The 72,089-nt window shown below is 39.6% G+C and overlaps 1 protein-coding gene and 1 pseudogene across 1 annotated transcript; both read right to left on the bottom strand.

Moving 5' to 3' along the window:
* Positions 1-23,364: 23,364 nt before the first annotated feature.
* LOC127107286 (uncharacterized) lies at positions 23,365-24,809 on the bottom strand. Its single transcript, XM_051044581.1, has 3 exons — positions 24,484-24,809; positions 24,313-24,395; positions 23,365-24,088 (listed from the first exon to the last, which is right to left on the bottom strand). Exons 1-3 carry the CDS (start codon positions 24,634-24,636, stop codon positions 23,497-23,499), a joined length of 828 nt encoding a protein of 275 aa, XP_050900538.1. The 5' UTR covers positions 24,637-24,809; the 3' UTR covers positions 23,365-23,496.
* A 153-nt stretch (positions 24,810-24,962) lies between these two features.
* Positions 24,963-66,412, bottom strand: LOC127103212 (F-box protein At4g22280-like; annotated as a pseudogene).
* Positions 66,413-72,089: the final 5,677 nt, after the last annotated feature.

The raw sequence follows: 72,089 nt of genomic DNA, 5'->3' as shown, positions 1-72,089 counted from the left end.
TATTGCCTAGTGCCATACGCGTACCAGCCATCTCATACGCGTATTGCCTAGTGCCATACGCGTATGACCAGAAACCAGAACTCTCAGATCTGCAATGGCTTTCTCTGCTACGAGATCTATCCAATTTGCCCTTCCACAGTCCAAGTTTCACATAATATTACACATAACATCTAACACGAATCATACATTTTCGATTTCACAAATTGTTAACCTTTCTACCTCTAATTCCTACGAATTTCTCATCAATCATCACCCAAATTCGTTCATCAATAAGTCACACGTTCATCACATATATCATTCAATCAGAGGCAAATTTCAATGGTTTCTCACTACCCATCACATACTATCCCATAATACCCGTTAATCGATGATAAAACCCCCCTTACCTGAGTTAATCCGGCACTTCCGTTAGCTTCAAGCTTTTCCTCTTCTCTTGCTCTGCCTCTTTGCCTTTTTCCACTTTCAGCCGCTTCTCTGTTCCTTTTCTAGTGAAAACCCTTTTTACCACAAATGGGACTTTTTATTATTCCAACTTATTTTATTCCAATAAAATAATAATCCAATAATGATTATTCCAAAATAATAATAATAATCCAACTTCCAATTATTCAATTAAATTAATAAATAAAATATTAATTTAAATTAAATAATTATCTTATTTTAATTGGGGTGTTACAACTCTCCCCCACTAAAAGAGTTTTCGCCCTCGAAAACATACCTCAAGCGAACAACTCCGGATAAGACTCCTTCATCTTACTCTCAAGTTCCCAAGTCACATTGCCACCTGCTGGTCCTCCCCAAGCTACCTTCACCAAGGCAATCTCTTTACCCCGCAACTGCTTCAATTCTCGATCCTCGATCCTCATAGGCGATGTTTCGACAGTCAGGTTATCTCTCACCTGTACGTCATCTACTTGGACTACATGCGACGGATCATGAATGTACCTCCTCAACTGAGACACATGAAAAACCTCATGCAAATTCGCAAGCGATGGCGGTAAAGCGATACGATAGGCTACCTCTCCTATCCTTTCCAAAATCTGATAAGGACCAATAAATCGAGGTGTCAACTTCTTCGACTTCAAAGCTCGACCAACACCAGTTATCGGAGTAACACGAAGAAACACATGATCTCCCTCTTGGAACTCAAGTGACTTCCTCCTCTTATCATGATAACTCTTCTGACGACTCTGAGCAATTCTCATCTTCTCTTGAATCATCTTAATCTTTTCCGTAGTTTGTTGAACAATCTCCGGTCCAACCACAACACTCTCACCGGACTCATACCAACATAAAGGTGTCCGACATCTCCTACCATACAAAGCTTCAAACGGTGCCATACCAATGCTCGAATGAAAACTATTGTTGTAGGTAAACTCAATCAAAGGTAAATAACAATCCCAAGCACCTCCCTTTTCCAAAACACAAGCTCTCAAAAGATCCTCTAATGACTGAATCGTCCTCTCAGTCTGACCATCAGTCTGCGGATGATATGCAGAACTCAATCTCAGCTTAGTTCCCAAAGCTCTCTGCAAACCTTCCCAAAATTTCGATGTAAATCTAGGATCTCTGTCCGAAACAATACTCGACGGAATACCATGCAAACTTACAATCTTCTCAATATACAACTCGGCTAATCTCTCTAACGGATAATCCATTCTGATCGGAATGAAATGAGCCGACTTCGTCAACCTGTCAACAATCACCCAAATGGCTTCAAAATTCTTATTCGTCCTCGGTAAACCAGAAACAAAATCCATACTGATACTATCCCACTTCCACTCTGGAATAGCCAATGGTTGCATTAGCCCAGACGGCCTCTGATGCTCAATCTTTGACTTCTGACAAGTCAAACAGGAATAAACAAAACTCGCAATTTCTTTCTTCATTCCCGGCCACCAAAATAACTTTTTCAAATCATGATACATCTTCGTAGCTCCAGGATGAATACTCAAACCACTACGATGTCCTTCTTCAAGAATGCTCTTCTTAAGCTCAGTAACATCCGGAATACACACCCGATTACCAAATCTCAAAACACCATTCTCATCAACTCTGAATTCACCACCTTGACCTTGATTCACTAGAGTCAACTTATCAACCAAAAGCATATCGGATTTCTGACCCTCTCTGATCTCATCCAAAATATTACTCGTCAACTTCAGCATTCCTAATTTAACACTATTGTGAGTACTCTCACACACCAAACTCAAATCTCTAAATTGCTCAATTAAATCCAACTCTTTAACCATTAACATAGACATATGCAATGATTTCCGACTCAATGCATCAGCTACTACGTTTGCTTTACCCGGATGGTAATTCAAACCAAAGTCATAATCCTTCAGAAATTCTAACCATCTCCTCTGTCTCATATTCATCTCTTTCTGATCAAATAAATACTTTAAACTTTTATGGTCACTGAAAACCTCAAATCTCGACCCGTACAAATAGTGCCTCCACAACTTCAGAACAAACACCACAGCTGCCAACTCTAAATCGTGCGTCGGATAGTTCCTCTCATGAACCCTTAGCTGTCTCGAAGCATAAGCTATAACCTGCTTATTCTGCATCAACACACCACCTAAACCCAACAACGAAGCATCACAATAAACCTCGAATAGTTCCGACGAACTCGGTAATATCAGGATAGGAGCAGTAGTCAACCTTCTCTTTAACTCTTGGAAACCTTCTTCACATTTTGAATCCCAAACAAACGCTTGCCCCTTTCTAGTCAACATTGTCAACGGTAACGCCAACTTAGAAAATCCCTCAATGAACTTCCTATAATAACCAGCCAAACCAAGAAAACTTCGAATCTCAGCAACAGACTTCGGAGCTTCCCACTTAGATACCGCTTCTATCTTAGAAGGATCAACAACAACACCACCTCTTGAAATCACATGACCAAGAAAACTAACCTCTTCTAACCAAAATTCACATTTAGAGAGTTTAGCAAATAACTTCTTTTCTCGGAGAACTTCTAAAACCACTCTCAAATGCTCAGCATGCTCTTCTTCAGATTTCGAATACACCAAAATGTCATCAATAAACACCACAACAAACTTGTCTAGGTACGGATGGAAAATCCTATTCATATACTCCATAAATACTCCAGGCGCATTAGTCACACCAAAAGGCATTACAGAATACTCATAATGTCCATACCTCGTTCTGAAAGCAGTCTTCTGAATATCTTCAATTTTCACACGTATCTGATGATACCCAGATCTCAAATCTATTTTGCTGAACACACTCGCACTAACCAATTGATCCATCAAATCATCAATCCTCGGCAAAGGATACCGATTCTTGATCGTCACTTTGTTCAGTTGCCTGTAGTCCACACACAACCTCATAGTACCTTCTTTCTTCTTAACCAACAACACTGGTGCACCCCACGGTGACACACTCGGACGAATAAATTTCTTATCCAACAGATCTTCCAGCTGACTCTTCAATTCAGCTAACTCAACAGCAGACATACGGTACGGAGCCATCGATATCGGTCTAGTACCAGGTACCAAATCAATCGAGAACTCAACTTCACGCTCTGGCGGCAATTCATTCACTTCTTCAGGAAACACATCAGGAAAATCACACACCACAGCCAGATCACAAATCACCAGTTTATCTTTAGCTTCCAAAGTCGCTAACAGCATAAACAACTCTGCCCCATCTGCTACTTCCTCATTCACCTGCCTCGCTGATAGAAACAAATCCTTTCCTTCTTCAATCTCAGGGAATATCACAGTCTTATCAAAACAGTTGATAGAAACTCGGTTAAACACCAACCATTCATACCCAGGATAACATCAATCTGCACTAGTGGAAGACACACAAGGTCTATCCCAAAGTCTCTACCAAAAATACTCAAAGGACAACTCAAACAAACTGAAGTAGTAGTCACTGAACCCTTCGCAGGAGTATCAATCACCATACTTCAAGCATCTTAGATATCTCTAACTTAAGTTTCACAGCACAATCCAAAGATATAAAGGAATGAGTAGCACCTGTGTCAATAATAGCTACAAGAGGAAAGCCATTAATATAACACGTACCTCGGATCAAACGATCATCTGCAGAAGTCTCAGAACCCGATAAAGCAAAGACCTTGCCTCCGGACTGATTCTCTTTCTTCGGCTTAGGACACTGTGGACTGATATGACCCACTTCTCCACAGTTGAAACAAGTCACAGTCTTCAACCGACACTCTGCAGCCAAATGACCACCTTTTCCACACTTGAAATACTTCATCTCAGCACTGGTACACTCATGAACACGATGTCCAGCCCGACCACATCTGTAACACTTAACAGGAGCACTAGAGTCTCCCCCACTAGGCCTCTTCATCCCACTCTGCCGCTGGAAACCTTTGCCAGCTGCATACGGTTTTCCACGCTCAATCTGATTCTTACCTTTCCTATCAACCCTTTGCTGATAGCTCTCTGCTCTAGCCTTGGAATCCTGTTCGAAAATCCTGCAACAGTCAACCAAATCAGAAAACACCCTGATCCGCTGATATCCAATCGCCTGCTTGATCTCGGGACGCAACCCGTTCTCAAACTTCACACATTTGGAAAATTCCCCAGTAGCCTCACTATAGGGAGTATAATACTTTGACAGCTCTGTGAACTTAGCAGCATACTCAGTAACAGACTGGTTACCCTGCTTCAATTCCAAGAATTCTATTTCTTTCTTTCCTCTGACATCCTCTGGAAAGTACTTCCTCAGAAATCTCTCTCTGAACACAGCCCAAGTGATCTCAGCATTTCCAGCAGATTCCAACTCAGTGCGGGTAGCAACCCACCAATCATCAGCTTCCTCTGACAGCATATGCGTACCGAACCTGACCTTCTGGTTATCGGCACACTCAGTTACTCGGAAGATTCTCTCGATCTCCTTCAACCACTTCTGAGCGCCATCTGGATCGTATGCTCCCTTAAACATTGGAGGATTGTTCTTCTGGAACTCACTCAGTTGACGAGCAGCTCCCATTCCCACAACATTCGGATTTCCTCCAAGTACTCCAGCTAGCATACCCAGAGCCTCAGCAATTGCAGCATCATCTCTACCTCTTCCAGCCATCTCTATTCTGAAAACCCAAACAACTAAAACAATAAGTACTGATAGGGTTACACAACTCCTATCCCGTACAGGGGAAACAGAATAATTACGACTCGACTCGACCGACTATGCTCTGATACCACTAATGTAACACCCTTCTAAATACCCCAAAATATTTAATTAAAATAATAACATATCAATCAGAGTAATTATGCCCCGAAGGGTGTCACACAATCATTTCACAATAATTATCAAAATATCCTGTCATGCTCATTTATTAAATCAAAATAAGACTCTTTTGCATAATTCGCAGCGGGTACAAAACATCGACATTCAAATCATGTACTACATTACATGTAAAGTTGAATCAACAACTAAATTAAAACATAGTCAAACATTCCCTCCCGATGTTACATCTACCAGAGCATGACCCACTAAGGACGACACTAGACTCCATAGCACTAGCTTCTACTCAACTCACTGCTCGTTACCTGAAAAATAGATGTAAGGGTGAGTTCCTCAATCAATATAATAAGCATTATAGAACAACATGTAATGCTAAGTAAATAACACATCGATTCACCCTAATCAGACTACGCACTCAGCAACGGCAATATCCGTTCAAACATCATATTCAACAGTAACATATAGCATATGTATAATCTCAACCATACTCAACATCAACAACACAACACATAACACACATATAATACTGGAATACATCCATTCATATTATATGCCATACATTCATTATGAAATGAGACTCCACACATGCGATACCGACTATTCTTGAACATACAGTTCAAGCTCACCGATCAAATCCAGATACGGCTACTAAGCTCACTAGTCCCACTCATTTGAGATCTAATGACTCACTCACTAATTCCTCACCATGGGAATTAGCTACAGCCCCGAAGGCTAGACTATGCACACTAATCATCTAGCATGCAAACATCAACAACAAACCCACCATAGTTCACTCACTAATTCCTCACCATGGGAATTAGCTACAGCCCCAAAGGCTAGAATAAGCATGCTAATCACCTAGCAATGCAACAACAACAACAATAATTCAAGAATAGACATAAGCTCACACTCTAAGCCATACAACAGTCTATTCACAAATGCATACATAACTGATACATTCACAGCCCCATGCTTATCATCACACATCATTAATACATTTTATCACAAAAGCATATCACATCATGCCACATAATCAAATACAGTATTAGCACACTCTACTAATACCTGTACTACTCAAAACAACGGGAATTTATCCCTGCTACATCATACATCAGCTAAGTACATCACTCAGCCTAAACAACCAAAAACTGCACAACAACAGCACATAAAATCACAATTCTGCCCATACGCGTATTGCCTATGCCCATACGCGTATTGCCCACGCCTGACCAAATCTATACGCGTAATGCCCACGCCCATACGCGTATGCTACGCGTATCACATTCCCATACGCGTACCAACAGAGACCAAAACACGTTCAAAACATCATCTTCCTCATCCATACGCGTATTGCCTAGTGCCATACGCGTACCAGCCATCTCATACGCGTATTGCCTAGTGCCATACGCGTATGACCAGAAACCAGAACTCTCAGATCTGCAATGGCTTTCTCTGCTACGAGATCTATCCAATTTGCCCTTCCACAGTCCAAGTTTCACATAATATTACACATAACATCTAACACGAATCATACATTTTCGATTTCACAAATTGTTAACCTTTCTACCTCTAATTCCTACGAATTTCTCATCAATCATCACCCAAATTCGTTCATCAATAAGTCACACGTTCATCACACATATCATTCAATCAGAGGCAAATTTCAATGGTTTCTCACTACCCATCACATACTATCCCATAATACCCGTTAATCGATGATAAAACCCCCCTTACTTTAGTTAATCCGGCACTTCCGTTAGCTTCAAGCTTTTCCTCTTCTCTTGCTCTGCCTCTTTGCCTTTTTCCACTTTCAGCCGCTTCTCTGTTCCTTTTCACGTGAAAACCCTTTTTACCACAAATGGGACTTTTTATTATTCCAACTTATTTTATTCCAATAAAATAATAATCCAATAATGATTATTCCAAAATAATAATAATAATCCAACTTCCAATTATTCAATTAAATTAATAAATAAAATATTAATTTAAATTAAATAATTATCTTATTTTAATTGGGGTACATACCTCACCTTAATGGACTGTCTAATTGAGGGGGAGCTTACATGTAACACCCTTCTAAAATACCCCAATAATTTAAATTAAATATCAAAATACAACATCAGAGTAATTATGCAGTTAAGGGTGTCACATAAACACTTCACACCATGTTCCAAAATAACAGTCATGCTCTTTATTTAATCAAATAAACATTTGCATAAATCGCAGCGGATATAAATCAAATCAATCAAAACATGTAAAACATTACATGTAAAATGGTTCACGACCAACAGTAAAACATTTAAAACATCCCTTCCCGATGTTACATCTATCAGAGCATGACCCACTAAGGAACTACTCTAGACTCCAAGTACTAGCTCCTACTCAATCACTGCTCGTTACCTGAAAAACAGTTGTAAGGGTGAGTTCCTCAATCGATATAATAAGTATTATAAAATATCATGTCATGTTAAGTAATTTAACACACTTCATCACCCTAATCCAACATATATTCAGTAACATCACATCAACTCAACATAATACTCAACACCAACACAAACACACGTATCATATTGGAATACATCCATTCATATTATACGCCATACATATATTATGCAATGAGACTCCATGCATGCGGTACCGACTATTTGTGAACATATAGTTCAACCTCACCGTCCAAATCCAGGCACGGCTACCAAGCTCACTAGTCCCACTCATTTGAGACATAGTGACTCACTCACTAATTCCTCACCATGGGAATTAGCTACCACCCCAAGGGCTATGCTATGCACGCTAATCACCTAGCATGCAAACATCAACAACAATCCAAATGATTTACTCACTAATTCCTCACCATGGGAATTAGCTACCACCATAAAGGCCACAATATGCATGCTAATCACCTAGCAATGCAACAACAACAACAACCATTCCAGAATAGACATATGCTCACACTCTAAGCCATAAAACAGTCTATTCACAAATGCATACATAACTGATACATTCACAGCATCATGCATACCATCACACATCATCAACACATTTTATCACAAAAGCATATCATATCATGCCGCATAATCAAACACAGTGTTAGCACACTCTACTAATACCTATACTACTCAAAACAACGGGAAATGATCCCTACTACGTCATACATCAGCTAAGTTACATCACTCAGCCTAAACAACCAAAAACTGCACAACAACAGTTCAGAAAAACCACAAGTCTGCCCATACGCGTATTGCCTATGCCCATACGCGTATTGTCCATTCCTGACCAAGTCCATACGCGTATTGCCCACGCCCATACGCGTATGCTACGCGTACCACATTCTCATACGCGTACCAACAGAGACAATTTCACGTTCAAAACATCATCTTTTCCACCCATACGCGTAAGGCCTCCTCCATAAGCGTACCAGCCATCTCATACGCGTATTGCCTAGTGCCATACGCGTATGACCAGAAACCAGAAGTTCCAGATCTGCAATGGCTTTCTCTGCTACGAGATCTATCCGATTCAACCTTCCACAGTCCAAATTTCACACACAATTCATTCGTCTCATTTAACACGAATCATACACTTTCGATTTCACAAATTGCTAACCTTTCTACCTCTAATTCCTACGAATTTCTTCAATTTTAATCCAAATTTCGTTCATCCCAAAAGTTCACAAATTCATCATACATCATTCAATCAGAGGCAAATCAATGGTTTCTCACTACCCATCACATATTATCCCATAATACCCATTAATCGATGATAAACCCCCCTTACCTGAGTTAATCCGGCAATCTCTGAGCTCCAAGCTTTTCCTTCCTTCAACCTTCGTTCTCTGGCTCTTTGCCCTTTTTCCCTTTTCTGTCTCCTTTTCCTTTTCACGTGAAAATAACCTTTTTACCAAAAATGGGATTTTTCTAAATTCCAACTTATATATTTTCCAGTAATTACTATCCCAATAATAATAATAATAATCCAAAAATTTAAATTATTTAATTAAATTAATAAATATAATATTAACTTAGATTAAATAATTATCTTATTTTTATCGGGGTGTTACAACTCTCCCCCACTAAAGGAGTTTTCGTCCTCGAAAACATACCTCAAGTGAATAACTCTGGATAAGACTCCTTCATCTGACTCTCAAGTTCCCAAGTCACATTGCCACCTGCTGGTCCTCCCCAAGCTACCTTCACCAAGGCAATCTCTTTACCCCGCAACTGCTTCAACTCTCGATCCTCAATCCTCATAGGTGATGTTTCAACAGTCAGGTTATCTCTCACCTGGACATCATCTACTTGGACCACATGCGACGGATCAGGAATGTACCTCCTCAACTGAGACACATGAAAAACCTCATGCAAATTCGCAAGTGACGGCGGTAAAGCTATACGATAGGCTACCTCCCCTATCCTCTCCAAAATCTGATAAGGACCAATAAATCGAGGTGTCAACTTCTTCGACTTCAAAGCTCGACCAACTCCAGTTATCGGAGTAACACGAAGAAACACATGATCTCCCTCTTGGAACTCAAGTGACTTCCTCCTCTTGTCGTGATAACTCTTCTGACGACTCTGAGCAATCCTCATCTTCTCCTGAATCATCTTAATCTTTTCCGTAGTTTGTTGAACAATCTCCGGTCCAACCACAACACTCTCACCGGATTCATACCAACATAAAGGTGTCCGACATCTCCTACCATACAAAGCTTCAAACGGTGCCATACCAATGCTCGAGTGAAAACTATTGTTGTAGGTAAACTCAATCAAAGGCAAATAACAATCCCAAGCACCTCCCTTTTCCAAAACACAAGCCCTCAAAAGATCCTCTAGTGACTGAATCGTCCTCTCAGTCTGACCATCAGTCTGCGGATGATATGCAGAACTCAATCTCAACTTGGTTCCCAAAGCCCTCTGCAAACCTTCCCAGAACTTCGATGTAAATCTAGGATCTCTGTCCGAAACAATACTCGACGGAATACCATGCAAACTTACAATCTTCTCAATATACAACTCAGCTAATCTCTCTAACGGATAATCCATTCTGATCGGAATGAAATGAGCCGATTTCGTCAATCTATCAACAATCACCCAAATAGCTTCAAAATTCTTATTTGTCCTCGGCAAACCAGACACAAAATCCATACTGATACTATCCCACTTCCACTCTGGAATAGCCAACGGTTGCATTAGCCCAGACGGCTTCTGATGCTCAATCTTTGACTTCTGACAAGTCAAACAAGAATAAACAAAACTTGCAATTTCTCTTTTCATTCCCGGCCACCAAAATAACTTTTTCAAATCATGATACATCTTCGTAGCTCCAGGATGAATACTCAAGCCACTACGATGTCCTTCCTCCAGGATACTCTTCTTAAGTTCGGTAACATCCGGAATACATACCCGATTACCAAATTTCAAAACATCATTCTCATCAACTCTGAATTCACCACCTTGACCTTGATTCACTAGAGTCAACTTATCAACTAAAAACATCGGATTTCTGGCCTTCTCTAATCTCATCCAGAATACCACTCGTTAACTTCAACATTCCCAATTTAACACTATTGTGAGTACTCTCACACACCAAACTCAAGTCTCTAAACTGCTCAATTAAATCCAATTCCTTAACCATTAACATAGACATATGCAATGATTTCCGACTCAATGCATCAGCTACTACGTTTGCTTTACCCGGATGGTAATTCAAACCAAAGTCATAATCCTTCAGAAACTCTAACCATCTCCTTTGTCTCATATTCAGCTCTTTCTGATCAAACAAATACCTTAAACTTTTATGGTCACTGAAAACCTCAAATCTTGACCCGTACAAGTAATGTCTCCATAACTTCAGAACAAATACCACGGCTGCCAACTCTAAATCGTACGTCGGATAGTTCCTCTCATGAACCTTCAGTTGTCTCGAAGCATAAGCTACAACCTGCTTATTCTGCATCAAGACACCACCCAAACCCAACAATGAAGCATCACAGTAAACCTCAAATGGTTCCGACGGACTCGGTAATATCAGAATAGGAGCAGTAGTTAACCTTCTCTTTAACTCTTGGAAACCTTCTTCACATTTCGAGTCCCAAACAAACGCTTGCCCCTTTCTAGTCAACATCGTCAACGGTAACGCCAACTTAGAAAATCCCTCAATGAACTTCCTATAATAACCAGCCAAACCAAGAAAACTTCGAATCTCAGCAACAGACTTCGGAGCTTCCCACTTAGATACCGCTTCTATCTTAGAAGGATCAACAGCAACACCACCTCTGGAAATCACATGACCAAGAAAACTAACCTCTTCCAACCAAAATTCACACTTAGACAGTTTAGCAAATAACTTCTTTTCTCGTAGAACTCCTAACACCACTCTCAAATGCTCAGCATGCTCTTCTTCAGATTTCGAATACACCAAAATATCATCAATAAACACCACAACAAACTTGTCTAGGTACGGATGGAAAATCCTATTCATATACTCCATAAATACTCCAGGCGCATTAGTCACACCAAAAGGCATTACAGAATACTCATAATGTCCATACCTTGTTCTGAAAGCAGTCTTCTGAATATCCTCGGTTTTCACACGGATCTGATGATACCCAGATCTCAAATCTATTTTGCTGAACACACTTGCACCAACCAACTGATCCATCAAATCATCAATCCTCGGCAAAAGATACCGATTCTTGATCGTCACTTTATTCAGTTGCCTGTAGTCCACACACAACCTCATAGTACCTTCTTTCTTCTTAACCAACAACACTGGTGCACCCCACGGTGACACACTCGGACGAATAAATTTCTTATCCAACAGATCTTTCAACTGACTCTTCAATTCAGTTAACTCACACAGCAGACATACGGTACGGAGCCATCGATATCGGTCTAGTACCAGGTACCAAATCAATTGAGAACTCAACTTCACGCTCTGGCGGCAATTCATTCACTTCTTCCGGAAACACATCAGGAAAATCACACACCACGGCTAGATTACCAATCACCAGTTTATCTTTAGCTTCCAAGGTCGCTAACAGCATAAACAACTCTGCCCCATCTGCTACTTCCTCATTCACCTGCCTTGCAGATAGAAACAAACTCTTTCTTCCTCAATCTCAGGAAAGATCACAGTCTTATCAAAACAGTTGATAGAAACTCGGTTAAACACCAACCAGTTCATACCCAAGATAACATCAATCTGTACTAGTGGAAGACACACGAGGTCCATTCCAAAGTCTCTACCAAAAATACTCAAAGGACAATTCAAACAAACTGAAGTAGTAGTCACTGAACCCTTCGCAGGAGTATCAATCACCATACTACCCAGCATCTCAGATATCTCTAACTTAAGTTTCACAGCACAATCCAAAGATATAAAGGAATGAGTAGCACCTGTGTCAATAATAGCTACAAGAGGAAAGCCATTAATATAACACGTACCTCGGATTAAACGATCGTCTGCAAAAGTCTCAGAACCCGATAAAGCAAAGACCTTGCCTCCCGACTGATTCTCCTTCTTCGGCTTAGGACACTGTGGACTAATATGACCCAACTCTCCACAGTTGAAACAAGTCACAGTCTTCAACCGGCAGTCTGCAGCCAAGTGACCACCTTTTCCACACTTGAAACACTTCTTCTCATTACTGGTACACTCATGGATACGATGTCCAGCCTGACCACATCTGTAACACTTAGCAGGGGCACTAGAGTCTCCCCCACTAGGCCTCTTCATCCCACTCTGTCTCTGAAAACCTTTGCCAGCTGCATACGGTTTTCCACGATCATTCTGATTCTTGCCTTTCCTATCAACCCTTTGCTGATAGCTCTCTGCTCTGGCTTTGGAATCCTGTTCAAAAATCCTGCAACAGTCAACCAAATCAGAAAACACTCTGATTCGATGATACCCAATAGCCTGCTTGATTTCGGGACGTAACCCGTTCTCAAACTTCACACACTTTGAAAATTCCCCAGTAGCCTCGTTATAGGGAGTATAATACTTTGACAGCTCTGTGAACTTAGCAGCATACTCAGTAACAGACCGGTTACCCTGTTTCAATTCCAAGAACTCTATCTCTTTCTTTCCTCTAACATCCTCTGGAAAATACTTCCTCAGAAATCTCTCTCTGAACACTGCCCTAGTAATCTCAGCATCCCCAGCAGACTCCAACTCAGTGCGGGTAGCAACCCACCAATCATCTGCTTCCTCTGACAGCATATGCGTACCGAACCTGACCTTCTGGTTATCGGCACACTCAGTCACTCGGAAGATTCTCTCTATCTCCTTCAACCACTTCTGAGCACCATCTGGATCGTATGCTCCCTTGAACATTGGAGGATTGTTCTTCTGGAACTCACTCAGTTGACGAGCAGCTCCCATTCCCACAACATTCGGATTTCCTCCAAGTACTCCAGCTAGCATACCCAGAGCCTCAGCAATCGCAGCATCGTCTCTACCTCTTCCAGCCATCTCTATTCTGAAAACCCAACAAACTAAACAATAAGTACTGATAGGGTTACACAACACCTATCCCGTACAGGGGAACAGAATAATTACGACTCAACTCGACCGACTATGCTCTGATACCACTAATGTAACACCCTTCTAAAATACCCCAATAATTTAAATTAAATATCAAAATACAACATCAGAGTAATTATGCAGTTAAGGGTGTCATAAACACTTCACACCATGTTCCAAAATAACAGTCATGCTCTTTATTTAATCAAATAAACATTTGCATAAATCGCAGCGGATATAAATCAAATCAATCAAAACATGTAAAACATTACATGTAAAATGGTTCACGACCAACAGTAAAACATTTAAAACATCCCTTCCCGATGTTACATCTATCAGAGCATGACCCACTAAGGAACTACTCTAGACTCCAAGTACTAGCTCCTACTCAATCACTGCTCGTTACCTGAAAAACAGTTGTAAGGGTGAGTTCCTCAATCGATATAATAAGTATTATAAAATATCATGTCATGTTAAGTAATTAACACACTTCATCACCCTAATCCAAACATATATTCAGTAACATCACATCAACTCAACATAATACTCAACACCAACACAAACACACGTATCATATTGGAATACATCCATTCATATTATACGCCATACATATATTATGCAATGAGACTCCATGCATGCGGTACCGACTATTTGTGAACATATAGTTCAACCTCACCGTCCAAATCCAGGCACGGCTACCAAGCTCACTAGTCCCACTCATTTGAGACATAGTGACTCACTCACTAATTCCTCACCATGGGAATTAGCTACCACCCCAAGGGCTATGCTATGCACGCTAATCACCTAGCATGCAAACATCAACAACAATCCAAATGATTTACTCACTAATTCCTCACCATGGGAATTAGCTACCACCATAAAGGCCACAATATGCATGCTAATCACCTAGCAATGCAACACAACAACAACCATTCCAGAATAGACATATGCTCACACTCTAAGCCATAAAACAGTCTATTCACAAATGCATACATAACTGATACATTCACAGCATCATGCATACCATCACACATCATCAACACATTTTATCACAAAAGCATATCATATCATGCCGCATAATCAAACACAGTGTTAGCACACTCTACTAATACCTATACTACTCAAAACAACGGGAAATGATCCCTACTACGTCATACATCAGCTAAGTTACATCACTCAGCCTAAACAACCAAAAACTGCACAACAACAGTTCAGAAAAACCACAAGTCTGCCCATACGCGTATTGCCTATGCCCATACGCGTATTGTCCATTCCTGACCAAGTCCATACGCGTATTGCCCACGCCCATACGCGTATGCTACGCGTACCACATTCTCATACGCGTACCAACAGAGACAATTTCACGTTCAAAACATCATCTTTTCCACCCATACGCGTAAGGCCTCCTCCATAAGCGTACCAGCCATCTCATACGCGTATTGCCTAGTGCCATACGCGTATGACCAGAAACCAGAAGTTCCAGATCTGCAATGGCTTTCTCTGCTACGAGATCTATCCGATTCAACCTTCCACAGTCCAAATTTCACACACAATTCATTCGTCTCATCTAACACGAATCATACACTTTCGATTTCACAAATTGCTAACCTTTCTACCTCTAATTCCTACGAATTTCTTCAATTTTAATCCAAATTTCGTTCATCCCAAAAGTTCACAAATTCATCATACATCATTCAATCAGAGGCAAATCAATGGTTTCTCACTACCCATCACATATTATCCCATAATACCCATTAATCGATGATAAACCCCCCTTACCTGAGTTAATCCGGCAATCTCTGAGCTCCAAGCTTTTCCTTCCTTCAACCTTCGTTCTCTGGCTCTTTGCCCTTTTCCCTTTTCTGTCTCCTTTTCCTTTTCACGTGAAAATAACCTTTTTACCAAAAATGGGATTTTTCTAAATTCCAACTTATATATTTTCCAGTAATTACTATCCCAATAATAATAATAATAATCCAAAAATTTAAATTATTTAATTAAATTAATAAATATAATATTAACTTAGATTAAATAATTATCTTATTTTTATCGGGGTGTTACAACTCTCCCCCACTAAAGGAGTTTTCGTCCTCGAAAACATACCTCAAGTGAATAACTCTAGATAAGACTCCTTCATCTGACTCTCAAGTTCCCAAGTCACATTGCCACCTGCTGGTCCTCCCCAAGCTACCTTCACCAAGGCAATCTCTTTACCCCGCAACTGCTTCAACTCTCGATCCTCAATCCTCATAGGTGATGTTTCAACAGTCAGGTTATCTCTCACCTGGACATCATCTACTTGGACCACATGCGACGGATCAGGAATGTACCTCCTCAACTGAGACACATGAAAAACCTCATGCAAATTCGCAAGTGACGGCGGTAAAGCTATACGATAGGCTACCTCCCCTATCCTCTCCAAAATCTGATAAGGACCAATAAATCGAGGTGTCAACTTCTTCGACTTCAAAGCTCGACCAACTCCAGTTATCGGAGTAACACGAAGAAACACATGATCTCCCTCTTGGAACTCAAGTGACTTCCTCCTCTTGTCGTGATAACTCTTCTGACGACTCTGAGCAATCCTCATCTTCTCCTGAATCATCTTAATCTTTTCCGTAGTTTGTTGAACAATCTCCGGTCCAACCACAACACTCTCACCGGATTCATACCAACATAAAGGTGTCCGACATCTCCTACCATACAAAGCTTCAAACGGTGCCATACCAATGCTCGAGTGAAAACTATTGTTGTAGGTAAACTCAATCAAAGGCAAATAACAATCCCAAGCACCTCCCTTTTCCAAAACACAAGCCCTCAAAAGATCCTCTAGTGACTGAATCGTCCTCTCAGTCTGACCATCAGTCTGCGGATGATATGCAGAACTCAATCTCAACTTGGTTCCCAAAGCCCTCTGCAAACCTTCCCAGAACTTCGATGTAAATCTAGGATCTCTGTCCGAAACAATACTCGACGGAATACCATGCAAACTTACAATCTTCTCAATATACAACTCAGCTAATCTCTCTAACGGATAATCCATTCTGATCGGAATGAAATGAGCCGATTTCGTCAATCTATCAACAATCACCCAAATAGCTTCAAAATTCTTATTTGTCCTCGGCAAACCAGACACAAAATCCATACTGATACTATCCCACTTCCACTCTGGAATAGCCAACGGTTGCATTAGCCCAGACGGCTTCTGATGCTCAATCTTTGACTTCTGACAAGTCAAACAAGAATAAACAAAACTTGCAATTTCTCTTTTCATTCCCGACCACCAAAATAACTTTTTCAAATCATGATACATCTTCGTAGCTCCAGGATGAATACTCAAGCCACTACGATGTCCTTCCTCCAGGATACTCTTCTTAAGTTCGGTAACATCCGGAATACATACCCGATTACCAAATTTCAAAACATCATTCTCATCAACTCTGAATTCACCACCTTGACCTTGATTCACTAGAGTCAACTTATCAACTAAAAACACATCGGATTTCTGGCCTTCTCTAATCTCATCCAGAATACCACTCGTTAACTTCAACATTCCCAATTTAACACTATTGTGAGTACTCTCACACACCAAACTCAAGTCTCTAAACTGCTCAATTAAATCCAATTCCTTAACCATTAACATAGACATATGCAATGATTTCCGACTCAATGCATCAGCTACTACGTTTGCTTTACCCGGATGGTAATTCAAACCAAAGTCATAATCCTTCAGAAACTCTAACCATCTCCTTTGTCTCATATTCAGCTCTTTCTGATCAAACAAATACCTTAAACTTTTATGGTCACTGAAAACCTCAAATCTTGACCCGTACAAGTAATGTCTCCATAACTTCAGAACAAATACCACGGCTGCCAACTCTAAATCGTACGTCGGATAGTTCCTCTCATGAACCTTCAGTTGTCTCGAAGCATAAGCTACAACCTGCTTATTCTGCATCAAGACACCACCCAAACCCAACAATGAAGCATCACAGTAAACCTCAAATGGTTCCGACGGACTCGGTAATATCAGAATAGGAGCAGTAGTTAACCTTCTCTTTAACTCTTGGAAACCTTCTTCACATTTCGAGTCCCAAACAAACGCTTGCCCCTTTCTAGTCAACATCGTCAACGGTAACGCCAACTTAGAAAATCCCTCAATGAACTTCCTATAATAACCAGCCAAACCAAGAAAACTTCGAATCTCAGCAACAGACTTCGGAGCTTCCCACTTAGATACCGCTTCTATCTTAGAAGGATCAACAGCAACACCACCTCTGGAAATCACATGACCAAGAAAACTAACCTCTTCCAACCAAAATTCACACTTAGACAGTTTAGCAAATAACTTCTTTTCTCGTAGAACTCCTAACACCACTCTCAAATGCTCAGCATGCTCTTCTTCAGATTTCGAATACACCAAAATATCATCAATAAACACCACAACAAACTTGTCTAGGTACGGATGGAAAATCCTATTCATATACTCCATAAATACTCCAGGCGCATTAGTCACACCAAAAGGCATTACAGAATACTCATAATGTCCATACCTTGTTCTGAAAGCAGTCTTCTGAATATCCTCGGTTTTCACACGGATCTGATGATACCCAGATCTCAAATCTATTTTGCTGAACACACTTGCACCAACCAACTGATCCATCAAATCATCAATCCTCGGCAAAAGATACCGATTCTTGATCGTCACTTTATTCAGTTGCCTGTAGTCCACACACAACCTCATAGTACCTTCTTTCTTCTTAACCAACAACACTGGTGCACCCCACGGTGACACACTCGGACGAATAAATTTCTTATCCAACAGATCTTTCAACTGACTCTTCAATTCAGTTAACTCAACAGCAGACATACGGTACGGAGCCATCGATATCGGTCTAGTACCAGGTACCAAATCAATTGAGAACTCAACTTCACGCTCTGGCGGCAATTCATTCACTTCTTCCGGAAACACATCAGGAAAATCACACACCACGGCTAGATTACCAATCACCAGTTTATCTTTAGCTTCCAAGGTCGCTAACAGCATAAACAACTCTGCCCCATCTGCTACTTCCTCATTCACCTGCCTTGCAGATAGAAACAAACTCTTTCCTTCCTCAATCTCAGGAAAGATCACAGTCTTATCAAAACAGTTGATAGAAACTCGGTTAAACACCAACCAGTTCATACCCAAGATAACATCAATCTGTACTAGTGGAAGACACACGAGGTCCATTCCAAAGTCTCTACCAAAAATACTCAAAGGACAATTCAAACAAACTGAAGTAGTAGTCACTGAACCCTTCGCAGGAGTATCAATCACCATACTACCCAGCATCTCAGATATCTCTAACTTAAGTTTCACAGCACAATCCAAAGATATAAAGGAATGAGTAGCACCTGTGTCAATAATAGCTACAAGAGGAAAGCCATTAATATAACACGTACCTCGGATTAAACGATCGTCTGCAAAAGTCTCAGAACCCGATAAAGCAAAGACCTTGCCTCCCGACTGATTCTCCTTCTTCGGCTTAGGACACTGTGGACTAATATGACCCAACTCTCCACAGTTGAAACAAGTCACAGTCTTCAACCGGCAGTCTGCAGCCAAGTGACCACCTTTTCCACACTTGAAACACTTCTTCTCATTACTGGTACACTCATGGATACGATGTCCAGCCTGACCACATCTGTAACACTTAGCAGGGGCACTAGAGTCTCCCCCACTAGGCCTCTTCATCCCACTCTGTCTCTGAAAACCTTTGCCAGCTGCATACGGTTTTCCACGATCATTCTGATTCTTGCCTTTCCTATCAACCCTTTGCTGATAGCTCTCTGCTCTGGCTTTGGAATCCTGTTCAAAAATCCTGCAACAGTCAACCAAATCAGAAAACACTCTGATCCGATGATACCCAATAGCCTGCTTGATTTCGGGACGTAACCCGTTCTCAAACTTCACACACTTTGAAAATTCCCCAGTAGCCTCGTTATAGGGAGTATAATACTTTGACAGCTCTGTGAACTTAGCAGCATACTCAGTAACAGACCGGTTACCCTGTTTCAATTCCAAGAACTCTATCTCTTTCTTTCCTCTAACATCCTCTGGAAAATACTTCCTCAGAAATCTCTCTCTGAACACTGCCCAAGTAATCTCAGCATCCCCAGCAGACTCCAACTCAGTGCGGGTAGCAACCCACCAATCATCTGCTTCCTCTGACAGCATATGCGTACCGAACCTGACCTTCTGGTTATCGGCACACTCAGTCACTCGGAAGATTCTCTCTATCTCCTTCAACCACTTCTGAGCACCATCTGGATCGTATGCTCCCTTGAACATTGGAGGATTGTTCTTCTGGAACTCACTCAGTTGACGAGCAGCTCCCATTCCCACAACATTCGGATTTCCTCCAAGTACTCCAGCTAGCATACCCAGAGCCTCAGCAATCGCAGCATCGTCTCTACCTCTTCCAGCCATCTCTATTCTGAAAACCCAACAAACTAAACAATAAGTACTGATAGGGTTACACAACACCTATCCCGTACAGGGGAACAGAATAATTACGACTCAACTCGACCGACTATGCTCTGATACCACTAATGTAACACCCTTCTAAAATACCCCAATAATTTAAATTAAATATCAAAATACAACATCAGAGTAATTATGCAGTTAAGGGTGTCACATAAACACTTCACACCATGTTCCAAAATAACAGTCATGCTCTTTATTTAATCAAATAAACATTTGCATAAATCGCAGCGGATATAAATCAAATCAATCAAAACATGTAAAACATTACATGTAAAATGGTTCACGACCAACAGTAAAACATTTAAAACATCCCTTCCCGATGTTACATCTATCAGAGCATGACCCACTAAGGAACTACTCTAGACTCCAAGTACTAGCTCCTACTCAATCACTGCTCGTTACCTGAAAAACAGTTGTAAGGGTGAGTTCCTCAATCGATATAATAAGTATTATAAAATATCATGTCATGTTAAGTAATTTAACACACTTCATCACCCTAATCCAAACATATATTCAGTAACATCACATCAACTCAACATAATACTCAACACCAACACAAACACACGTATCATATTGGAATACATCCATTCATATTATACGCCATACATATATTATGCAATGAGACTCCATGCATGCGGTACCGACTATTTGTGAACATATAGTTCAACCTCACCGTCCAAATCCAGGCACGGCTACCAAGCTCACTAGTCCCACTCATTTGAGACATAGTGACTCACTCACTAATTCCTCACCATGGGAATTAGCTACCACCCCAAGGGCTATGCTATGCACGCTAATCACCTAGCATGCAAACATCAACAACAATCCAAATGATTTACTCACTAATTCCTCACCATGGGAATTAGCTACCACCATAAAGGCCACAATATGCATGCTAATCACCTAGCAATGCAACAACAACAACAACCATTCCAGAATAGACATATGCTCACACTCTAAGCCATAAAACAGTCTATTCACAAATGCATACATAACTGATACATTCACAGCATCATGCATACCATCACACATCATCAACACATTTTATCACAAAAGCATATCATATCATGCCGCATAATCAAACACAGTGTTAGCACACTCTACTAATACCTATACTACTCAAAACAACGGGAAATGATCCCTACTACGTCATACATCAGCTAAGTTACATCACTCAGCCTAAACAACCAAAAACTGCACAACAACAGTTCAGAAAAACCACAAGTCTGCCCATACGCGTATTGCCTATGCCCATACGCGTATTGTCCATTCCTGACCAAGTCCATACGCGTATTGCCCACGCCCATACGCGTATGCTACGCGTACCACATTCTCATACGCGTACCAACAGAGACAATTTCACGTTCAAAACATCATCTTTTCCACCCATACGCGTAAGGCCTCCTCCATAAGCGTACCAGCCATCTCATACGCGTATTGCCTAGTGCCATACGCGTATGACCAGAAACCAGAAGTTCCAGATCTGCAATGGCTTTCTCTGCTACGAGATCTATCCGATTCAACCTTCCACAGTCCAAATTTCACACACAATTCATTCGTCTCATCTAACACGAATCATACCCTTAAAAGGTTTTGATGATAACAAAGTATTTAAAGAATAAAAGGATTTGTTAACATTTTGTTTAAGTGTGTAGGATCACAAGTATAAAAACTAATCTTGATTGTTAGCATATGTGGAGAAGTAATGTAAAGTTTGATTCTGATTGATCTGAACTTGTTCATCGCCTCTGAAGGCATTAGACTCTGGCCTCATGACCTAACTTCTGATGACAGCTCAAACTCTAAAGGTGTGAATAGCAATTGATCTGTACGCTGATTTAAAACAATCATGTATAATCAAAGCTCCAGATTTTTGGACAAAGTTAACTAAGGTTTTAGCTTTGCAAGCCTCAAGAAAAATGGATGTGACGTCTTCAGACGATTCTACCAATTGGTAGATACTTAGTACGATGAAAGATACTGAGAGCAACATTATTATTCAATGGATAAAGCTTCAAACCAGAATCAACTCTCCAACGTCTCTCTTGGCATACTTCTTCACTAAGGTTGTTGTTATGCAAACCTCCAACGACTCTTTTTCTATATCTATAAAAGGAAACTGGAGATTCAAAGGAAGGTTACAACATCACAACATATACAAAGATCTTAGCATAACTCTGAGTTGTTCTTGTAATTATTATAACATAAGATCTTAAGAATTCTTATCTTAGATATATCTTAGAAATCTTAGAAATCTTAGAAAGGTTGAAAACCTTTGTGATTATTGCACAATTGTTATACTTATGATTGTGTGTCAAAGTATAATAGTTAACTTGTCTACTAAACAATTTTTTTAAAGTATAAGAAGTCTCTCGCCCGCGTGCTTGAGTAAGGAAGTCTTGAACCGAGGGCTTAAGCAGAAAGTCTCACTCTAGGTAGATTGAGAAAGGAAGTCTTGAACCAGAGGGTTTAAGCAAGAAAGTCTTGAACTAGAGGGTTTAAGCAAGAAGTCTAGAGCAGTGGTTTAAGCAAGGAAGTCTTGAACAATGGCTTAAGAAAAGAAGTCTCATTCGGGGGTGTTTGAGCAGGAAGTCTTAAGTAGTGACTTAAACATTTGCAATATTAATGATTATAGTGAAAAACTCTTGTTGATGCAAGGGGACTGAACTACTCTTAGTTGAGTAGAGGAACCAGGATAACTTTTGTGTGTTAACTGCAATATCAACTTTACTTGCCACTGGTGGATCCAAACATAAACATGGTATTGCAAACAGTGTCATAGTAAACGTCGAAGGAGAGTGAATTAAATATAAAATAATTAAGAGAAAAGTGAATATGCATTGACAATGTAAAATATTTTTACACTGTTAACCAATGAGACTCGTGTATCCCGCCACATCCCACTTTTATTTTTAAAATACTGTTATGATTTAGAAATATAAAATGTTTTGATTGGATGTCAGTGTAATATATAAAATGTTTTGATTGAATGTCAGTGTAATATTTCTTTACAGTGCACTACCTTTAACTTCAATAATTAATATTAAGATATACACACGTAAAAAATTACCAACTGATATTTGGATGATTTAAATCAAAATTATTGTGCATAATTTGGATGATTTAAATCAAAATTATTGTGCGTATCGGCCAACAAAGAAACTACAAATCTTTCCTCTAATTTTGAAACATTAATTCATACGGTCTAAATGAAAAGCTTCTTCCATGGCCCTCAAAATTGACAAAAGCTCTCCAGAGATCATGCCATTGGGTTCCCAATTGGCAATTTCATTCCTATTAAAGGAAGATGAATTTTCCTTCATTTCCTCATAAACTACAAACCTACAAACAGGACACTGACCTTTGCTTGTTAACCAAGTTACAATACAATCCTCATGAAACATGTGGTTGCATGGAGTAAGCATCACTTCTTCTTTAGCTTCAAAATCTTCCAAGCAAATAGCACATCTCATACCATCTTCCTTCTTTTCTTTCACACTATCTCTCAAATCATTCGAAGCATTGCCTCTATAATATAAGCTCACTTTTCTAGCTAAACGCGTTGGCGCAGGGTTATAGACTACTTTCCGTAACTTACTTAAAATACTTGATTTGGAATCTTCTACCACATGTGGAACGTGCGTGTTTGTTTGATGCATTGATGTTGATCTTACAGGTGAATGCTGGAAAATTTGTCCGAGTCTCGTTGGATTGAAACCTCTTCTTCCCATTTCTTCATTGTGAACATAAGTTTGTTGTCTTCTATGAGGTTGTGTTGGAAAACTGCAAAAAAAAATTTCAAAAACCATGTCTAAATTATTGATACAAACACGGACATCGTTTACTATGTTGTTTACTATGTTAACACTGATAATAAGTTAAAAAAATAAAAATTATGGACTGTAATCACATGTATCTATGCTGCGTTGATGTTTGACACTAACACACGTTAGATACCTGACTCGCCTATAGCTAAATATTTAAGCAAACTTGAAATTTGGCCTTACTTTGGTGTTCTATGATGTTCTGTAGGAGTTCTTCTGACTTCCCACAACCGTAATGGATCTTGTGCACCTAAACTCCTGTCATCCTGTTAGCAAGAACAAAAATTACATACATACATGCAAGTTGTTATCCTAATGGTTATACCAAGAACAAGAATATCATGATATACTTACATTGGTTCTACTAGAGTGACGAGATCGGTAAAACACAGGAACTTCATTGAATTCATGAGTATTGCTGGAAGTGTGAGGAGCATCATCATAGGCTCTAGAACCTGTTCTCCAAAGCCCCGGCAAAGGCGTGAAATTGTTCATGTTGCGACTCATAGTTTCACTAACTTCCTCCTCAACTGATCATGCATATATTCTTTTCTTACTTAAGGGGTGCGTAAATATTGCTTCATGTGTGAACATTAGAAATTAACGGCTATGTTCATTTTAGCTGTCAGATAAGAATATATGCTAAGTAATGTAATGTTGTCACTTTTGAGCTGTTTTGTATTCTGATTCAAAGCATGATGTTTACTCCAGGTTGAGACAAAAGAAATCAACAAAGAATCATGTTCTTAATGTGTCAATAATGGATGCTTTGTTTATTATTTTATTTTGAGGGGATGGGAAAAGTTACATCACACTAGTTTGGAATTATTTGATTAAGATGCCGTACAGAATATGTTGATGTTTCCTAAGACTGTTGCATTTTCTAAAAAAACTTCAACGATTTGATTTCGGCTTCATGCCTATGAAAATCTGAAATAGAACATAATTTAAGTGAAGATTTGAAACAGCGCAATGAATCTGATGTCTATAAACAGCTAGACCATCTGAAACTCAAGTCATCTTCAAGTGGAGTAAAAGCATTCATATCGAAAATACATTCTTCGTTGTAAGATTGCACGTTTAAGTCTATGGATAACAAAGTTCTACTTTCATTTACTGATGACTCATCGGCAACGACAACAACAGCTCCATCAGAATAATTGTGAGGCGGCAAATTTAAATAGATGGATAAGGGAAGGGAACTCTATTTTCGTTTACCAACAACTCATCGGCAACAACTGCATTAGAATCATTATAAGGTTCATTCAAGTTAAAATCCAAAGCCATAATCAAGAATTACACATTTAAAGAAATACAATTCTAAAAAACACTTTAGTAAAATTAGTGAACTGAAATATTCAAAAGTGAACTCATGTATATACTATTTGAAAAGGAACTGGTACTATCTTGGCGGAATTAAAAAAAAGTTGAATAGTTTTGACGGAAAGTGAAAACTAGAAAGCGAACTGATACACAAAATGAGAGCCAAAGTTGAATAGTTTTGGTGGAAAATGAATTGATACACAAAATGAAAACTATAACGTCAGATTTTATTTATGTGTATATGCATAAAGTTGTAATTGGAAAAATTGAATGTATGATTCCAATAAAGCTGGTGTGTATGTAGAGAGATGGTAACAACTTTCAACTTTATGCTGAAACAGATATCTAGCTTCATCCTTGTCAGGTTCATCACCAGAGTCTGAGTCTTCATAGTAGCTGAAACATTGAAAACAAATATATATATATATCAATGAGCAACTCAACTAAATTCAGAATCAAGATCTCAAATCCCTCTATAATAACACACATCTTCCAAATTCCACAATATATCCCCCAACAACACTAAACAGAATTTGTACACTAAAATAAATTGATTCAGTTCACAAAGGACATAAACTAGTTATAATAGTCTAACCAATGAAGCTATTTATTTCATTAACCACACTTCAATATTCCGGAATCATGTTTAGTTAGTATATTAAATCCCTACAATAAGATAAAAAAATCTCATTAGGTATCATTGCATACAATATTCATAAAAAAATGAAGATGATGAACAAATAGTCAAACATACCTCAAGAGTATCGTGATGTAGTTCGAGAAACTTGACACTACCAAGTCCAATCAATAGATCATATGAACACTGAGCAGCATCATATGGTTCAATATGTGTATCGTCATATCCAAGATCAATAAGTGCATCAACATTGGAGGTGAGGTTAACAGGGATGAATTCTATTGTTGGATTGCAGTAGCAGGTTAAAGATAAAAGATTCACAGCATCAATGGTTAGTGTCATATCATGATTATAATTTACACTAAAATGGTCAAAATTGATTGTCAACTTCCTTAATGTGGAAATTGCTGTTAATTGGAATTCATCTTAATCTTTATTGTAAGTTATCTTATGGTAAGTTATCTTCATTCCTATAATAGGTTATATAAATTAGGCAGTAAAATATTTGTCATTATAAGTTGTAATTATCTATAATTATTGATACGATTATATATAGTATGGAATACAATACAGAAAGGCAGAAAAACCAATTTACATTACATGATATCAGTAGGTGTTCGATCAAACCTGTGAAACCTTGTTTTCTTGGTCGCTCTCAAACCTAGTTTGGAAACAATTTCTTCCGGCAATAGAAACCTTGTAGCTGCGGGTGTTAAGACCTTATTTGAGAAAATTTGTATTAGTCTTTTTTGATGATATTCTCATTTACAGCACCAACAAGGCTGAACATCTATTACATTTAACAAAAATTCTGCAAAATCTACAAAGTTACAAACTGTTTGCAAATAGAAAAAAATGTTCATTTGGCCAGACAGAAATTGAGTACTTGGGCCATATTATTTCTGGCGGGGGAGTATCAGCTGATCCTAAGAAAGTAGAAGATATGTTAAAGTGGCCTATTCCTAAGGATTTAAAAGGGCTGAGGGGATTTTTGGGCTTAACTGGTTACTACAGGAAATTTGTCAAGAACTATAGCAAAATAGCTTGGCCATTAACACAGTTACTGAAGAAAGATAATTTTAAATGGGGTGAAGAACCCCAAAGGGCCTTTGAAATCTTAAAGAGAGCAATGACCACTATACCAGTCCTAGCTATGCCAGATTTTAATAAGGATTTCGTGTTAGAAACTAATGCTTCTGGCCATGGAATAGGTGCAGTGTTGATGCAAGAAGGAAAACCAATAGCATACATGAGCCAGACCTTATCTGTTAGGGCCCAAAGCAAATATGTGTATGAGAGGGAACTTATGGCCATAGTAATAGCTGTACAAAAATGGAGACCATATCTGCTGGGAAGAAAATTTCAAGTTCACACTAATCAAAAGAGCCTAAAACACATCACTGAACAAAAATTGATGGGTGAAGATCAACATAAATGGATAGCAAAGCTGATTGGTTTCGACTTCGAGGTGAAGTACAAACCCGAGAGGGAAAATAATGTGGCCGATGCCCTCTCAAGACAGATGCGATATGCCACTATTGCTATGGTACAATGTGAAGCTTGGGAAGGATTAGAAGAAGAGATACATGGAGATGAAAAGTTGAAAAATCTTATTCAAGATTTAGTGAGTAACTCAACGAGTCATCCTGGTTATCAACTAAGAGGTGGTAAACTGTTTCATGAAGGTAGGATAGTGATTCCAAAACAATCACCCAGGATTGCTTGGATCCTACATGAGTTTCATGATACTGCCACGGGAGGACATTCAGGCTATCTAAGGACTTACAAGAAAATTGCAGGCTTGGTGTATTGGGAAGGAATGAGGAAATGCATCAAGTCCTATGTAGAATCTTGTGAAGTTTTCCAAAGGAATAAATACCAAACTTTGAGTTCTGGTGGTCTTCTACAACCATTACTGATTTCCACTCAATTGTGGAGTGATATATCCATGGATTTCATTGGTGCATTACCCAAAGTTCAAGGAATAGATACTATTATGGTAGTGGTTGATAGGTTGACTAAATATGTTCATTTCCTGCCTGTGAAGCATCCTTACACAACCAAGGATATAACAGAACTATTTGTCAAAGAAATAGTCAGACTGCATGGATTTCCTAGTTCAATAGTTTCCGACAGGGACAAATTTTTTCTGAGTTCGTTTTGGACAGAGTTGTTCAAACAGGCTGGTACAAAGTTGAAGTACATTAGTGCATATCACCCCCAGACTGATGGATAGACCGAGGTAGTGAATAGATGCGTCGAAACGTACTTAAGGTGCCTGACCAGGAGGCAGCCTAAAATGTGGCCTAAATGGTTATCTAGGCAGAATTTTGGTATAATACCAATTACCATGCCTCCCTTAAATCCACTCCTTTTGAAGCCTTATATGGGAGAAGGCCACCAGTGTTAGTTAGAGGAGATGTGCATCTTTCTGCAGTAGAAGAAGTCAACAAACTGACTGCTGAAAGGAATGAAATGATTAGGGAAATGAAGGAGCAACTGCTAAAAGCACAAGACCAAATGCGGGTACAAGCCAACAAGCATAGAAGAGAGGTGGATTATCAGGTAGGAGATAAGGTTTATTTAAAAATCCAACCTTATAAGTTGCAAAAGTTGGCCAAGAGGTTCAACCAAAAGCTAAGCCCGAGATATTATGGACCCTATGAGATAATAGAAAGAGTAGGGGTTGTGGCTTACAAACTAAAATTACCAGAAGATAGTAGAGTACATCCAGTATTCCATGCATCCCTGTTAAAAAAGGCAGTCTTAGCAAATGTAGAAACCCAACCCTTACCTACTTGCATGAATGAGAGTTGGCAATTGGAACCAGGCCCCGAGGAAGCAAGGGACACTAGAGTCAATGAGAAGGGGGAGTTAGAAGTCTTAGTGAAGTGGGAAGGACTACCAGAATTTGAAAATTCATGGGAATTGGTGGAAAAGATGAGACAAGAGTTCCCTGACTTTCTCTTTGAGGTCAAAGAGAGTCTTGAAGGAGGGGGTATTGATAGATACGGTATAGTTTATACCAGAAAGTGCAGAAATAAAGGGAGAGAAGCACAAGATCAGGTCAATGCAACTAACTCATCTAATTAGTTGCAGCTGCAACTAATTCACCTATTTAAATGCAGCAACTAATTCACCTATTTAAATGCAACAGATTTGAATGCCAAAGGGCAGTGAGAGAATAAGGCTCTAGATTCTATTATAGGGAATTAATTATTAGAAGTGGGGGGAATTATTTAGATTGCAGTTACTGCATAGGAGTGCTAAGCAGCTCGAATTGCTTACCCTAATTTAATTTCCAGTATTTCTTTATTTCTTTCATAGTATATTGTATTCATGGTTAGATCCCGTTTGATCTCTAACTTTATTACCTAAATAATAATACAGTAGTACTTTTCCTTCTTTTGAATTCTTGGTTGTGATTTCTATTCCTAAACTAATTGGATCCTATCAATTGGTATCCAGAGCCTTGGTTAGATCTTCATCAGTTAATGGTCGTGACGACACGAAGCATTATGGATAATAGAATCAAACTCGTGGAACAACGAACGAGCATGATGGAAGCAACGATGGAACAAATGCGGCAGATGATGGTAGAAATACACTCACGTCCCCAGATCTTGTTGGACCAGGTTCGTCAACTTATTGTTGAAACACAACCTCGCCGTCGACAAGGGCGTAATTGTAACAACGTGGAAGACGAGTGGAGCGACCAGAGCGCCGATTCATCAGGATCACGGCGTCGCCCAACACGTAGCAATGGTGGTCACCGTTTGAGTTTTGGAGGAAGTAGGAGACGATTGGAGATTCCAATTTTCAAAGGGGAAGATGCGTATGGGTGGTTAGTACGAGTGAAACGTTATTTCAGGTTGAATGAAATACGTGTGCAGGACAAGGTGGATACGGTGGTTTTGGCGTTAGAAGAGAAGGCTTTGAACTGGTTTCAATGGTGGGAGGAGCAAACACCATTAAGAACGTGGGAAGAGTTCAAAATAGCGGTCCTTAGAAGATTCCAACCTGGGTTATTGCAGAATCCATTGGGACCACTGTTGAGTTTGAGGAAAAAGGGTAATGTGATGGAGTACAGGGACAAGTTTGAAGGACTTGTAGCACCTCTACGTAAGGAGGAAAGGGTGATGTTAGAGTCAATATTTTTAAATGGCTTGAAGAAGGAAATTAAAGCAGAGCTAAAATTATATGAGAGCCATGACTTAACTGAATTAATGGACAGAGCTTTACTCATTGAAGAAACAAATGAAGTGGTTTGGAAGAGAGGAAGTAGTTGGAGGGACAAGGGAGGTACCACGAGGTTCAAGGATCCTGGTGAGTACAGTGGGTTTAAGAAGGAGTTGAACGACTTAGTCTTTTTTTTCACATCGTTTATCTATGGAGAGACTGTAATCAAAGGGGTAGAATACCTTTGGAATTGATAAACATGTCATTGCATTTACATATTCATTAGCATGTCTTGCATAACAGGTACCGCCACAGTGTTCTCAGTTTGTTTGGTGTTCAATCAGCAGGATAGCTGACCCAGGCATTCACCGGTACGGTACCCGCAGAAACCAACAGAGAGTAATGGAAAGCCTACAGGCAGAGTTCGCCGAGATGAAGATCCGCATGAACCAATTCATGGATGTGGTTCAAGGGGTGGCTCAGGGACAGCGAGAGCTCAGGCAGATGATGCAGAGGAATCCCGCCACTACTCAACCAGAGACGTTGACTGATCCTCCAGCTGGAGAGGCCAATGGACCCAATGGACCGGGGCCTATCCCAATCCTACATGTCACCTCCGGTCAACAGCCCGTTCATGATGATCAAGACGATCAGTTCCCCCTGCTGCAGGAAGACTTTGGTATGGGTCATGGTGTGGACCCCATGTTTAGAAGATTGGAAGAGAGGTTAAAGGCAGTGGAAGGACAGAATCCTCTGGGAGTAGATGTTGCTGACTTGGGGCTGGTCCCAAGTGTGAGAGTGCCATCGAAATTCAAGGTCCCGATATTTGACAAATACAATGGCAACTCTTGCCCGAAGACCCACGTGCAAGCCTATTTCCGCAAAATGCTTGCATACTCTGATGACGAAAAGTTGCTTATGTACTTTTTCCAGGACAACCTAGCTGGGGAATCCCTGGAATGGTATATGAGGTTGGACAGAGCCCACATCCGTTGCTTATGTACTTTTTCGTGAAGCAGTATCAGTATAATGCAGACATGGCTCCGGACAGAACTCAACTTCAAAATCTGTCTCTTAAAAGCAATGAGTGCTTCAGAGAATACGCTCAACGCTGGAGAGAAACAGCTTCCCGTGTTCAACCTCCTATGTTGGAGAAGGAAATGACTAACATGTTCATGAACACTCTGCCAGGACCTTATTTGGAGCGCCTGGTGGGTTGCAATGCCTCCAATTTTGCTGATGTAGTCTCTACTAGAGAGAGGGTGGAGAATTACCTGAGGACATACAAGACCCATAGTGGAGGTGGATCCTCATCAGGGGTGAAGAAGCTGTTCATTCAGGGACAGAAGAGGAGAGAAGGGGATGCAAGTGCCATATCTTCTTATCAGAACAGGGATAACCGGAGGAATAACTTTCAGAACTATCATCAACAACCGTATGTTGCGGCTGTGACCATTCCAGCTGCAGCACCACTACAACAACAACAACCACAACGTCAACCAGCTCAGTACCAACCACAACAACCGGGTAACATACCCGCCTATCAACCGAGGCTAAGGACGATGGACCGGCGTTTCGACACTCTTCCAATGTCGTACGCTCAGTTGCTTTCTAGTCTTCAACACTACAACTTGTGCAGTTGCGCACTCTGACTCCTCCCGTTGGTAGGCTTCCGGTGGGTTATGACGCCAATGCTAGGTGTAGCTTCCACTCTGGGGCACCTGGCCACAATATCGAGAACTGCAAAGCTTTTAAGCACGTATTTCAGGACCTCATTGATTCAAAGGCCGTTAACTTTGCACCAACTCCTAATGTCGTCAACAATCCCAGGCCCCAACATGGTGGAGCCAACGTTAACATGGTTGAAGGAGAAGTCAAATTAGTCTCTGCGGTCAACAATGAAGATGGGGATAGTGATTGCGACATCGATAACTGGGTGCGTCCGAGGATCCCGGGTGAAGTTCTCAATAATTGGTCTTCTGAGGAGATTGTCCAAGCCACTTGTCTGGAGGAGTAATTTTCTTTGTTTATTCATGCATATCCAAGTCTTACGTTCCGCCAGGGCGTAATGACTCATTGTAGGGCTCATCTATGTGACACTTGCATTTTTTATCATAAATAAAGGACGTCTTTTTGCATTCAAATATTTCGTTCCCTGTCTTTCTATTTTTGCAGTTTTTCAAAAAAAATGGCAATGTTTTGTTTAGTTTCCACTTTTTTTTCCCACACTCATAAGCACATACCATCACTCATGCAGATGCACATCACCGGATCCTATTGATAACGGTTCTGCTATGGCTCGCTTCGACTTTGAAAATCCAATCTTTCAAGCTGAAGAAGAGGGTGATGAAGACTGTGAACTCCCTGAAGAACTTACCAGGTTATTAAAACAAGAGGAAAGGGTCATTCAACCGCATCAAGAGTCTGTTAAAGTGATTAATCTCGGCACCGAGGACGCCAAGAGAGAAATCAAGATAGAGGTTTCTTTGGAAGACAATGTGAAGAAGGGGTTGATTGAATTGCTGCAAGAGTATGTTGACATCTTCGCTTGGTCTTATCAGGACATGCCCGGGCTTGACACAGATATCGTGGTACACCGTTTGCCGCTCAAAGAAGGTTGTCCTCCGGTCAAGCAGAAGCTCAGAAGAACAAGACCAGAGATGGCTGTCAAGATAAAGGAAGAAGTGCAAAAACAATTGGATGCAGAGTTTCTAGCAGTCACAAATTATCCGCCATGGGTTGCAAATATCGTTCCGGTACCTAAGAAGGATGGAAAGGTACGGATGTGTGTTGACTACCGGGATCTGAACAGGGCTAGTCCTAAAGATGATTTCCCCTTACCTCACATTGACGTTTTGGTGGATAACACGGCTCAGTTCTCGGTACTCTCCTTCATGGATGGCTTTTCTGGCTACAATCAAATTAAGATGGCACCAGAAGACATGGAGAAGACAACATTCATAACCCCATGGGGCACCTTCTGCTACAAGGTGATGTCGTTTGGTCTGAAAAATGCCGAAGCAACATATCAACGAGCGATGGTGACTCTTTTCCATGATATGATTCATCATGAAATCGAGGTTTATGTTGATGATACGATTGGCAAATCTCAGACAGAAGAAGAACATTTGGTGAATCTGCAGAAACTGTTTGAGCGTTTGAGGAAATTCAAGCTGAGGCTTAATCCGAACAAGTGTACTTTCGGGGTGAGATCTGGAAAATTACTGGGTTTTATTGTTAGTGAAAAAGGGATTGAGGTGGATCCGGCCAAAGTGAAAGCGATACAGGAAATGCCTGAGCCAAGAACAGAAAAACAAGTATGTGGTTTCTTAGGGAGGTTGAACTACATTGCAAGGTTCATCTCTCACCTAACAGCCACGTGTGAGCCAATTTTCAAGTTGCTAAGAAAAGACCAGGCTATCAGGTGGAATGGTGATTGCCAAAGGGCTTTCGAGAAGATAAAAGAGTATTTGCAGAATCCTCCTATCCTTGTGCCCCCGGTCCCAGGGAGACCGTTGATTATGTATTTCATAGTACTAGACAATTCCATGGGTTGTGTTCTCGGTCAACACGACGAGACAGGTAGGAAAGAGCATGCTATCTACTACCTGAGTAAGAAATTCACAGATTGCGAGTCGAGATACTCAATGCTTGAAAAAACATGTTGTGCACTTGCATGGGCTGCTAAGAGATTGAGACAATACATGCTGTCTCACACAACCTTACTGATCTCCAAAATGGATCCAGTCAAGTATATATTTGAGAAGCCAGCTCTCACCGGAAGAGTTGCTCGTTGGCAAATGGTACTGACAGAGTACGACATCCAGTATACTTCCCAGAAAGCCATCAAGGGGAGTATTCTGTCAGACTATCTTGCTCAACAGCCGGTTGAAGATTATGAGCCGATGAAGTTTGATTTTCCAGATGAAGACATCATGTTCCTCAAGATTAAAGACTGTGAAGAGCCAGTTGTTGAAGAGGGACCTGATCCAGACGAAAAGTGGACTTTAATGTTTGATGGGGCCGTCAACGCCAGAGGAAGTGGAATTGGTGCTGTCATTACAACTCCGAAAGGTGCCCACATGCCTTTCACCGCTCGTCTGACTTTCGAGTGCACCAATAATGAAGCTGAGTATGAAGCCTGTATCTTGGGTATTGAGCAAGCCATTGATATGAGAAACAAGACTTTGGACATCTTCGGAGATTCAGCTCTGATAATCAATCACGTGAATGGTGATTGGAACACTCTCCAGCCTACTCTGGTCCCCTACAGAGATTACACGAGAAGATTGTTGACTTTCTTCACAACAGTAAAGTTGTACCATATGTAACACCTCAAAATTTGCCCTCCTCTTCTTTAAAAAAAAAAAAATTGCAGGCTATGAGCCGACCTATGGTCGACCATAAGGGTCAGCGCATGGACCACGGGTCAGCGCATAGCAGGCTATGAGCCGACCTATGGTCGACCGCTCGCGCGAAAACTCAGTTTTCTGAGTATTTTCCACTGTGTGAAGCTGTTTTTTGGTTGTTAAGTTAGTTATTTTCCAAATTTTGTTCACACACCTTATTTTCACTTAATCACAATAAACCAATTGCTAATTGCACTTTCAGTATGATTAGTACAACATATAAATACCATAATCATAACTGTTTTCTGTTAATCACAAAATCATAATTTCAGATCTAACAAACTTTCCCTCCAAATTCTCTCAATTTCCTTCAAGCTTTTTCCAACTTTTTTCATCATTTCTCATTGAATTCTTCATCAATTGTGCTCATTCTTGCTGGATCTATCCTCTACAAGTGTTGGTGAAGGACTGTTTCAACAAAATCGTGGCCAAAGAGTGAAGAATTTGGACTGTTGAAAGCTCACACATCCATGGCATTTTCATAATTCTTGGATCTGGAGCATGCTGGAGCTAAACTACTTGTTGCAATCACCTTCCTAAGCATCGAGCCTCATCTGTTTTCAACTCTTGGACGTGAAAACGCGTGGATTCAACAGCTGCCATTACCACAAGGTTAGAACTCGATCTCAATAATTCTCAAAATCATGATATGGCTTGTGTAGATCTAAGTTTGTAGAGTACGTTGCAACTTGTGGTTTTGATTTTCATGCTGAATTGAATGAGATATTTGAATTTGAACCTTTGAATGTGAAACTTATTTTGCTCGATCTGTGAAGCATGGTTAGAGTTAGGTCGAATGCTTGCCATATTCGTGATGTACATTGAATGACGATTCCATTGATATATCATTTGCTCATTTTGGTTGAGATTTGGTCATATTGATTTTTCTGGAATTTCTGTTGTTGTTCTTGATGAAGAACGCGCTTCAGCGTGTGTTTGATCCGCGCTTGCCTGGCCTCGTTTGAAATTCGTGTTTCCCGCTAGCAATAGGCCAATCACAGGACGCCAGCGTATTAATGAGAACGCTGCGTTTTGGCTTCGCTGTGCAGAATTACAATTTTTCCATTTTCAATATTAATTTCACATTATTTCATTTCTTTTTTCATTTTTCATTTCATTTTGATTCATGATCTTTAAAAATTCATAAGTGATTCATTTTTTGTCCAAATTTGATGAGACTTTTTGCATTATTCTCCTTGTGGTGTGTAGTTTTTTATGGTGATTTTTATTATTTTTGTGCACGTGTGGAAAAATAAATTGCCTAGGGTTTGATTGAATGTGTCCAATTTGTGTATACCATGCCATTTTGCTTGTGAAATCTTGATGCCTTATCCAAAATGCTTGAAATTTTACATGCATGTTTTGGACTCTTTGCTGGTGATTTTGATGTGTAGTTTGCAATTTTTGGATCCCTGGTTGATGAGATATGAATTTTTGATTAGAGGTGTGACAATTTGTGTCACACCATGCTTGGTGAATTTCATGATTTTATTTGATGTGCTTAAGGGCATTGGATTGAGTTGAATTTTTGCATTATTGAGCATATGGATGTTGAGAATACATGGGAATTTTTCTGGATTTATTGATGGCATTTCCTATTTGATTGGGATTTTATTTTCTGTTTAGTCTTTTGTTGATTTTTTGTGACACATGTTGGCATTTGGCTTGTGAAATTCTGGTCATTAATTGGATGGATGTGAAATTTGACATGTGACTTCTAGACACATTGTAGGTCATTGTGGTTTTGATCCCATTCATTTATCATATGTTGTCACTATTTTATGATTGATGGAAGTTGATGACTGTTTTGATGCCTTGTGTTGGCTTGCTTGAATTTGTCTGGACTTTTTGATTTTCATTGACATACTTCCCTTGATCCAAATGAGCTGAAATTTGATATTATATTCATTGAATGTGTTCTGGTTAGACTTGAATTTTTGTGGAATTTATTGAAATGTTTTGATAATGTTTTGATGGTGATCATTCTGTTTGGTCCTTTGAGGTTGCAAATTGCATGTTTGATGCCTTTTCTTTCATGAAATGATGATAATGAATGATATGAGCAGGGGACCAATTGGATTTGTTCCTAAATTGTTTGATTGTGGTTTTGGATAATTTTCACTTTCTGTTTTGGATTTTTGATCTCCTTTTGACCCTAGGCTTGTCCTAGTGGTCTTGTTTCTCACGTTTGGATGTGATTTTCAGGTTGAAGAAGTAAAATGCTTTGAAGGGTTCAATTCAAGTTGATTGAATTTGGTTAATTGTTGTGAACTAACTTGTGTGTTTTGTAGGGTGCTTAGCTCACTTGCTTTGAGCTTGTGCTTGGCTCATATGACTGTACATATTAACTGTTAACTTTGCTGTTTGACTATTTGAGCTAAATACTAATTGTGCTAGATTGATTTCAGGTACTTTAGTTGCTAATAGTTCTTTGAGAACTTGCTTTGTGCTGCTGCTTGGTTGTATAAACCAATTGAGGTAGACTCTCTTGTCTTCATGTAGTCTGGAAGACCTGGCTTGTTATTTAGCCAGGCAACTGTCTGAAGTCCTCCTTAAGAGGCGATGTTTGTGATTGTTTAACTTTGTCCCCAAGCAGGAAAAGACCTTGATTAAGGCAATTGGCGGATAAGAGAGATATGCAATCTATCTCCCGCTATTCTGTTGAGTCGTCCCTCTGCTCACACCACTGTGTTGATGCATTGGGACATTAACCCAAGATCAGTTGAGTCAGAGTCTTGAGTGTAGAAGGGTCCCCCCTTTCTGAACCCACACTCCTTTGTCTGAAGCTCTCCCTGGCCAGGGATAAGAGCTGTGAAGTCTAATCTTCACTCACCTTTCCTCTGCTTCACCCTGACTCTCAATGTCAGGGTTAAGAGCGAACACTACCCTGTACAGTTGGCTTGCTCTTGCAGCCTCACCCTTGTTTGAGCCTCACTTGACTGGATATAGTGTATGCTATTTGGAATGTTTGCTTTGTTTTATTTATGCTTGCATGATTTGCTTTTTCCTGGTTAGGATTAGCTTGTTGTTGTGCAAGTAGTTAGAAACCATAACATAGGGCAATGATACATGATAACATCTAGGCTCGAGTCCAGCTCCCTAGTAGTGCGTCTCCCTTTGTATCTGGTTAGAATTTCTTTCCCGTTCAGGGGAACTACGTCGCCCTGATCCTCATACCAGATGAGGTACGTAGGCAGGAGACCGCGCGAGGTCTCTCCGGGCACTTTTTTTCTTTTTCTTTTTTGTGTGCGTTTGCTTGACAGTTGCTAGGCTCGAGTTCCCGACTCTTTAGTAACTTGTTGTTTGTTTCTTCTTGTGTGTCAGGATATGGATGTAAGCCCAGCGATTGGCTGTCCGTATCCTGAGTGTGTTTGTTTGGTTCGGAAGCCGATGTAAGTCCAGCGATTGGCGTTCGGGTTCCATGTTTGCCTTTCTGTGCGTGTGTTTTGTTTCGGCGTGCGTGAGCCGAACTACGGCAGCTCTGATTCTCGTTCCAGACGAGATACGTAGGCATAGGATGCGATGTTCTAGCGAGCCCTCTCCTCTTTCCCCACCTGTGTTGTCTTCGGTGTGTGTGTGTGATGTTTGTTTTAGCAACCTTTCCTTTCTTTTAGAGCGTGGATCCCGTAGAGTACTACGGATGTGTAGGGGTGCTAATACCTTCCCTTCGCATAACCGACTCCCGTACCCTTTCTCTTTGGTCGCGAGACCATGCTTTTTCCAGGTTTACTCTGAGCGTTTCCTTTCCCTCTTTTGGGATAAATAACGCACGGTGGCAGCTCTGTGTTGTTTTTGTTTCAGCCCGCCGGTTGTTTTTCGCGGATGCGACACCATATACCTCGTGATGAGAACCAGATGGCATATGCTCTTGCTACTCTATCCTCCATGATCACGGTGATCCGTTGGAACCATGCTCCCAAGATCAACGTGATGCGCCTTGATAGGGCCACGTATGTGTTTGCTGCTGAACTGGTAGTTGATGATAAGCCCTGGTATCACGACATCAAGTGCTTTCTGAAGAATCAAAAGTACCCTGCAGGGGCATCCAACAATGATAGAAAGACTTTGAGAAGATTGGCAGGCAGTTTCTTCTTGAACAAAGACGATGTTCTGTATAAGAGGAACTTCGACATGGTTTTGCTCAGATGTGTGGACAGACACGAAGCAGACATGTTAATGCAGGAAGTTCATGAAGGCTCCTTCGGTACTCATGCCAGCGGATATGCAATGGCTAAGAAATTATTGAGAGCAGGTTATTACTGGATGACCATGGAATCTGATTGTTTCAAATATGCTCGGAAGTGTCATAAATGCCAGATTTATGCTGATAAGGTGCATGTGCCGCCGAATCCTCTAAATGTGATGTCTTCGTCGTGGCCTTTTGCTATGTGGGGCATTGATATGATTGGAAAGATTGAGCCGACCTCCTCCAATGGGCATCGCTTCATCCTTGTTGCCATCGACTATTTCACCAAGTGGGTCGAAGCAGCATCATTCGCGAATGTCACCAGACATGTGGTTGCCCGATTCATCAAGAAAGAAATCATTTATCGCTATGGGATTCCCGAAAGAATCATTACTAATAATGGTTCTAATCTCAACAACAAAATGATGAAGGAGTTGTGCCAGAACTTCAACGTTCAGCATCACAATTCTTCCCCTTACCGCCCTAAGATGAACGGCGTTGTTGAGGCGGCAAATAAGAACATAAAGAAGATTGTGCAGAAGATGGTCGTTACGCACAGAGATTGGCATGAGATGCTACCCTTCGCCTTGCATGGGTACCGTAATTCAGTACGTACATCGACCGGGGCAACCCCTTACTCCCTTGTGTATGGTATGGAAGCAGTCCTACCTGTTGAAGTGGAGATTCCTTCTCTAAGAGTCCTGTTGGATGTCAAGTTAGACGAAGCTGAATGGATTCGGACAAGGTTCAATGAGTTGAGTCTTATCGAAGAGAAGCGAATGACAACCATTTGTCATGGACAGTTGTATCAAAGTCGGATGAAGAGAGCCTTTGATCAGAAAGTGCGTCGTCGATGCTTCCAGGTCGGAGATTTGGTGTTGAAAAGGATCCTTCCTCCTCAGACAGATCACAGGGGCAAGTGGACTCCTAACTATGATGGACCGTATATTGTCACCAAGGTTTTTGATGGTGGGGCCTTAATGCTTGCAACGATGGATGGTGAAAACTTCACTTCCCCGGTGAACTCAGACGCAGTTAAAAAATACTTCGCATGAAATAGACCCGCTGGACAATAAAAAGAGTAGTCCAGGCAAAAATGGGCATCCCGGCGAACCAAGAAAATGAAAAAGGTTCGGGCAAAAATTAGGGATTAAAAGTGAAAAGATTGTACACCCGGTAAGTTGAAAACCTGAAAAGGCAACTTAGGCAAAAATGGGTATCCCGGTGGATTGAAAACCCGAAAAAGGCGATCCAGGAAAAAGTTAGGGATTAAGCGAATGACTGCGTTCTGAGTAGTTTTGAATCTCATCTCGTGTCAATGACTGGAAACTTTTGAAGGATAGGAAACACTCCAATCACTCTTTCAGAAAGCTGATCATCTGGAGGATCTTGAAGACGAGCAATTCATAGCAGAATTGGAACCCAATAGAAATCCATTTCACATTGCCATTAGATTAATGTCTGTTTTTATCTTTTGTGCAATTACCTCTTTCCAGGGATTGCTTCCTGATGTTAATGCCTATTCAGAGGCCATTCAATCAATAAAATCATGTTATTCAGTATATCTCTGTTTTCATTTTCATTTTACTGTTTTGTTTACAAGAATGACGTCCGAATTTTTGATAAACATTGCATCATGACACATAAGAGCTTTACAGGTACATGCTTAATAAACATTTAAAATTGCTGTAAATTTTAAGTGCTTTGGATCGTCTATTCAGAACAGGTACCCTCGGGGCATTTCCTTAAAATCCCCTGCAGATGATCGTGAATGTTTTCCCTAGTGAAGTCGCCAACAGACGAATTCGGTATCTTATCCCTACAGAGCTGATCAGAGCGTTGGATTCTTCAATCCCCAGCAGGTTCTCACCACTGTACCTACCCCAAGCGGTGGTTTCAGATTATACACTCCCCAGTAGAGTTGACAGTGTCAGACTATATACCCCCAGTGGAGTTGACAGTGCCAGACTGTATCTTCCCAGCAGAAGCGGCTGCTCCTCAGGGTTCGATGCCAGATCGATGATCTCGACGCCAGATCCATGGTCTCTTTCCTTGAAGAAGAACCTCGGTACCGTATCGGTGTTTGCTTCCCCTGCTAAGTCGTCTCTCTCGCAGATCATGGTTGCCAGAACCACTATCGTTTTCCCCAACATCAGGTTTTCAGTGCCGTTCTCTCCCCAGTCAGAATCTCGGTATTTCGTCATTGCTAGAACACCGTGTGACGGGTCATTTCCCCACAGATTTCTTTGCGCTGTGCATCTCCAGCAGCCTTGCCAGGGTCCAGAAGATGGTGATCATTTCCCCAGCAGATCCCCTTGCCTTAGCTTGGCATTCTACCCAGCATTTCGCATCCCTGCATGTAGAATCATATTGCATTGCATCCTCCCAAATCGCGTAGCATTTCCATTTTCATGGAGCATTACGCCATTGAAAAATTCAAACATACGCATGTAAGCATAAAACATTCTCAATATCCTAAGTGATAAGCCAGAAGTTGTTTTCAGTACTCAGACTGAAGATTGTTCATGACTTACCTTTGTTATCCCCAGCAAGTGTCATTGGCCCATGCGCCGCCTCTATTATCGTTCCCTATTTCTGCCGATGCTGACAGGCATGAAGTTTTCGGTATTCAGACCGAAGTGGCGTTCAGGCCAGTTTTTCGATGTTCAGATCGAAGAAGTTTCCGACGTTCAGGTCGATGCAACTTGTGGCGTTCAGGCCAGTTTTCCGGTATTCAAACCGAAGTGGCGTTCAGGCCAGTTTTCCGATGTTCAGATCGAAGAAGTTTCCGACATTCAGGTCGATGCAACTTGTGGCATTCAGGCCAATTTTCCGACGTTCAGGTCGAAGAAGTTTCCGACGTTCAGGTCGATGCAACTTGTGGCATTCAGGCCAATTTTCCGATGTTCAGATCGAAGAAGTTTCCGACGTTCAGGTCGACGCAACTTGTGGCATTCAGGCCAGCCTCTCGGTGTTCAGACCGATATTAATAATCTCATATCTCCCGATGTTCATATCGAAGTCATTTCCAGTATTCAGACTGATGAGCGGCATTCAGGCCATGGTTATTTCTGTATTACCATTTATTTTGGTATCCAGGTTAACATTCTTTTTCGGTATTCAGACTGATGAGCGGCATTCAGGCCATGGTTATTTCTGTGTTACCATTTATTTTGGTATCCAGGTTAACATTCTTTTTCGGTATTCAGACTGACTCTCACCGTACCAGACAAATTCTTCTTTCAAGACCACCTCTTTGCCGATTCTGACAGGCATTGTTACTTCACTTCACTTCAGTGCAAATTTTCGGGCTTTTATTGTATTCAATCCCTTGATACCTCGAAAGCACGAAAGCCACTGCTATCTTCTTTCCAGGTCTCCAGTTGATTGAATAGGGGCAACTGTAATACCCCAAAATTTACCCTTCATTTTTTCTGGAAGCATACGCTTTACACCTCATGCATGCATTCATTTTTAGATCATTTAGCATTTGCATTTCATCATGTCAATCGGGATTAGATCCAAGAAGCTTGAACATCATCCAGGACACTTTGTGGACTCTATTTAGATGATCAGTCAACACAAGGGGAAGACTTGAGTTACTTCCAACAGGGGTCTATTCGTCAGTCAAAACGTTAATCTTGAAGGAGCAAAGGTTTGTTCATGAGCTGTCATGCTCGCTAGGCGAAGCCCACGTGTTTTGAAAAAAAAAACGGAAAACGAAAAATAAATAAATAAATAAATAAATAAATAAAAGAAAAAATCTTGGGCTTGGACCTCTCTCATTTGAGCCCACAAGTCCACAAAAATCAGGTTATAAATTCAGAGTTTCAGTGAAACAAAAGGCCATTCTATTCCTATTACCCTGTCTGGGAAAAATATAGTGAGAGAAGAACCCTGAAGGGAACTCAACTGCACAAAATCACCTCTGCCTCACATAAACCCTAAAGATTGTTTTATAAACCTCACGGGTGCAACTCAATTTCAATCAAGCTCTCCAATCAGGTTTGCCTTATTCCCATAATTTTATGCTCTTAATTTGAATCATCTGAATGTATGAGGTATTATGGGTGAATTTGATACCCTTTTGATGCATGTGTTTGACTAGAGGTTTAGGCCTCCTACCCTTGGTTGCTTTTTGTGAATAGAAAGGGCATGATTCATGTGGTTACATTTTGATTTGGGGGCAACTCTTGATTACCCTATTTTGTTTCTCTAACCTGTTTGTTGAGTTTTATTTTGTGAAGGCTCATATGACTCTTGCAGAGATGGTTTGCCTGGTGTTCCACTTTATTTGTGGGATACCCCCTTGAGGTTCATTCCGATTACCTGTACTGACCCACTTTCTTTGATGATGTTAGCTTGGAAGGATCTCAGGGTTTATCGTTCCTCTAATTGTTGTTACCTCGGATCTTCATCCGTGTGGTACTTTTATATTTTTCCCGCATTTTACTGTTTTCCTAGCTGGAAGACCTCGATAGGAGGCAATGTTTTTGTGTTTACTTTATGCAGGTTCCTTCGTCCAGGACCCCTTTTGCATGCGCGTTCCTATAACGCAAGCAAACCTATTGATTTTTCTTCTCCTAAACACACGTTTACTCCTTCTACTACAGACGAGTAAGTCTCCAAAGGTCGAGCATCCGGTAGATTGCGTAGTAACGTCGTTCATCCAAAACCCAATCCATAACCCCGTAGTTAGCCGAACTACGGCTTGCTCTGATTCTCATTCCAGATGAGATACGTAGGCATAAGACGCGATGTCTTAGCGAGCACACACCCCCCAACCCATAGGTCAGCCGAGCTACGAAGACTCTGATTCTCATATTCATATGAGATACGTATGCAGTGGATGCGACACCCGCGCGAGTCATTTTCATTTAACCCCTTTTTTAGTAAACAGCACAAGATAAACTCACACCCTTTAGACAAGAACTACAAAAGTGGATCCCGTAGAGTACTACGGATGCGTAGGGGTGCTAATACCTTCCCTTCGCATAACCGACTCCCGAACCCAAGATTTGGTTGCGAGACCTTGTCTTTTTCTTTCCTCTTTTTAGGTTTACTCCGAGCGTTTCCTTTCCCTCCTTTGGGATAAATAACGCACGGTGGCGACTCTTCTGTCATTTTCTTTCGTCGGTTGTTTTTTCGCACACTAAATTTTTCAGGTTGCGACACATGGTACGAGAAATTCCGCTTCACTCTACTTAGGTTCTCCTTTACTCAAAGTCAATATGATTCCTCTTTATTTATTCATAGCACATCTGCGGATGTTGTTATGCTTATTTTATATGTTGATGATATGATTGTCGCATTACGCGAAAAACCGGCGGGAAACAAGAACAACAGAGCCGCCACCGTGCGTTATTTATCCCAAAGGAGGGAAAGGAAACGCTCAGAGTAAACCTAGAAGAAGCATGGTCTCGCGACCAAAGAGAATGGGATCGGGAGTCGGTTATGCGAAGGGAAGGTATTAGCACCCCTACGCATCCGTCGTACTCGATGGGATCCACGCACAAAAGGAAGGAAAATGGTTGCTAAAACACTGCTCATAAACAAACAAACACTGGCTGAAAGAGACACAAGAAAACAAACAAGACTGACTCGGCAGGATATCGCATCCTGGGCCTACTTAGTCAATCAAGCATAGACATCAGAGTCAAAGTAGTTCGGACTGGGGGAAAACATGCTCGCTAAGATGTCGCATCCTATGCATACGTATCTTCTCGGACTAAGAAGAATCAGAGCATCCGTAGCTCGGCTCACGCATGCAAACAAAACCACAGGCAAACATGGAATCCAAATGCCAATCGCTGGACTTACATCAGATTCCGAACCAAAACACACCCACACTGGAAACCAAATGCCACTTGATGGACTTATACCGGACTCCAAGCACACAACAAGAGGATACGGAATGCCAATCGCTGGTCTTACATCCATCTCCTGACACACACAACACAAAACAAAAAGGGCGCCCGGAGAGATCTGCTCATCTCCTGCCTACGTACCTCATCTGGTATGAGGATCAGGGCGACGTAGTTCCCCTACAGAGGGACACAGGACTAGCTTAACCAGATAACAGAGGGAGACACAACTAGGGAGACTACGACTCGAGCCTAGATGTTATCATGCAAAATCGTCCCTAAGTCAAGGTTGCTATCTAACTTGCACAGGGAGCAAGCTAACCTAAACATGACTTGCATAGGAAGCAAGCCAAACTAAACCTAACTTGTACAGGAAGCAAGCTAAAACAAACACACAAGCACAAATAGCACACACTATATGCAATCAGTTGGCTCAATCAAGGTTAGGTTTTAGTCGAGGGGTCATGTCAACCTCGACAAACAAACCACTGTATCAGGGTGAGGTTAGCTCTTAACCCTAACATTGAGAGTTAGGGTGAAGCAGATGAAAGGTGAGTGAAGATGAGACTTCACAGCTCTTATCCCTGGCCTGGGAGAGCTTAAGACAAGAATGTGTGGGTTCAGAAGGTGGGAACCCTTCTACACATATGACTGACACAATGTACAATGATCTTGGGTTAGTATCTGCAATGCATCAACACAGTGGTGTGAGCAAAGCAGATAACATACAGAATAGCAGGGGATGGATTGCACATCCCTGGTATCTGCCAATGCCTCTTCACTTAGGAGGTCTTTGGATATGTACAAGGACAAATGTAAACAAACACAAACATTGCCTCTTAAGGAGGACTTCAGACAGGTGCCTGGCCAAGTAACAGGCCAGGTCTTCCAAACTACATGGAGTTAGGATGTTATACCTCAATGCAAATGCTCTTAAGCAAAGCAAAGCAAGTTCTCAATGGAACTAAAGCAACTAATGTACCTGAAATCAATCAAATACCATTAGTACTCAGACAAACCAAAATCAAACAGCAAAGATCAACAATTAATCTGTACAGGCAAACAATAATCACAATGCACAAAGGGTGCAAGCCATATGGCACAAACTCAAGTTTTAAAACCTACAAAACAAAGTCAAAGTTAGTCATGAACAAGCAACAAGTCAACTCCAATTGAGTAAGCATCATCAAGCATAGGCCATTGTGCTATTAACCTAAAACACAACTCAAATGTGAGAGCACAAACCACTAGTACAAGACTAGGGTCAAAATGATATCAAAAGGTCAAAACAGAACATGAAACTTATCCAAAATCAAGATCAAACAATTAGGAAACAAATCCAGGTGGTTTCACATTCATATCATTCATCATTATCATTTCATGAAGGAAAAGGCACAACACATGCAATTTGCAACCTCAAAGGACCAAACAGAATGATCACAATCAAATCAATACCAAAGCATTTCAATAAATCTTCAAAAAAATCATGATAAAATAGCATCCATAACATGTCAATCATACCAAATTTCAGCTCATTTGGATCAAGGGAAGCAAGTCAATGAAATTCATAAAGTCAACACAAGTTCAAGCAAGCTCATTCATGGCATCAAAACAAGCATCAACTTCAACCAATCATAAAACAGCAATCAAACATGATAAATGAATAGAACTAAAACCAAGATTCACTTCAAGATGTTCACAATATTCATGCCAAATTTCACATCCATCCAATTAATAACCAGAATTTCACAAATCAAATGGGAACATGTATCACAAAAAGTCAACAAATGACTAAACAGCAAATAAAATCCCAATCAAATAGGAAATGAATTCAAAAATTCCAGAAAAATTCACATGTATTCTCAACATTCACAAGTATTCTCATGAAAAAATCCAGAGCAAATCATGTTCAACAAGCATAAAAAATAAAATCAAGAAGATGCACAAATCATGGCATGGCATAAAATGTAACACCTCCAAAGATCATGTCATAACTCTCAATCCAGGAACTCAAAAATTACAAACCACATATCAAAATGACCAGGAACATGTCTAGAATATGCACAAAAAATTTCAAGAATTTCTAATGAAGCATCATCATTTTATGAGCAAAAGAGTGAGCATGGTGCACAAGATGACATGTCAAAGCAAACCCTAGGCATTTATTTTTTCCAGCCGTGCACAATATTATTAAAAATCATCAAAAAATTCAGGACATCACAAGGATCATGGCATAAAAAACTTCATGTGATTTGGATAAAAATTGGATGAGTTATGAATTTTCTAAAGTCAGCATACCAAAATGAAATGAAAATGGAAAACCAAATGAAATAATTGATTTAATATGTGACGCAGTGGCAGTTTTGTAATTACGAAGCTCACTAAGTGAAACGCCGCGTTTCACTTAGTGAGGTGGCGCGCTGTAATTCGCTTCATGGAGCAAAAACGCGAAACGCATGCAAGAACACAGCCAATCACGATCTGGAAACGATTTGGCTAGGGTTTCATCATGTTCATCATTGTTCTTCCAGATTTCCAGCTCATGAACAAAATTTCAAAAACATGGACAAGTGATATATCATTGTGTTCGTCTCATCATGTACATCATCAAAACAACAATTATTTAGCCTAATTCAAACTCATGTGAACAAATCGAACAAAAGAAGATCTAACAACCAATCTTCAAATCACAATATCTCATTCAATACATGATGAAATTCCACGATTCAAAGTTCATTGTACTCATGGCAACAGGATCTACAAGAAGCATAGCATGATTTCAACAATGATTAAAATCGAATTCCAACCTTCAAGTGAGGACAATGTTGAATCCGTGGTTATTTGGCCTTGGAATGTAGAAACAGCAGCTCAATGATGCTCCAGGAGGTGAATGGAAGGATGATCCTAGCTCAGCAATGCTCAATCGTGCTCAAAAATCCGACTGCCATGTGAGGATGCTCAATGTAACAGTGCTGCTCTAGCTTCAACAGTGATGAATTCCAGCTTTAATCCAACTCCAATATGATTGTGGATGATGATTCAGTCGTGGAAATGGCAAGGGATTGGAAGAAACTTGCAGAAAAAGTGAAAAGAAAAATGGAGAGAAAATGCAATTCTTAGATCTAGAACTGAGTTTGTGGTGAATGCTAATGTGTTTTCTGTTAGAATTATCCATTTATACCATCTGTTAATGATTCTTACTAATCAAACTTAAGCTAAACCAAAAGGATTAATGAATGCAAGTGTTATGTGCAAATGCTAAAATCACCTCCATGTGCATGGAGTGCATGCTACAGTGCACGAAAATGGGCCTAAGCAAACTCCAAATATCATTTTCAGTCAGATGCAATTGGTAGAATGTGTAGAAAATGCTTAAATTGAAAGTCACTTTTTTACCCCTCCTTTTTTAAATTCAAGCCACTTGAAAAATGCCATTTTGATTGGATGATTTTTGATGGAATGTGATGAAGGAATTGGATAGAACATGTCAAATGTGACTTGTAGCAAAAAAACCTCACTTAATTTGGCCAAATGGTTTGAAAGTTATGCCACTTTGAAGTTCAAAAATTCTTGACAATGATTTGATCATAACTTGCCAACCACAAATGAGAAATGAGTGTTCTTGGACTTTTTGGAAAGGTGAGAGCAAGATATTCAACTTTCATGTTGGACAAAATTTCATTTGAAGCTTGTATGATGATGTAAATTTGAGGAGAAGAACTTTCCATTTTTGGCAGTTTCCAATTACAGGTCACTTACTATTTTTGGAAACTTTTTCATCTGACCTCAAATTCTTCAATCTTGATCTTTGAAATGTCAAATGAGACTTGTGTGGACATGAATGAAGCCTTTCAAACCATCTCCCACCTTCAAATCCTTGATTTCAGGCACAGTTGACTTTGGTTGACTTTCTAGGGTTTCAGATGAACTTCAGCTTGACTGATGACTTCTGAACATCCAATCTTTGGCCAAACCAATTCAAAATGATCCCTAGATCATATGAACTTGATGAACCAATCATAAGGCTTTGTTTCAATAGGAATTGCACATGCTTGCTTGCTTGACTGATCTCCTGATCATCTTGACCTAATTTTGTCTGATGACTTGCACTTGGGCAAAGGACAATGCAATGCTATGCAATGGACTATGTTATGTCATGAACTAATATGAAAATGTATGTACAAAATGGTAGGTGCAAATTTGAGGTGCTACAGCTGCCCCTATTCAATCAACTGGGAACCCGAACGGATGAGAGCAACGACTGTCAGACTTTCAGGGTAAACAGGGATTGAATACCAAGAACCGTAGAATTTGCACAATGCCGGGATCCACCAATGGAAACGTCCACTGGGATCTAATATTTATTACTGGGTATTTTTGGTTTTTCTTCTCAAAGGATTCGGCCACATCCAGACATCACAACGACGATGAATGGGAACAGAAATCACAACTAGATGCCAACGGACAACTAGGAAAAACTCGACGTTTACCAAGACCAACGGAGAGGTAAATCTACTGGGGACGACCAGGAAGGGATACAACCATACGTCAGCGGACGACATGGGAAAAACTCAACGTTTACCGAAACCAACGGAGAGGTAAATCAACTGGGGACGACCAGGAAGGGATACAACCATACGTCAGCGGACGACATGGGAAAAACTCAACTTTTACCGAAACCAACGGAGAGGTAAATCAACTGGGGACGACCAGGAAAAACTCGACGTTTACCAAAACCAACGGAGAGGTAACCAACTGGGGACGACCAGGAAAAACTCGACGTTTACCAAGACCAACGGAGAGGTAAGCCAACTGGGGACGGCCAGGAAAAACTCGACGTTTACCAAGACCAACGGAGAGGTAAGCCAACTGGGGACGACCAGGAAAAACTCGACGTTTACCAAGACCAACGGAGAGGTAAGCCAGACATCAACGGATGAATGGGAAGACTCGACCAGACATCAACAGACGAAAGGGAGAAGCTAGACGTTTATCGACACCAACGGAGAAGGAGAATCCACTTCACTGAGGAAGGGTACAACAACCTGAAACCAAATAGGACGTCACCGACGACTCTACTGGGGATTCTGGCTGGGAATCAACCAGACATTAACGAATGACTGGGAATAGGGTATACAATCACACGCCAACGGACGAATGAGAAAAACTCAACATTTATCGAAACCAACGGAGAGGTAAATCCGCATGGGGAAGGGTACAACTAGACGTCATAGGACGACTAGGAAAAACTCGACGTTTATCGACACCAACGGAGAGGAGGAAACTCTGAGGGGAATCATCAGGCATTGCCAAATGATCTGTGGGGAATAAGCAACTATACGCCATCGGACGCATAGGAAAAACTCGACGTTTATCGACACCAACGGAGAGGAGGATTCTTCTGGGGATAATGAACACAACCAACAGTCAACGGACAATTGGGAAAAACTCGACGTTTATCGACACCAACGGAGAGGAGGAAAGCTTCACTAGGGAAGGAGAACGATGTTACGAACATCGAAAGATGATGTTTACCGACACCAAAGAAGACCAGACACTTACGCATGACTGGGAAAGCACCGAAAGATGGTGTTTACCGACACCAAGGAAGACCAGACACTTACGCATGACTGGGAAATCACCGAAAGATGGTGTTTACCGACACCAAGGAAACAACACGCGCGGGTGCTGACAGGACGACATCTACATATGTCAGGGCCAGGCTACACACTTGCAGGGGTCTCACTGGGGAGAATCAGGCTTTCCTTTCACCAACGGATGAGGAAATAAACCTCTTTGAGGGGAATCACTCCTGAACACCGTCAGGAGCAAATGTAGCAAACGTGCTGTACAGATGTTGAACAGTAATCCGTCTCTGCCGGGGACACGGTCTGATTAGGGTTTTGAACACATGAATGCATATGTTTGAATTTTTCTATGGCGTAATGCTCCATATGAATGGAAATGCTACGCGTTTGAGGATGCGATGATCATTATATGCCAAATGCAAATGATGAAAAACTCTGGCCGGGGAGCCAACACTGATCAGATACTCCAACTCTGTGGGGAGACTCTTATTGAGGAATGCTTTGCGGAGAAAGCACCGACTTCTCACTCATGCTGGAGAAAACAACACTGTTGCTGGGGAAAGGATAAACTCCGCCGGGGGGTACATCCTTCATCATATCCAAATCCACTCGGGGACTCTGCTTGAGAAGCAACCAATATGACTCCGCTGGGGAATCAACAAACAACTTGCTGGGGAGTAAACAAGGCAACTCTGCCGGGGAATGATAAAGCGACTTCGCTGGGGAAGACTCAACCAATCCTCAGGTAGGATAAACTCTGCTACAGGGGATAACTGCTACTCCGCTGGGGACGGCCCACGCAATCCACAAGTAGGATAGACTCAGCCGGGGATGCAACTGCTACGAAAAACTCATCCTATCCACAGGTAGGGTAAACTCTGCTACAGGGGATAACTGCTACTCCGCTGGGGACGGCCCACCCAATCCACAAGTAGGATAGACTCAGCCGGGGATGCAGCTGCTACGAAAAACTCATCCTATCCACAGGTAGGGTAAACTCTGCTGGAGATATATTTCTTTGAAACCCGCTCCACTCGGGGAACTAGCTGAGGAAAGACCCACACCATCCTGCTGAGGAAAGCAACTCTGGTGGGGAAGACGTTCACGACCATGCTGGGGATAACAGTACCTAAAACCCAACTGCTGGGGAACACCTCCACTGGGTAACAGGTTTACTCTACTGAAAATACAATATCCTTCCACCTCAGTGGGGAACTCAACTGGGGAAGCACCTGCCAGGCATTCAGCTGGGGTAGGCAATCCTTAGATCTGTTGGGGAATAGCAGGCACTATCCACAGACACTTCTGCAGGGGAACATAGCTCTGATAGCTTCCATACTGACTTGGGGAAATGTCTGTTGGGGAATCACGTTCAACCCTGCTGGGGAGGTCCTGATCTTGACATATGCCGCGGAGTCAACACCCTCAAACCCACTGGGGAGATACAGCTTATTTGACATAGGATGTCGGTCGATTTATCGAACACTGGTAATCATCATCTCACCACAGTGTTGACTTTCTACTCTTGAGAACTCCCAGACTCGTCTGGATTTTTCTGCTCCATCATCTTGCATTCCCGAATCGTCCGTACTCCATGGAGATCGAACTCCTGGGATTCATGCAAACTTTCCAAACATCAGACTTTGAAGAGTCTTCTTGATTAACCTTCCAGGATCGTCGTCTTAATCCCTCACCGTCCTTTCACCGTTCGTCTATCCCTTGCCTCTGGTCGGGCTCTGCAGGGAGCTCTTGTCAAAGGGGTTCACATTATCACCGGCAAGTGAATGAAGATATCTAACAGCACTTGCACAGGAGATTGTCAGATAAACGCGTGCCCCAGGCGTGCCTCAGGCGTGCCAACATTTCAACACCTCGGTCACTCAAACTTCCGAATAAGATTTCCAGATTTCAATCTCATAAGCATGCATCGGAAGGGATCTCCATGTTTCAAAATGCAAACATTCTTTATCAAAATAAACGGATGTTTTCGCAATCAAAGCGGTAATGAAGACAAAAACAAAATTATTTGACTGAACACGCATTTTGTTGACTGAAAAAGGAAATGGCTCAAAACCGAGCAACACACAGGAAGCAATCCCTGAAAAGAGACGATTGCGCACAAAAGGAAAAAATCTATCCTAGTGGCAATGTGAAACCATGATCTCATCGGGTTCCAACTCGGTTACGCCCCATATGTCCTCGAGACTTTCCGCACTTTCGGCCTTCTGAACAAGATGCTTCTGATCGATCTCTGTCGGAGATTATCCAAGTCATATCTCAAGCACAAACGATCATGCTGGACGCAGTTGTTCGTTTCAATCCCTCTTTTGCCTGGACCGCCCTTTCGGGTTTCAGTCCACCGGAATACCCTTTTTTGCCCAAGCCGCCCTTGCGGGGTTTTCGACTTGCCGGGTGTACAGTTCTTTTCTTTTATTATCCCTAACTTTTGCCCGAACCTTTTCTCTCTTTTTTTTGGTTCGCCGGGATGCCCCTTTTTGCCTGGACTTTTTTCTTTTTTGTCCAGCGGGTCAATTTTTCACGAAGTGTCTTTTAACTGCGTCTGCATTCACAAGGGATGGAAAATCCTCATCATCCGTGGTCGTCAGCAACAAGGCTCTGTTAGAGAAAACCTTCTTGACTACGAATGGACATTCATAACTGTTTATCCACTTGCCCCACGATCGTTGAGGAGGAAGGATCCTTTTCAACACCATGCTCATGATACCCACGAGGTCGCACTTCTTGGTTAACAACACGCTTCATTCACTGGGTACAACTGCCCCATGACGAGTAACTGCCAGCCTCTTTTTCCTCAATCAGGCTCAACGCGTCATACCGAGTCCTCATCTACTCAGCCTTCTCTAATTTCATTCATCAGGGCTCTTCACAATGGGACCTAGACTTCAGTAGATAATATCAGTAGGTAATATCACTTCCAGCCCATACTGAATGAGAAAGACGTTGCCCCAGTAGATGCACGCACCGCGGTTCGGTACCCAGGATGCCAACTTCGTACTCAGCCACCATCGTTGGTGCATTCAAATGTTATCGGGGGAGCACTAACTCATTCACTTTAAACTCTCCCCATCAGACATCAGAATCCGTTCGGATTCAGGGTCAGGCCCCTCCTCCGGGATCGGTCACTCTCAATCTTTCGATTTGAGTACCTCGAGATGTCCTCATCAGGGAACTCAAACTTCCTGGGTTGATAATCATCAATGGGCTGTATATCATGAATCGATCAGAAGTATTTTCCATCTCGCAACCCATCCAGTCGATGCTAGCTTCTCAAGCACATACTCGATCAGATCCATCTTGGACATCCACGAAGTGGTATGAACCAGCATATTGTCTCAGTCGGCGAGCAGCCTATGCCAAAGTACATCAAGTTTTTTTTCCGAGCAGTGAGTGTATTGTTTCACAGTCGATAAACTTTTTGCTAAGGTAAATTGCAGCCTCTTTTCGACAAGACTCGTCATGCTGACACAATATGCACCTCATAGACCCCTCGAGGGTTGTCCAGTACCAGATTAACAGAATCAAAGGTTCCTACAACTTATTCTTTTTCCAATGCCCTTTTGGCAATATCCTCCTGACCGTTTGCTCTTTTTTTTGTTTTCGGTTTAGGCGTTTCTTGCATTGCTTTTTTCTTTTTTTCATTTCTTTTTTCCTTTCTTTTTTTTTTTTTTTTAGCAGGATCGACCTCGATTCCTCTTTCGTTCACAATAAGCCTTGGCAACTTACCGGACAGCACTCCACAAGTGCACTGATTCGGACTCAACCTCAGTCTGAGTTGTTTCGACTGGTCCAACAGCTCGGCCAGGATCCACTAGATGCCCCTCTTTTGCTTGGGACTTTGCTATCATGTCATCAACATAGCATTTGATTCTACGATGAATCATATCATGAAACAAAGTCACTCTGATACGTGGCATTAATGTTCTGTTTCACTAGAGGGCAGTCTTCTCTCCATGGTAGCTTGTGCACAACGACAACAGTATCCGACCCTGGCATATCCTGACATGACATGGCAAAGGTATCCACATGCTCTTTCAACAGTGCTACCATTCTGCTCTCGACTCGCCTCTAAAGCGACCTCAATTTTCACTTTCTGACCTCGGCGGTGTCTGGAGTATCAATCTTGAATCGCTCCTCGTGCGGTTGAATCACCCTCTCCTCTTGTCTTAACAACCTGGCTAGTCTTCCAACAGATCACAATCTTCTTCGCCTTATTCTTCGGCATGATAGATCGGATTGTCGAAGTCATACAGAGGTGTAACCGAATTGTTATCAATGAGATCAGGAGGACAATCACTTTTGAGGTCGGAACAAGACAGATCAAAAGGAAAGAAAAAATGAAAATAACCATTGCCATTTATTATTATTTTTTTAAAAAAACAAACTGCAAAAATAATTGAAAGACAGGGAACACCGCTTTTAATCACAAAAACATCCATTTATTACTGATGCAAAATGTTGCATAATGAAACACATGATATGGCCCTTACAATGGACCATTACGTTTCGGGCAAAACGTATGGCTTTCATGCAAACAAAATTAACAACCAGAAATACTACACTTCCGGATGAGCGACAGTGATGCTTTTGGAGACCTTCCAGTTTCCTGGTACGCACGACTTTATCCACGCCTCGAGCTTGCGGTCACGGTCAATCTCTTCACTTGCTGAACAAGCATGATCAGGATCCAACATTCCTGCACTGACAAAGGCGTACGGTGGGCGACATCTTCTGTTTGGTCTAGACGACTCTTGATCTGGCTGATAATCGACCCCAAACATGTCTGCTTTTACCACGATGTCAATGATCCTTCCCTAACCTTGGGCTTCTCTGTTCTTTACCACTTCCAGGGCTTGTTTATACGAAGAAATGAACAACTTCTTCTCTTTCTCAACCACAAAGGCGTTCTCCACCTGGACTGTTTCCACTGCCTGACCTGGTGTTTCAAATTTTCCACCGTCCATTTCTACTTCCGACATCTTCTGAGTCGTCTCCCTCATCATTGCACGCTCACTTGTGGCGACAGCCGCACAACAATTATCAACACCAGGGAAAGCTCCGTCCTGCATCAGAGGTTTTGGGACCATAGACATTGGAACCCTTAACTGATTCTCCTCAGTCACCTCCACTCCTCTTTTGTCCTTTTTCACCATCTTCACTTTTACAGGACCCTTCCTGGGTACGGGGTTGACCTTGCCATTCATTATCTATGCCAAGCTGATGGTCTTGGAGTCCACCATATCCTGGACGACGTGCTTGAAAGCTCTACAACCCTCAATGTTGTGTCCGGGCATCTCAGAATGAAACTCACACCTGGCATTTTCATCATAATTTGGAGGCCTCTGCTGCCGTTCCACGGGGATCAATAACCTCGGCCGGACTAACCCCAAATACCTCAACCTCCTGAACAGAAGGGTATAAGTCACAGGTGGCTCCTCAAACTGACGATCCTCTTTCCCCTTCTTGACTTGGCTCTTAGCTTTCAAAACTTTCTGTTGAGGTGGCAGTTGTTGCAGTGGTACAGGTGGATTACTAACAGGAGTGGTTACAGTGGCAGCATAAGGGTGATAACGATCCTTACCGCGTTCTTTCTTTGCTGGCACACCACTTGACTCAACCCCCTTCTTGAGCAGACCACTGCCAGAAGGTTCCTTTACTACAGTGCCAGAGGGATTGTTTGCTTCGGGTGACGGATCCTCTCCCTGAACTTTCTCCTCCCTCAGCCACTTCTCAATCTTTTCCAATCTCTCAGCCATGGCTTTCTGCCCCAAGGCAAGCCCTTGCACAACACCGAGCAATTCTCTCATCATCTTTTTCAGTTCGAGGATGTCGGCGCTGGGTGGATCCATCAGTTGGATTTGTTGCCCCTAGCAGGAAATCTGAGCAAACGAGCTATGTGCACCGGTTGACACCTACAAAACAGCAAATGGGTTAGTATGACTCACACATGCAATGTCTACCCGTATCAGGAAAATTCTGTCCCTTGATTCTGGCGTCACTGAGACAGACAATTTTTCATTAACAACATTCGGACATCTAGATATCTCTCAACCAGAATCTTAATCGAAATGGACCCTGAGTACGGGTAGACATGAGATGAATGCAGATGAATGCAGGATGGGAATGATGCAAATGCATGAATGCAGGTCACTGTGCCACCAAGTCATCTGAAGACCCATTCTCTGAACCAGTCACAGTCAACTGAGTCACCATAAATCCGACTTGGAGAATTCCGAAATAAACGGGACTAGAGATTACATCACTATCATCACAGGAACATCCACTGAACGGATGACAGCCAGATCCTCTGAACAGGTACTCTCAAATTCAACCCGGGGAATCCGAAATAAACGGAACCCGCTGATAAACCACGGACAGAACTCCGGCGTCCCAGAAATAAATGTCCATAATTCACAGTCACCATCAGTACCAAGAGTCACCAACCAGTCACCAACAAGTCAGCAACAGTACCTGTAATAATCATCAAACCCTCCCCACTCACGGGTGTCGTCTAGGCCAGGGTAAGGTCGAGAGAAACGCAGCATAAATAACCTTTCGCAGAATATCATCATATACACACCCGAAGTATGCAACGAAAATATCCCACCAGGGTCTGAACTGCTCGTGATATCAATGTTCCTCTAAGTGGCGCAATACCACCCGCTTCCCATGAATCACTCTATTCCTAAGTATCCTAGATCTCATGGCCTGGGTATTGGGCCTTTTACCTCAAGTAACTCCCACCCCAACAGAGAGAAACAGACAACCAGCCAGCCAGATGGACAATGAATATGAATGAATGCAAACATAAATGCAAACAATAAATGCACATATATACAAATGAATGCAATAAATAACAGCAAACAGCAACCAAAACCCTAAACTAGAGAGCGCTAGGAGAGACTCGCTTAGGGAAGATGGACCAGCAAGAGGTCAACTTCTCTACTCCCCAGCAGAGTCGCCAGCTGTCGCATTACGCGAAAAACCGGCGGGAAACAAGAACAACAGAGCCGCCACCGTGCGTTATTTATCCCAAAGGAGGGAAAGGAAACGCTCAGAGTAAACCTGGAAAAAGCATGGTCTCGTGACCAAAGAGAATGGGATCGGGAGTCAGTTATGCGAAGGGAAGGTATTAACACCCCTACGCATCCGTCGTACTCGACGGGATCCACGCACAAAAGGAAGGAAAGTGGTTGCTAAAACACTGCTCATAAACAAACAAACACTGGCTGAAAGAGACACAAGAAAACAAACAAGACTGACTCGGCAGGATATCGCATCCTGGGCCTACTTAGTCAATCAAGCATAGACATCAGAGTCAAAGTAGTTCGGACTGGGGGAAAACATGCTCGCTAGGATGTCGCATCCTATGCATACGTATCTTCTCGGACTAAGAAGAATCAGAGCATCCGTGGCTCGGCTCACGCACGCAAACAAAACCACAGGAAAACATGGAATCCGAATGCCAGTCGCTGGACTTACATCAGATTCCGAACCAAAACACACCCACACTGGAAACCAAATGCCACTTGATGGACTTATACCGGACTCCAAGCACACAACAAGAGGATACGGAATGCCAATCGCTGGTCTTACATCCATCTCCTGACACACACAACACAAAACAAAAAGGGCGTCCGGAGAGATCTGCTCATCTCCTGCCTACGTACCTCATCAGGTATGAGGATCAGGGCGACGTAGTTCCCCTACAGAGGGACACAGGACTAGCTTAACCAGATAACAGAGGGAGACACAACTAGGGAGACTACGACTCGAGCCTAGATGTTATCATGCAAAATCGTCCCTAAGTCAAGGTTGCTATCTAACTTGCACAGGGAGCAAGCTAACCTAAACATGACTTGCACAGGAAGCAAGCCAAACTAAACCTAACTTGCACAGGAAGCAAGCTAAAACAAACACACAAGCACAAATAGCACACACTATATGCAATCAGTTGGCTCAATCAAGGTTAGGTTTTAGTCGAGGGGTCATGTCAACCTCGACAAACAAACCACTGTATCAGGGTGAGGTTAGCTCTTAACCCTAACATTGAGAGTTAGGGTGAAGCAGATGAAAGGTGAGTGAAGATGAGACTTCACAGCTCTTATCCCTGGCCTGGGTCTACACATATGACTGACACAATGTACAATGATCTTGGGTTAGTATCTGCAATGCATCAACACAGTGGTGTGAGCAAAGCAGATAACACACAGAATAGCAGGGGATGGATTGCACATCCCTGGTATCTGCCAATGCCTCTTCACTTAGGAGGTCTTTGGATATGTACAAGGACAAATGTAAACAAACACAAACATTGCCTCTTAAGGAGGACTTCAGACAGGTGCCTGGCCAAGTAACAGGCCAGGTCTTCCAAACTACATGGAGTTAGGATGTTATACCTCAATGCAAATGCTCTTAAGCAAAGCAAAGCAAGTTCTCAATGGAACTAAAGCAACTAATGTACCTGAAATCAATCAAATACCATTAGTACTCAGACAAACCAAAATCAAACAGCAAAGATCAACAGTTAATCTGTACAGGCAAACAATAATCACAATGCACAAAGGGTGCAAGCCATATGGCACAAACTCAAGTTTTAAAACCTACAAAACAAAGTCAAAGTTAGTCATGAACAAGCAACAAGTCAACTCCAATTGAGTAAGCATCATCAAGCATAGGCCATTGTGCTATTAACCTAAAACACAACTCAAATGTGAGAGCACAAACCACTAGTACAAGACTAGGGTCAAAATGATATCAAAAGGTCAAAACAGAACATGAAACTTATCCAAAATCAAGATCAAACAATTAGGAAACAAATCCAGGTGGTTTCACATTCATATCATTCATCATTATCATTTCATGAAGGAAAAGGCACAACACATGCAATTTGCAACCTCAAAGGACCAAACAGAATGATCACAATCAAATCAATACCAAAGCATTTCAATAAATCTTCAAAAAAATCATGATCAAACAGCATCCATAACATGTCAATCATACCAAATTTCAGCTCATTTGGATCAAGGGAAGCAAGTCAATGAAATTCATAAAATCAACACAAGTTCAAGCAAGCTCATTCATGGCATCAAAACAAGCATCAACTTCAACCAATCATAAAACAGCAATCAAACATGATAAATGAATGGGACTAAAACCAAGATTCACTTCAAGATGTTCACAATATTCATGCCAAATTTCACATCCATCCAATTAATAACCAGAATTTCACAAATCAAATGGGAACATGTATCACAAAAAGTCAACAAATGACTAAACAGCAAATAAAATCCCAATCAAATAGGAAATGAATTCAAAAATTCCAGAAAAATTCACATGTATTCTCAACATTCACAAGTATTCTCATGAAAAAATCCAGAGCAAATCATGTTCAACAAGCATAAAAAATAAAATCAAGAAGATGCACAAATCATGGCATGGCATAAAATGTAACACCTCCAAAGATCATGTCATAACTCTCAATCCAGGAACTCAAAAATTACAAACCACATATCAAAATGACCAGGAACATGTCTAGAATATGCACAAAAAATTTCAAGAATTTCTAATGAAGCATCATCATTTTATGAGCAAAAGAGTGAGCATGGTGCACAAGATGACATGTCAAAGCAAACCCTAGGCATTTATTTTTTCCAGCCGTGCACAATATTATTAAAAATCATCAAAAAATTCAGGACATCACAAGGATCATGGCATAAAAAACTTCATGTGATTTGGATAAAAATTGGATGAGTTATGAATTTTCTAAAGTCAGCATACCAAAATGAAATGAAAATGGAAAACCAAATGAAATAATTGATTTAATATGTGACGCAGTGGCAGTTTTGTAATTACGAAGCTCACTAAGTGAAACGCCGCGTTTCACTTAGTGAGGTGGCGCGCTGTAATTCGCTTCATGGAGCAAAAACGCGAAACGCATGCAAGAACACAACCAATCACGATCTGGAAACGATTTGGCTAGGGTTTCATCATGTTCATCATTGTTCTTCCAGATTTCCAGCTCATGAACAAAATTTCAAAAACATGGACAAGTGATATATCATTGTGTTCGTCTCATCATGTACATCATCAAAACAACAATTATTTAGCCTAATTCAAACTCATGTGAACAAATCGAACAAAAGAAGATCTAACAACCAATCTTCAAATCACAATATCTCATTCAATACATGATGAAATTCCACGATTCAAAGTTCATTGTACTCATGGCAACAGGATCTACAAGAAGCATAGCATGATTTCAACAATGATTAAAATCGAATTCCAACCTTCAAGTGAGGACAATGTTGAATCCGTGGTTATTTGGCCTTGGAATGTAGAAACAGCAGCTCAATGATGCTCCAGGAGGTGAATGGAAGGATGATCCTAGCTCAGCAATGCTCAATCGTGCTCAAAAATCCGACTGCCATGTGAGGATGCTCAATGTAACAGTGCTGCTCTAGCTTCAACAGTGATGAATTCCAGCTTTAATCCAACTCCAATATGATTGTGGATGATGATTCAGTCGTGGAAATGGCAAGGGATTGGAAGAAACTTGCAGAAAAAGTGAAAAGAAAAATGGAGAGAAAATGCAATTCTTAGATCTAGAACTGAGTTTGTGGTGAATGCTAATGTGTTTTCTGTTAGAATTATCCATTTATACCATCTGTTAATGATTCTTACTAATCAAACTTAAGCTAAACCAAAAGGATTAATGAATGCAAGTGTTATGTGCAAATGCTAAAATCACCTCCATGTGCATGGAGTGCATGCTACAGTGCACGAAAATGGGCCTAAGCAAACTCCAAATATCATTTTCAGTCAGATGCAATTGGTAGAATGTGTAGAAAATGCTTAAATTGAAAGTCACTTTTTTACCCCTCCTTTTTTAAATTCAAGCCACTTGAAAAATGCCATTTTGATTGGATGATTTTTGATGGAATGTGATGAAGGAATTGGATAGAACATGTCAAATGTGACTTGTAGCAAAAAACCTCACTTAATTTGGCCAAATGGTTTGAAAGTTATGCCACTTTGAAGTTCAAAAATTCTTGACAATGATTTGATCATAACTTGCCAACCACAAATGAGAAATGAGTGTTCTTGGACTTTTTGGAAAGGTGAGAGCAAGATATTCAACTTTCATGTTGGACAAAATTTCATTTGAAGCTTGTATGATGATGTAAATTTGAGGAGAAGAACTTTCCATTTTTGGCAGTTTCCAATTACAGGTCACTTACTATTTTTGGAAACTTTTTCATCTGACCTCAAATTCTTCAATCTTGATCTTTGAAATGTCAAATGAGACTTGTGTGGACATGAATGAAGCCTTTCAAACCATCTCCCACCTTCAAATCCTTGATTTCAGGCACAGTTGACTTTGGTTGACTTTCTAGGGTTTCAGATGAACTTCAGCTTGACTGATGACTTCTGAACATCCAATCTTTGGCCAAACCAATTCAAAATGATCCCTAGATCATATGAACTTGATGAACCAATCATAAGGCTTTGTTTCAATAGGAATTGCACATGCTTGCTTGCTTGACTGATCTCCTGATCATCTTGACCTAATTTTGTCTGATGACTTGCACTTGGGCAAAGGACAATGCAATGCTATGCAATGGACTATGTTATGTCATGAACTAATATGAAAATGTATGTACAAAATGGTAGGTGCAAATTTGAGGTGCTACAATGATTATTACTGGTTCTGATCATGCTTCCATTCAGCGACTTAAGGAATAGTTACAAACCTCATTTCACATGAAAGATCTGGGTAATCTACACTATTTTCTTGGTCTTGGGGTTCATTCTACGTCCAAGGGAACCTTCCTCCATCAACACAAGTATGCCACAAATTTGATTTCTATGGTTGATCTTGAAGCACCTAATCCAGTGGATACCCCTCTCGAGGTTAATGTTAAATATCACCGTGATGATGATGATCTTTTGCCAGATCCTTTATTGTATCGACAACTTGTGGGCAACCTTAATTACTTAACTATTACTCATCCTGACATATATTTTGTTGTTCAACAAGTAAGTCAGTTCATGCATTTTCCTCGGCATCTTCATTTGGCAGTAGTTCGTCGTATAATTCTCTATTTGAAAGGAACCTCTCATCGTGGTCTATTTTTTCCCACTGGAATAACTTCTATATTGAGTGCTTATAGTGATGCAGATTGAGCCGGGTGTCCGGATACTCGTCGATCTGTCACTGGTTGGTGCATGTTTATTGGTTCTTCGTTGATCTCATGGAAAAGTAAGAAGCAAGCAAGAGTCTCTAAATCCTCTACTGAATCTGAGTATCGCTCAATGTCGGTTGCCTGCTCAGAAATTATTTGGTTACATGGTCTTTTGGTTGAACTTGGATTTCCTCAAACAGAGCCTACATCACTTTATGCCGACAATAACAGTGCCATCCAGATTGTTGCGAATCCCTTCTTTCATGAACGCACCAAACATATTGAAGTCGATTGTCATTCAATCCGTGATGCCTACGATGACCGACTTATAGCACTTCCTCACGTCAGTACTCAGCTTCAGGTTACAGATATTCTTATAAAAGCTGTTCCGCGACCATGCCATCAGTTTCTTGTTAGCAAATTGATGCTTATTGATCAGCCGCATCAATTTGAGGGGAGATGTTAATAGGAATTGATCTTAATCTTTATTGTAAATTATCTATTTTCCTATGATAGATTACATAAATTAGACAATAGAATATTTGTCATTATAAGTTGTAATTACCGGTAATTATTGATACGATTATATATAATATGGAATACAATAGAGAAAGGCAGAAAAACTAATTTACATGAGAATTGCAACATTGATATGCTCTATGTTCTTCCAATAACAATTGCATAAGTCCAACTCCTGTAAAATAGAGCACCCGGAGAAAAGTTGTTGAACTGAGTTCTCATTCGAAAAGGTAACCTCTGAAACTACTAATTTCTTCAAGTTAGGGAAACGAATACCACTAGGAATATGTAGAGTGAACATGAGCCCTAAATGTAGTTCATTCAATGACTCAAAAGCTGAGAAACTAGGCGGTAACACAAACTTATCATTTTGATCACTTAGAGAAAGTTCAAGATATTGGACCCTATGCTTCGCAACAGAAGATATTAAAGAACTAACTTTGTCTCTATCAACCTTAGTTTTAAATATTTGAACGCCAAGCCTTTTTATTATGTTATTAGACTTGTGCAATAGTCTTCCAACTAGATCTAAGAGACAATTTGGAGTGTTTTTCTGATTTGGATGGTTTGAGTCATATAGTTCCAAAATGAAAGACAGGTAAGTAAGTCCACAAGTGCCTCCACTTGTTTTCTAAAATGGAAGTTCTTACAGCATCTTTGGTTGGAAGTAAAGAAAGAATATGAAGAAGAATGCCCTGAGGTAAGTCGGTAATCATATCGGTCATGTTGCCTACATTATGTCGTTGGATCTTATGCACATCAGTTGAAGAGATTGTAGCAGCCTGCTCTAGTCAGAGTCGTGTTTAAGGTCGGGCTACCGAAAATATATCAAAGTTTGTGACAGTTAAGTTGCGGTTAAATAAGACCTAATAGTTGTTAGCTTACTTAAAACCTCCTAAAACATAACACAACTACGACTCTAATTGTTTCAATATTTGTAGCAGATATTCTAACACTTGGGACTATGTTGTATGAAATAGAGATTCCCTTATATTTACCAAATTAGTCCGTGGAAGAAACTTTTATTAATTTCAATTTCAATTCCCTGCAAAATTTTCATAATAAAGCAATTACCATACCAATGAAGAGAGCAACGCAAGAGGTGAAAGAGAGGGTGTGACGATAATGCAGGGGTCACATTGATATCTAATATTTTGTGATAATTAAATATAGGGGTGACAATTGGATCCATTAAAAGAAAATCCATCCAATTCATCCATCAAAAAATCTATCCAATCCATCGACTACATAAAAATTAAATTAATGGATTGATCCAATCCATCCATTTATAAGCATGGATTGATCCAATCCATTTTTATTTAATTTAAAAAAAATATTTTTTTTTAAATATTAAATTTTTTTTTTGAAAATACAAAAAATCGATTTTTTGTTAAAATACAAAAAATCGTTTTTTTTCAAAAATTAAATTTTTTTTTTTTGAAAAATACCAAATTTTGATTTTATTTTCGAAAGTTTTATTTTTTTACGAATATAAAAAAATTATTTTTTTCGAAAATAAAAAAAACGATTTTTAAATTATTTTTTTCGAAAATACAAAAATATATTTATTTTTTTAAAAAAATGTTTTTTTTAAAAAAAAAACTGATATTGTTTTATTCAAAAATAAAATTGAAAAAAATAAATTTTTCAAAAAAATAAGTGATTTTTTTCAAAAAAAGAATTCAAAGAAAATAAAATGGATGGATGGATATCCATCCACTAAAAATATGATAACGGATGGATTGGATGAATTTTATTCTTAATGGATGGATTGAATTGGATATTTTTAAAAAGAAATTAGTGGATTGTTAATGGACTAATGGATTGTTTTGATCCATCCATTAACGATCCAATCCATATCCATCCAATCCATCCATTTTGCCTAAATTTAAATATAGTTGAAAAAGTAATAATTGTTTGGTGAACGTTTGAGTTTCCTTAAATTTAGCTCAGCAGTTATTGATCATCCAATTAAAAGTGTTATTCAGTGTTATATTACATTTTAATATTATTTAAGTTTTTTTAAAAAAATATTTAACTTAATTTAGACACTGTGTTTAACCAAAATTCATGGTTATAAAATATTTAGCTACTAATTATTTTACATTTTCTTTATTACTATCAATTATTTTTACATTAACATTTGAGAATGACATTTATTATCAATTAAAGTTTGGTAACAGTGATATATTTATTAGAGCCATATTAAAATTTGATAACAGTGGTATATTTATTAGAGCCATATTAAAATTTGAATGTCTTAATTAACTAAAGTTTAATCATGACAAAATAAGTGAAGATAATATTTAATTATGATTTAATTTAAGAAATATTTTATATAATTTTATTTAAATATAATATAATTTTAATAAATTTGAGGTTCTACACATAACCCTGATATTTACTAGGGGTGGCAAACGGGTATGTCAGCCCCGTTTAGGCCCGCCCCGCAAAAGCCCGCAAAAAAATGGATGGGGCGGGGCGGTCATAGTTGATGATGTGAGCCTAAAACTTAGACCCGCTCCGCAAAAAAGTGAGGACGGGGCGGGGAAAGTCCGCGGACACTGTACTCTTTAAGCCTAAAAATGTAAAAATTTATGTAAATACAGGTGTCCGCAAAAGTCCGCGTAAAAAACGGGGCGGGACGGGACAGACACATTTGAGGGTGAGGGCCTAAATCCTTGGTCATCCCCGCACAAAAGTGCGGGCAAAACGGACATGCCCAACGAATCGAGCCCGTTTTGCCGCCCCTAATATTTACCCTGATATTTACATTGAACAACATGTTGCATAGATGATTGCTTATTTGGAGATAGTTATTTGTATTATGAATTTGGATTTTAATAAATATTATACTGTTATAGTTGAGTTTTGATTTATATAATAATTAATTAGGAAAAGTACATTCATCGGCTTTAGTTTTAAAATATACAATACTCTATCATGAGGTCTATTCAAATATTTCTGTCACCTATCTAATTTTTAGTAATAGTATAAAGTATAAGGAACATTTACCTACAAATTTTTTCTGTCTGTCACTTAAAAGTTCTGTTGGCATGTAAATTTAGAAGAGGCTAGTGCATATTATGAAAAAACTGAGATAATATCTTATTTTTATATTTAAAAGAATATTAATGATCATCACGCATTGGAATCATAGAATAGTAATGACCATCTTTATTCAAAACATACAGTATCTTTTAAATTTTTAAGGATGTGTTTGAGCAAATGTTTTAAAAATCGGACCGAACCGGCCGGTTCAACCGATTGAACGAGGAACCAAAGATGAATCTGATTGGATTAACCTTTCAAAACCGTTAGGGGATCAAAACCGGAGTAAAACCTGAAAAACTGAATTGAACCATCCAAAACCATTCGAAACAAAGAACCGGAGTCGGTTTTGTAAAACCGTCCGGTTCAAAAACATTCATCAAATTGGTCATTTTTTAAAAAAATTATAAGTTTTAATATGTCAATATCAAAACTTAAAATACATTCCCAATCACAAAAAAAAAAATTCCATAATTTTTTACGATCAAACAAAATTCTAAGTTTTATCACTCCATTATAGTTTTTCTTTCAACCACACTTCATCATTATCACGCTGCCTCTTTCAAACATAATCACGATATCTAACTCAATATTGATTGTCATTCAAATCAATATTGTTTGTTGTTGTCAATTAAGATTTATTTGTCATAATTAAATTTAAATTCTTTTTTTAATAAAGTATATTATATTATTTATTTTTGGTATTTTATCTTATTTAATTTAGATATTCTTAATTATTTAAACTTTATTTTAGTTATTATATTATATTATTTTAATTTTGATTTGAATTAGCTTAACTTATTTTATTGTAATTCCTTAATTTGGTCAAATTGTTCTTAAATGAATGTTGAAAAATGAAGTGTAGAACTATGTTATGTTATTATATGTATTATCGATATTGTTGTATTAAATTTGTAATGAATTTTTAAAATATTTATTTCATTAAATTGTGAACATATGATTATGTGTGACATATTTATGAAGTTTAATTTTATATTATTAGTTTATTTAATACACGGTTCGACCGTAGGTTGAACCACTTGAACCTTAAACCGTAAGTTTCACTGGTTCGATTTTCGGTCTGATTTTTAAAACATTGGTTTGAGCTTCTCTTATTGTTTAATTTCCTCTTTTTCAATTTATTTATCGATTATTCAGGTCTCATTTCATTTCCATCTCTTTGTATCTTCAAATCTAATTTAAAAGTCTTATCTTTTTATTCAAAAAATGTCTAAAAAACCCTTCAACGGAGATGAAAATCTTTTGTTCGTTATCAATGAAAAGTTTATTGATTTCAATGAGTTGAAAGACCAGTGTTTTGATCTAATGAAAATTATTTCCAAACATAAGTTGAAAGATTATTTTGACATGCTTCATGGATCCATCTACACTAATCTCGTAACAGAGTTCTGGTTAAATGCCTCTATTAGGCAATCTGGTGAGAATTCCAAGTCAATACAGTCCAATGTATATGGTTTTCCTATCACCATTACTCCATCACTTATTTCTCAGACAATAAAGTGCGAAGAGAAAGGTAGTTGTGTTGAAAAATATAAATTCAACAATGTCTTCTCAAACCACATTCTTTTAATTTATGTCAACTACAATAACCTCACCAATCCTGCTACTCTCATCCGAATTGAAAAAGTTTGACATTAACTTCTAGTGTGAAATCTCTGTCCAAGAGAGAAACGCTTGCTTCAGATGACAAGCATATTTTGTACTTTCTTATCCATAACGTCAAAATTAATCTTCCTCTTACTATTTTTAACTTCTTAATGGAAATGGTTATGACCTCTGGCGAGGAAATAACTTTCCTTATAATAATATGGAAAAGTTCTTTCTGGACTTTTCTCTTAGTTAGGGATAGTTAAAAGGGTAAAAGGAGCATGGTTAACTGTTAAAGTTGAGTGTAGTCAAAAGTTTGAATATGCGAAATAGTTATCTGTTGTCCTATTTTTTTGTTATATGTTCTCCTGCTTCTCTGATTATCCATGAAAATTTTCATTTCCTATTCAATCGTATTATTGCATAATCTTTTTTATTGATAACAAAGATTTTGAGTTTTTCTAATTAACTTAGAAAAAATGTAGAAAAAATAATTTGACAAAGAAAAAATAGAATCTAGAAAGAGGCCAAGTGCGAAATACTAATTAAACTATTGAAAAATTACATAAAAATGAAGTAACCGGGATTCGAAACGTCAAAAGTATTTATATTCCCTCAGTTTTTACAAAAGACCGAAGTAATAGGATATATAAAAAATAAAATAGTTCTACTTATAGATATATTCCCTCGGTTTTATGGACAACTGAGATAAACGGTTGATAGCATGACGCTATCAAGAACTATACTCTCGATTATTAGCATTTCGAGGTGAAGGCTTCGTCATAAAAAATGTTATTTGTAGCAGTGATAACATATAACATAACTTTTTTTTATTATCAAAAAGCGGTATTATAATATAGCATATAACATAGCGCATGATGCAAAAGCGCTATTAAATGTTGGAATAAAATTATAAATACTAGCCGACTATGTTAACGCTTTTTAAAAAACGTTATTAAAAAATAAAATTTAATAGATCTTTTAAAACGCTATTATAAGTGGCGAATATATAAAAGCGATAGATTTAATAGCACTTAAAAGTGCTATTAAAGTATAAAAAAAAGTTATTAAATAATCTTTTTGGCGTAGTGTCTTATGTTTCCTAAACCTTCAGCAAGTTCCCAATAATGTCAATGATACCTCTTGGCTTTCCACTCAAGCAGGTGGCATCCGACGGGAAAGAACAAATGCTACAAATCCCTCACACCACAAATAGTAGAGGAAATGGCTTAGGAGAAAACTACTTTAGGCTGGTCAGATGACCCAACAGTCGCAACCCATAAAGTGTTATCCTAGGTTAGAACACATGAAATCCGGATCTAAGATTCATCCAATGACTCCCTGCATACTAATTATGAGGTTTACCGAGTTATTGTTATGAACCCACTATATAAAGGGGGCGTGTCATTTTCCAGATAAACAAATTCAAACTTCATTCACTCATCTTAGTCACATATTGACTTAAGAGTTGAAATGATAACCATGTCGATCAACCCCTCTTTCACTACATTGAAAATTCAAGTCCACCGTTGCATTTCACAACCTCTAATCTTCAATCAATTCTGGTTCCCTAGCAAAACAAATGTATTTTATGAACAATGATGTATGGTTTAGTATTTTATTTGATAACTTCCTTTTATTAATGAATGATTAATGTGTATGATTTATTGTGAAAATGATATATAAATGAATTATAATGTATGATTTATTAATATGAATTTATTTTTCAAAGTTTTACTATCAAGTGCTGGAAATATTATCATGAAATTTGTCCAAAATTTAAAATTCGAATTCATGTTATTATTATTATTATTATTATTATTATTATTATTATTATTATTATTATTATTATTATTATTATTATTATTATTATTATTATTATTATTATTATTATTATTATTAAATAAACAACTAGACAAGAATAAAAACTTTTGAATTTTGACATATGAATTAAACCCATTGTAATGAAATATGGGCCAAAAACAATGTGTTTGGTATATCCAGAGATTAGAATCCGAATTTCAATAGAATATATCCAATGATTGAAATATTAACATATTTCTAACAAAACTAAAGGTGTCTCTCTTTTATAAAATGATTTATTGTATAATAGTTCCGTCCAAAATTCAATCTATAATATTAGAAAGAATATTTTTGAATTTTTATAGAATGTGTGATCGATGTATAACTACACACCACCCTAAAAATATATATAAATTTTAATATATTTTAGTGAAGTTAAGTGGCTTAATTGTCTCAAAGGTAATAATAATTGAATTAAAATAATAGTAATAACAATTTAAATTTGTAAATGTCCACATTTAAATATATAATTTGCCTCAATTGAAATAAATTAAAAATATATTTATAATTAAAGTTCAAAAAAACAAAATTAATCAGAATAAAATTGGAGACATGGTGGGGCACACATGATACAACACAACATACAAAAATTAAATGCCACTGGATTAGAAGGTTATCCATAGTGTCAGAGCTTCATACCGGCGGAATATCTTCGTTATCATTTATGTCATTTATACTTATAAGGCAGTTGAATCGTTAATTTATCAAACACTTTGATTAATTTATCATTTATTAGTTTCAACCATCAACTATAAACTATAAACTATAAGTCATCAATCATCAGCAATAAGGTATAAACTATCAGCTAACTTATCAACCAACCACTATTTTTTACCGAAGAGAATATATATGTTTATATGATTTGTAGTATTAAAATTCATATCCAAAATCCATATCTAAGGTCAAGTGGTCAACATATCAAACCCCATATGTGTCAATAATTTGTATCCACACTTCTTTAAGCTCAAGGATCACACACCACATAACCAATATTTTGTTTTAATTATTTATAAGGATAGGTAATTAGAAGTCGTTGATTTTGAATTAACGCACTCAGAACACCTAATTTAATTTTTATTTGGCCTAAGAAATTATGGAATTGTCGTATAAGTTATTGAGTTGCACACCAAGGAATTGGGTGCAATGGTCTTATTAATTCGCAGTCAGACAATAAGGTAATTGAAATTCAGTAAATACACAGTTCATCAATAGGTAAAATAAGGGGATTTGATATAAAAGGCCTAATCGCTTTTCTAGTATTGAAGTAAATTCTTTTAGTTTTATTAAATTTATGCATAATTATTTTATTAAATTGAAATCCTTGTGGAGACAATCTTTTTAATTATTACTTCGACATTATCTGTACACTTGTCGAAAGGTCATCAACTACCTTCACGAGCGAATGTAGAAAAAAAGTTGTTGAAATAACATAGTCAACCTAAGAAGCAAAAACATCCTCTTGCGATTATTGACTAGTGATAGACACCTCTTCCTTTAACTACCGAAAATGGTATGTTGTGGGAATATAGATGATGAAAAAGAAAATGTAACGTCTCAAGAAACTGTAAAAGTGAGTCCTCATGGGTCGCGTGATGACTTACCTAAAGAAAGATAATAAACATTATCGACAACCCTGATCGCCTCAGAAAAACACTCAAGTACTTCGATATCCAAAGGTCATTATGATATAACCAATGAAAAGACATCTGAAGCATGAAGCACATTTAAGGCGCGAGTTTCTAATGACGTCAACGACACCTCTTGGCTTTTCACTCGAGTGGATGATAGACGGAGGGGAAATGCTACAAAACCCTCACACTACAAAAAAATAGAGACAAGAGCTTTGTGCAACTATTTAGGGCCGATAAGAGGATCTGATAGCAGCGGCCCATAGAATGCAACAATCCATCAATTCACTCGTGATGTAGGAGTGTTATCCTAGGTTAGAGCACATGGGATCCAGACCCAAAAATCATCCAACCGCTCCTAGCATCCTCTCCTTGAAGTTTATCAAGTTATTATGATCATCCTCTACTATATAGAGAGGGAGCGCGCCATTTTTCAAGCTGACAGTTCAAATTCAAACTTCATACACCCATCTTAGTCACATATTGACTTGAACGTTGATGTGCTAACTTTGATGGTTAACCCCTTTTTCACCACATCAAAAATTTAAGTCCATCGTTGCATCTCGCAACCTTCAATCTCTTATCAATTCTGATTCCCTCACAAAATAGACATTTTTTATGAACACAGATGTCTGATTTATTATCTTATTTAAAAATTGATTTTATTAGTGAATGGATAATAATATATATGATTTATTATGAAAATGATTTATAATTCTCCTAAGTTATTGTCAAAGAGTGGAACTTTTATGGAATTTGTCCAAATTTTGAAATTCGAATTCACCTACTATTATGAAATAATCAGCCAAATAAGAGTAAAAACTAGTCCAAAAATTTATGCAAATTTACCTCATTGTAATAAAATACAAATACTAAGACAAACAATATGTTGAGAATATAAA

This window comes from Lathyrus oleraceus, chromosome 7, assembly GCF_024323335.1.
Source record: "Lathyrus oleraceus cultivar Zhongwan6 chromosome 7, CAAS_Psat_ZW6_1.0, whole genome shotgun sequence".
Lineage (NCBI taxonomy): Eukaryota > Viridiplantae > Streptophyta > Magnoliopsida > Fabales > Fabaceae > Lathyrus > Lathyrus oleraceus.
This window is presented reverse-complemented; position numbering and strand designations above follow the sequence as displayed.

What these genes read in the sequence shown, in the direction of transcription:
- LOC127107286 (XM_051044581.1), bottom strand. Translation starts at nt 24,636, where the DNA reads ATGAGTCGCAACATGAACAATTTCACGCCTTTGCCGGGGCTTTGGAGA. An exon ending in GTCACTCTAGTAGAACCAAT is followed by an intron (nt 24,396 to 24,483) that starts GTAAGTATATCA and finishes TCTTGCTAACAG; the next exon opens with GATGACAGGAGTTTAGGTGC. An exon ending in GAACATCATAGAACACCAAA is followed by an intron (nt 24,089 to 24,312) that starts GTAAGGCCAAAT and finishes TTTTTTTTGCAG; the next exon opens with TTTTCCAACACAACCTCATA.